We start from the raw sequence: 72,089 nt of genomic DNA, 5'->3' as shown, positions 1-72,089 counted from the left end.
CAGAAAGTGAATTCAGTAAGTTAAGTGAATTAGCCATGGGTAACGCAGTGATAATGTTAGCAGTCACACGATGCCAGGTTTTATTCCAACAGGTTTATTTGAAATCACAAGCCAGAGGCCTGCGGGGATAGAGGGCTGGTTGAGATGCTGTTCAGAGTATCCCTGCAAACTCGATTGTCTGAACTGTACTTTCTGCCTTGTAGGGAATCTGTGATTTTATCAGAGAGGGCGCTGCCAGCGTTTACTGGGCTACTAAGACATCAAAGACGATGCTGACGGCGTTTAGCGGGGACGGAAATTTTTTTCTTTGTGTTTTGGAAAATTTGAAACGAAACGAAGGAAAACAGAATTGAAGTTTTCCAGAGTATTTGAGGCTTGGAGAGAGTAAATAGGTGGTAAATTCATTCTTTCAAGTTCGTAAATGTCTGAACTTCAGGCTTTCAAAACCATCGATGTCGGACAAAGAAAATATGGGAGCAGAATTTCTGTCACTCAGAGAATCCGTTTCGAAAATATTTGGAAAGGCAAATTAAGGGACACAGAAGCAGAGAGTTTCAGCATGATAGAGACAGCCTGTGACCAGGTAAAAGTGTAAACGTAGGGTGTGAAGGTTGGACGGTGCGAGGAAATAATGTTTAATTTGACGACTTTAGATGTAAATAAATATCGCAAACGTATGCAGCTGAATAAGATTCAGCAAAACTACTCAGAGTTTTGAAAAATTTCTATTAATATTCCACATGAATCATTATAAATGGAACTGAGCAGATTTTGTATATTGTCAAGGAAAGATATTCCATAATGAATAGGAAGTGACCCGTCTCTTGGAGATCGATTTCCTGCATTAATCCCATGCCTTAAAGATGGGAGGACAATCGCCATGATGTTGGGTTCATTTGATACCCACTGAAATCTGCCAAAGTAACTGAGCATCAAAACTGCCATCTTGTGTTGTAGTTTAACCTCTTTTTGTCATCAGTATTTTCTTTAAGCTGAAATAAATTCATAGCAAAATTGAATATAACATTAAACGTTCCAATGATATAAATCCAATTCACTTCCGATCATTGGAATGGACAGAGTGAAGTTGCAGCAAAATTAATAAAATTAAACAAACAAAACTGCATTTCCGTGAATTTTACCCAGTTCAGTTTCAGCCATATGAGAAAGACCATCGAGCTAAACCATCACCTTCACTTCTCTCTCCATATATACCTCTTCACGTGAGAGAGAAACTGTCTGAAGAAATTATGCGTCAAATGTGCGTGTGAATGTGACGGGAATTTCATGTTTGCTGGTTCATTCTGAGACAGTTCCTACTCGGAATGAATCAATGACAGGCATTCCTTCCAAGGACGAGGTGAATTCCTTGGATTTTGCTGGTATCATTATTCCACTGAAAGAAGAAACATGAGGGTGTGAATTCGATTCCGCTCAGGGAATGTCTTATCCCCTAGGTGCACCACATGTAATCTTGATGTGGTCACATGTGTGACCCTTTGCCATGGGCTGAAGCGGCCCAGAGCTTAAGGCTCTGTCCCTGTGCATGTGTGGATTTGAATCCTACTCTGACGGTTACTTCTATCAAACGCAGCTGTGGTTTCCCTTTGTGCATCGCATCTTTAGTATACACTGGATGGAGATTCTTGCCCATGCCCTTCATTGCACCAGAGATTTGTGATAAATTGATACCTCATCAAAATAGAAATACACCAATATGTTTCTGTTGTAAGTTACATTGGGATAATGAAAAGGAGGGCAACGTTTCTTTCCTCCTTTCATTCTATCTTGACTTTCTATGAATTTACATCGAATGAAAGTGAAGCAAATAAAGAAAGATCGGGTGCAATCGTTTATTCAGTGGGATTGTGATTTTTAATGCAACAATCCACACATAGTTCTGATCAGTATTTCAAACAGTCAATTTGAATTGGAACTGCAGAAAACCTCTCCTATGAAACGAACCTTTCATTCTTTCACGAACTACTGCTTTATGGATCATACCGTGATCCAGCATCCAGCGTGATCACCAAGTTGCCATCAATATTAGGTCCACGAATTTTCTTTAGCAATCACACCTTCTGCACATATCCGTCTGTGGTATGACCAGTGCTATTTGGTGTCTCCAGGCCACAGCACATTCCTTGTTCATCTGTTTATGAGCCGAGTTCCTGATCTGTCTGATCAGGTTGAAAAAACTTTACTGTCACATCAGCCCATTCCCTCAGAATTCTAAACTTATCAATAAAATATTGCATTAGACCAAATGATATAGGATTGGAAGTCGGCCATACAGCCCATCGAGACTGCTCCACCATTCAAAGAACTCATGGTCGATCTGATAATCTTCAACTCCATTCTCCTGCCTTACCTCGACAGAGCTTCATCGTCTTTCTGGTTAAATATCTGTCTGGCACCGTTTGAAAATACACAGCTCAGCCTCAACAACACTTTCGGTAAAGTGTTCCACCGACTCACTGGCCCTTGAGCAAAGAAATGACTCCTCATTTCTGAATTAAATAGGCAACATCTAATTCTGAGTTCACGTACTCTGGTGCTCTCCTCATACCAGATGGTAAACCACATGCCTGTACCTACCCTGTCAAGATCCTATGAATATTCAACGTTTATAAATGTTATTACGTGATTATACAGGTCCCCTCCGCCTCTTTTGTTTCAAGATCAATCCCAGCCTAACCATTCAGTTCATGAAGCTACATTTTCTCCAGTGTTAACAACATGTTCGCAAATCTCTGCTGTCCCCTGCAGCGTCCTTACATATTATTAAGCCAAGTGGATAAATTTCTGTGAGGCAGCTATTGAAATTTCAAGCACCGACGGGAATTGGAATTTGAAATCAGATACGATTGGAATCAAATTGGTCCACACAAGGACGAAATACACTTATGATAACTCTGACAAATGAGCACCTAATCATATCCCATTGTAATTCAATGGCTTTACTTTAACCAAATTACCTCGTGTAATCATTCACGGAGCTAGTATTTAGGAAAAACGATTGAGACTGGCTATAGAAACACTTTGACAATAAAAACATGTCCGTTGGCAGACAGTTTTTGATTATAAACTTAAGTCATTGCTCAGTGAATCCTACAACGTTTGCAAGACACAACTGAGATGTGGAACATAACTCTCTCCATTTGCTAGATGGGTGTAACGTCAACAACATTTCAGATACTGGACACATTTCACAACAATGTAGTCACTTGATTGTACAATCCTCAGTACCAGAATATTTATTCCCTTCACCGCTAAGGCACAATTGCAACAGAGTGCACCAACTACACGATGCACTGGAATAAGTCATCCGGCAATTTTTAACAGAACCTTCAAAGCTCAACAGCTATACTGACTATAAAGACAAGTTTAGAAGATGCAACGAAACGGCACCATTTGCAAGGCCCTCCAAGGCCCATAGTATCCTGACTTGGGAATGAATCAGTGATAAACTCATTGAGTGGTGAAGCAATCTTGATTGGCAAAGTTGCATACATCAGCCCTCTATCTTTTATCTTAACATTTAATAAATGTTGATTAATGCAGAGACCAGACTTGTGCTCAGTCTTTTAGCTATTTCCTAAAGAGGTGGTTGCTAAAGTTCTGCTATCATCCACAACATGTGGTCAGCAACAGAAAATATCCAAAAACCCTCTCAACCAACTGATCCCCCTCAAGATGAAAGCGGTGCTGGAGAAGCACAGCAGGTCCGGCAGTATCTGAGGAAAAATCAACGTTTCGGGCAAAAACCCATCATCATGAATTAGACTGGGTGCCTATGGGGTGGAGTGATAAATGGGAGGGGGTGGGTCTGGGGAGAAGATATCTGAGAGTGCAGTAGGTGGATGGAGGAAGTGGTGAAGGCAATCTGTCAGAGAGGAGGGTGGAGGGAATGTTGGGAATGAAAATATAGAGGTGGGACAGGTCCGGATGATGGTCCCAAACTGGAAGGTTAGAACTGGTGTAAGATGGGGGACTGGGAATGAGGAAACCGATGAAGTCCACATTGATGTCATGGGGTTGAACGGTCCCGAGAAGAAGATGAGGTGCTCTTCCTCCAGGAGTCGGGTGGTGAGGGAGTGGCGATTAAGGTGGCACAGGGCCTACATGTCCTCGGGAGAGTGGGAGGGGGGGTCGAAATGATTGGCCATGTGTCAGTGGAGTTGATTCTTGCAGGTGTCCTGGAGATGTTCTCTGAAGTGCTCTGTCAGAAGACATCCGGTCTCCCCAATTTAGAGGCTACCGCATCTGGAGCAGCAGATACAACAAATAACACGTGTGGGAGTGCACATGAACCTTTGATGGAGGTGAGAGAGGAGATGTTGGTGCAGGACTTGCAATTTCTGCGGTGGCAGAGGAAGGTGCCGGGAGTGAATGTTGGGTCTTTTGAGAGCATGGACTTGACAAGGTAGTCGCGGAGGGAGAGGTGTTTGAGGAAATCAGATAGGTTTGGGGAGGGAAATATATCCCTGGTAGTGGGGTCAATTAAGAGGTGGCGAAAATGTCGGCAGATGATGTGATTTATGCGGAGGTTGGTGGAATGGAAGGTGTGGAATTTCCTCTGTCCTTATTCCATCCATGTTGTGTTTGGAGATGTGGGGTTCATGGATGGAGGTGCGGGACATAGATGAGATGCATTACAGGGCATCTTCAAACACATGGGAGGGAAATTTCCTGTATTTAAAGAAGGAGGCCTTCTGGTGGAACTGTTTCTCTGGGAGCAGATGCAGCGGACGCAGAGGAGTTGGGAACACAGGAAATCATTTGTGCAGGAGGTGAGGTTGGAGGAGATGGAATCCACATATCTATGGGTGTCAGTGGGTTGGTAAAAAATATCAGTAACACTGACCTCCAGGGACATTTTTCCCTCCCCACCCCTATCACTCTCCGCAAAGACCATTCTCTCCACGACTATCTATTCAAGTCCCCACCCTCCAATGACCCACTGTCCCCTCCTGGCTCCTTCTCTGCCACCACAGGAATTGCAAAACCAGCGCCCACACACACTCCACCTCTGCCCAATGCCCCAAAGAAGCCTTTCACATCCAACAAAGTTTGACCTGCACTTCCACACATGTCATCTATTGCATCAGTTGCTCCCGATGCAGTCTCCTCTACAGTGGGGCCACCGGCCATCTTCTCGCAAAGCGCTTCAGAGAACATCTCCAGGATACTGGCAACAATCAACCCCAACGCCCCGTGACCGAACACTTCAACACCTCCCCGCCACTCTTTCCCGAGGACATGCAGGTTTTCGGACTCCTCCACCGCCACTTCCTCACCACCCAACGCCTGGAGGAAGAACGTTTCATCTTCGGCCTCATGACACTTCAACCCCATGGTATCAATGTGGATTTCACCAGTTACCTCATTCACCCACCCCGCCACCCATCTTATGCTAGTTCCAACCTTCCAGCTTGGCACTGTCCTCCTCACCTGTCCCACCTGTCTATCTTCCTTCACACTTCTCCGCTCCACCCTCTTCTCCGACTGAACACTCTAATCCCCACCTCAGTACACCTATTGCACCCTCAGCTAAATTCTCCCAAGCCCCACCCCTCCCATTTATCCCTCCAACATCGAGGCTCTCAGCCTTATTCCTGATGAAGGCCTTTTGCCCAAAACGTCATTTTCTTCTGCAATCCGGATGCTGCCTGACCTGCTGTGCTTCCTCAGCCCCACTCTAATCCTGACTCTGATCTCCAGCATCTATAGTGCGCACGTTCGTCCAACTGATTCTCCGTCCATTGATCTTCAGCGATCATGAATGTCCACGTTAAGACCACTTTGTCTGTCTACACCACACAGAATACTCACTGTTATTGTTTCTTCTCCCAAATTTCGTTAACATTCATTGGTCTGCATTCAATTCCATTCGCCATTTTCCTTTCCACCAGATTGATAATTCTCTGCAATCTCTGACATTCGTTGTCATAGTCAACTGCACGACCAATTGTTGCATCATCAGCAAACGTCTGAATTTTGGGTCTTACAACTAAATCTAAATCATTGGTCTACATCAGAAAACAATGGAACTCCACTTGAAACACGTATCCAAACAGGGTTCATTGCTGGTTGGGATGAACAGCTGCAATAACAGCAGTTTCGAACTCCTGCTGTCATTTGTAAACTCACTGTTGACTCTGTCAGTTGGTCTCCTAAGGGATCACTTTCTCGCATATGGGAGTGGTAAATGACCTGTGCGCATTGTGACTGAGCAAGTAAGTTTACACAGAAGCAGGTAAATGAATCCCTTTGTGCAGTCACCCCGTGTCCCTGACTTCTTGACACCATGGATATGCTTGTGTCCATTTAGTTTGAATATCTGTTGAATTCGAATCCACACAAACACGATAACCATTTTCCCTGCTGTCCATGTATTTTTATTCTTCCTTATTCTCCCACGGAATGTTGTCATCCTTGGTCTGAAGAGCATTTGTTGTTCATCCTTAATTCACCTTGAACTGAGTCAGAGAGTATTCATGGGTGGACTATATTGGTGTGGGTCTGGAGTCACATCTTGACAGGTCTCGTTATGGTCGGCAGATTTCCTTTTGAAGGAACATGAATAAATGAGTTTTCAGCAATATTACGTTATTGTCTCTGTTGCAGAGATTGGGTGTGTTTTCCAGATTTTACTCATGAATTTAAGTAACAGCAGCTGCCGCGTTCCAGTCTCCAAAGATTACTAGCACAATGCAACTCCGCTGCACTAACAACTCCCTGCTGCATTTCTCCATTCGAAGAATGACATTGTCAAAGCAGGTTATCCCAAATGGAGAGAGAATAGGACGCGTTTCTGTGTTGGAATGGAAGCAAAGTATGTTGGATTGGAGTTTTTACTGGAGCAAGAGACTGTTGTGGAGACGATGTGAGACAAAGCAGTTCTTCCTGTAAATGTACCAAAATACCGCTTTGTTGAGGAAAATCTCGTAGAATGCTTTCAATACATCGACTTCTCTCTTAAGTCTCCAGCACGCTTTCTCTATGCCAATTCTCAGTGTGGGTTAATGCTGCTGCTGATTCTTAATAATATAATAATTTGAGACTAATATGCCCTTCCACCTCGCCTTTGACCAGAAGCACTCCCAGCCTCAGCATTTCACGCGCTTGGATAAATAGACAAAGTCTTTTCCCTGGGATCGGGGAGTCCGGAACGAGAGGGCATAGATTTAGGTTGACAATGGAAACATATAAAAGAAACCTAAAGGGCGACTTTTTCACACAGAGGGTGATGCGTGTATGGAATGAGCTGCCAGAGGAAGTGGTGGAGGCTGGTACAATTGCAACATTTCAAAGGCATTTGGATGCGTTGTGAATAAGAAGGGTTTGGAGGGATATCAGCCGGGCGCTGGCAGGTGGGACTAGATTGGATTGGGATATCTGATCAGCATGGACGGGTTGGACCGAAGATTCTGTTTCCATGCTGTACATCTCTGTATCTCTATAAGTCTATGACTCTATGACCGCACGTTTACCAGTTATGTCACTGGTGCCATAGAATATCTTCACGTGCTCAATTCCACCCCCCACTTCCGGTTTGGTATGCGCCACGAAGTTTGTCTGATACCGGTTCTCAGAACTGGGGTTATGTGACTGACTGCAACAGTGGGTACTTCCTTGTGTGGGAAAGTTGGTGAAAAAACTGTTATTAACACACTGTTATCTAAACATGCATTCCTCCAATATCCCGCACTATGCCCTGAACCTTTTTGTTTCGAGAGATCCATCAAACTCAGTCTTCAACATGCAGTCCTCGATGGAACCACCACAGCGTCTGGGGATATCGAATTTAAAGATTCAGCTAATTCTGTCTGCTATTGCTCACCTAATATTCCTGTTGTGCATCTGCTACTCTTCCTAACACATCCTCTGTCACTGTGATTATCACTGTTTTAAACGCGTGTCTCTGCATGATTCAGTGATAGTTTGAATGTTAAAAAATTCTGCATTGTGGCCGCAGTAAGCTTGTTCAAATTCGAGTGACTGCATTTTACTCCTTGTGACTCATGCTGAAGAAACACGGAAAGGAATTAGTTGATTTTACCTGAAAGCATTCTCAGAGATTACGATTTTTCCCCCATCAAACCCCACTCTCTCTCTCAGATCTCTGCGATTCATATTTAAGGATTCAGACTCACCCATTCTCTGAGAATTCCCTCTTTCCCGCAATCACTTTCCACCTTTAAGTTCCCCCTCCCATTTCCCTTACAATTACTTTCACATTGACCCCATTCAGTCTGTGCTTCTGCGCTCATTGCTGCTGGGTGACCATGCGCAAGTGTCACCATCAGGACCTTCAAACTAATTGATCCATTTTGATCCCGCGGTTGTGAGATCAATCCTCATGTAGCAGCTTTTACTGACGTGGGCCAGCGATTATTGAAACATCAGGCTCAGGAAAAGGGCACAGGGCAACATTGAGGAAAATAAACATTATTCAAAAAGCACCAGTTTCTGTGGACTTCCGTATCATTTATTTCACTTGTTCATTCGGCTCTAGCGAGACTATTCTGTGTAGTTATGCAATTCACATTATAGCAGGGATGCGACAGCACTGGAAACGATGCAGGGGAGATTTGCCAGGATATTGTACGGGCTGAAGAAGAGGGATTGGACAAACTGGAGTCATACAGGGTTATGGGTCAAGTGATTTTAAAAAGGAGTTATGCAATTCATTTTGGGCAATACAGATACTCTGTTCCAAGTGCGGGTTATTAATAGCTGTCCTTCCATTCTCCAAGGGATATGTCACAGGAAGAACTGTGCTGTCTGAATCAACGTGGGTGAGTACTACTGTTCCTGGGGAGACAGACTGACAGTGCAAACACGTGACTTCTGTAAGGTGCACCTAGTGTCGTTATTGGTGAAAGTCATTTGGCAGTTTTGCTCCATTGTGAGGTGTTTACTTATAGCAGGAAGCTCTTGATGATATGCATTCTACTGCCCTTTCTCCACTAGCCCATACAGCTGAATACCGGGACTATGCAGGACAATTTCTCGTTGTCCACCCTCGTCCAATCCTCCATGACCCCCAGCACTTTCCCAAATGACACCATTCCACGAAATCCGAGGAGGTGTAATGCTGCTGGTTTACGATGTCTCTCCTCACTGTAAAGTTCCAGTGATTTATCTGGCCTACACTCAATTTAGCAAACTGCATTTCTGGCTCACAATGTGATATCATCTAGACTTGGGAGAGAAAAAGAGCGGGTGACAAAAGTGAGTACAATATACGTCTGTATGCAAGCAAGAAAAGACACTGAGCTTCCAGGTTCCTGTCACTGCAACATCCCACTGTGTCCCCATGTCTCCGTTTCAGTTTGGTCTGCTGCAGAGCTCCCGCATGGCACAGCGAAAGTTGGAAGAGTGGCACATCATTTCCTACTGAGAGACCGTGCAATCTTCATACCCAACATCGAGTTCAATCATTGTAGACGCTGTGCACCTTCTTTCACGTTCCTGCCCCACCTACACATACCATTCTTTCCAAAGGCGGATCGTTTGTCTCGAAAATCTCTCCCCAGATCACTACGCCTGCTGATTTTGTTCAGATATTTCGGTTTTCTTTGGATAATTTTGTTCTGTTCTGATCGCAAGCCACAGGAAACGTGTGTTTGCACGGGAGGGTGGTCAGAGGATATTTAACAAGGTGGTGCCCGAGCTCGACCGTTCCCCCTGCGAAGATAAGCGAAAGTGAGGGCTGCAGGTGCTGGAGCTCAGAGTCGAGAGTGTAGTGTTGGAAAAGCACAGCACGTCAAACAGCATCTGAAGAGAAGAGAATCGCTGCTTCGGGCACAAGCCACCGACATTCCATTACCAGCCGATGTCTGGAGGAAGAACGTCTCATATTCCACCTTAGGACCTTACAACCACACGGGATAAATATGTATTTCATCAGCTTCATCATTTCACCTCGTCCCCCCATTATTCCAATCCAAAGCCCCAACTAGGCACTGCTCTCTGGACCAGGCCATCAATTCCCCCCTCTGAACTATCGCCTTCTGCCTCACCTTCATCCACCTATTGCTTTCACCAAACTGACCAACAACCCCATTCCGCTCCCTCAACACTGACTCAAAATTCTCATTCCTGATGAATGGCTTATTCCCAATACTTTGATTCTCCTGCTCCTCGGATGCTGCCTGACCTGTTGTGCTTTTAAAGCACTACACTCTCGCCACTGCAAAGGTAGATGAGTTCGACTGGAGCTCTTTATCTGAGAGCGAAGAAAGCTGAGAGAAGAATTGGTTGACGTGCACAGAAAAGGGACAGGTATGTGTGACAGGAATAAACTTGTCATGGGAAGGGTTAATAATCAGGGATATAGATGAAACACTAGAGGGAGGATGTTCAGAGAAGATTTAGGAAGAATGTTTACATCCTGAGAGTGTTGTTTGTTTAGAACTCACTGTTTGAACTTGTGGTAACTTAAGGAGAATTTAGCCAAACACTTCAGGCGCTAGAACATGCACGGATAAGGACCAAGTACTGGAAAGTGGAGCGAGGATAAACAAATGTTTGATGAAAGACTTGAATAGCGTAATGTTGAGTGCAGTAAAATGGAGACTCGCGCAGCTCTGTGGCAAAATGAAAGACATGTTGGTCATCTACTGCATTGTTAAGATTGCGATTCAAATTTTGTGGGTTTGAGTTCCACTAGAATCGGAGATGAGTGCAGATTTCAGCTGAATCAATGATTGTTCTGCTGATTCATCGTCAGTTACCATGGTTTGAATTTCCCGTCCCTGCTACTGACCAAAGATTTACCACCTTCTTCGCGGTGAGTTTTGAGGGAATCGTATCATTTGAAACATGATCAGCCCAGAATCGGCTGCTCATTAACAAAACACACTGCAGAAGCCCACTGTCCCTAAACACGTTTCCCTCCCACAGTTGGACAGAGTTTTCTGCTTACTCAGTATCTTTTTCCCTTTGGGCGACAGGTTGATGTGGATGGGCTTGGAAAAGACTTGACGTGTTTGGTCAATTGTAATGATATCGAATGGCGGGGTAGCACTGGCAGGTGAAATGGCCCCCTCCTATTGCTTTCTATCCGTGCGGTTTCTTACAGAGGGTTTTTAAAAATAACATGATGAGGACCCTGTGAATCTACACCACGGAATACCAAGGTCCTCCCCTTTAACCCACTGCTCTCCCAGCTGGAATACACAGCTCCTGTTGCAGCTTTAGATCAGACAGTGGAGAATTCGCCCAGGCGCTCTGTCAGACAGTATGCTCCTTCACACAGGTTTCCAACTGGGCACTTGCAGCAAATGGCCGTGTGGATATTGGGGATTCAGGGACAGATTTCCCCTTTGCCTGGCTAGAGTTCTGCCCACAGTAATAAACATGAATCTGGGACATTCGGTATCTTACTCTGGATTCTTATCACTTTAAAATTTAAACTGAAATTCAATTTACTCTTGCATGACATTCTTATATATTCAGTATTCATGAAAACTGTGCATCATATCCTTGGATGTAGCCATGGCGAAGATTGATTATGAGTGCAGTATGTTTCATGTTGTCTGTAGTAACTTGCAGAAAGACGTCAGTTAAGTGGCGTTGAATCGAATTTAGCGCCCAATTGAAGCCGACCGAATGAGAAGCCCTGTGACAGCGATCACATAACATTGTCTGTGAACAACGCAGCGACCAATAGAAACACAGTTTTCAATCATGTCTATTTTGCACAACAGTTTTCTGTGTCCTATTTCTCCTGAACCTGATGCTCCAATGCTCACAGGTCCAGATCAGTTCCTCCTCCTCTGCCTTAGCTTTAATTTCAGAACCACAGCCAAAGTAGAACAGGGGGGACGAAGGTCCCAGAGGTAGGAGTAGGGAATGTTATAGGCCTGCTGCCGGTGGGCTCCAGTGGAGCACCTGATCAGCGCTTGGTCCTTAACAGCGTGTAAACATGCCGCAGTTGTAATTTCAATCCTTATCTAAAGCTGCGTTTACTGACGTTGATCAAGAATTATTGGAGCATCAGACTGAAGTGTAGTTGAAGAATAATGTCGAATAAAGCCGCAACTGTTCTAAAACTACAGTTTCTGATTTGTGGGATTGTTCTGTCTTTGGGAAAGGTATCAATTATTAACCATAATTTGGACATATTCCCCACGTGATTCTCCATCTGTGGATCCAGAAAAGGGTGATATTTTAGCTTGATGACCTTTTTCAAATCACTGACATTGCACTGGATTACCTCCGTGAAAAGGCTGTTAAACTCGTTTCATATAATCCTGTTTGCTGCAAACTCACACAGCTCATTAAACCGTTTGCAAGGAATTACATTTATCTCTTTGGGTAGATTGAATGTCGTCAGCGAATCTGGAAACGTTATGACAGATAGTTTTGCTGTTGTGTGGAACAGAGTCAAGATTAGAGTGGTGCTGAAGAAGCACAGCAGATTAGGCAGTATCCGAGTTGCATAAATATTGACGTTTTGGGAAAAAGGCCTTCATCAGGAATAAGGTTGGGAGCCTCGAGATTGGGGAGATAAATGGGAGGGGTGGGGCTTGGGAGAATTTCGCTGAGAGTGCAATGGGTGTATGGAGGTGGGGATAAGAGTGTTCGGTCTGAGAAGAGGGTGGAGTGGATAGGAGGGAAAGAAGATAGAGAGGGGGGGACAGGTCAGTCGAACGGTCCCAAGCTGGAACGTTGGAATTAGGGTAAGGTGGGGGAGGGAGGGGAAATGTGGAAACTGGTGCAATCAACATTGTGGACTCGAATTCAACTGATTATCAAACTAAACAGACACAAGGATACACGCAGCGCCAAGAAGCCAGGGCCATTGTGTGACTGCAGGAAGGGATTCAATTACCCACTGAGGTGTAAAGTCACTTGCTGAGGTGTAAACGCATGAAGTTTCACGATGCAGAAGACGATACGTTCGTCCTCTAGGCGTCGGGTGGTGAGAGAGTGGCGGTGGAGGAGGTCCAGGGCCTGCATGTCCTCGGGAGAGTGGCGGGTGGGGGGGAGTTGAAGTGTCCGGTCACGGGGTTTTGGAGTTGATTGTTGCCGGTGTTCTGGAGATGTTCTCTGAAGCGGTCTACGAGAAAGTGTACAGTGGCCCCACTGTGGAGGAGACTGCATCAGCAGCAATGGATGCAAGAAATGACATGTTTGGACGTACAGGTGAAACTTTGATGGATGTGGAAGTTTTCTTTGGGGCATTGGTAAGAGGTGTGGTTTTGTGGGCGCAGGCTTTGTAATTTGGCTGAGGAAGGTGCTAGGAGGGGATAGTGGGTCATTGGATGGCGTGGTCTTGACTAGGTCGCCGTGGAGGAAATGGTCTTTGTGGAAAGTGGATAGGAGTGGGGAGGGAAAATATCTCTGGATATCAGTGTAACGGATGTTTTTAACAAACCCACTGACTCCCACAGCTATCTGGATTGCATCTCCTCCCACCCCATCTCCTGCACAAATGCTATCCTGTGTTCCAATCTCCTCCGCATTCACTGCATCTGCTCCCAGAGGACCATCACAGAACTCACCAGATGGCCTCCTTCTTTAAAGACTGGAAATTCCCCCCCAGGTGATTGAAGATGCTCTCTAATGCCTCTCATCCATGTCTCACAAATCTATCCCTGAACCCTACACCTCTAACACAACAAGGGCGGAACAAGGACAGAGGAAGTTCCTCACCTTCCATTCCACCAACCTCTGCATAAATCATATCATCCGCCGACATTTCCATCACCCCTAAATTGACACCACCACTAGGGATATATTTCCCTTCTCAAACCTATCCGCTTTCGTCAATGTCCGTTCTCTCCGCGACTACCTTGTCAAGTCTACTCCCTCCAATGACCCACCACTGGTAGAACTTTAGCAAAAACCAGTTTAGGGAATAGCTAAAGGACTGAGCCCAAGTATGGTCATTGCATTAATCAACATTTATTAAATTTTAAGATAAAAGATGGAGGGCTCAAGTATGCTACTTGGCCGATCAAGACTACTTCACCACTCAACGAGTTTATCACTAATTGCTTTCCACGTCCGGTGCTATTGACCTTGGAGGGTAACTTGCAAATGGTAGCGTTTCGTTGTCTGTTCAAACCTTTTCCTTTTAGTCAGTACAGCTGTTGAGCTTTGAAAGTTCTGTCAAAAATTCCAGGATGACTTATTCCAATGCATCGTGGACTTCTTGCATTCTGCTGCAATTGTGCCTTAGCGGTGAATGGAATGAACATTCAGGTTTTGAAGAGGGTGCTATCAAGTGACTGCATTGGTGTGGATGGTGTCCAGTTCCTTAAGTGTTATTGAAGTTAAACCCATCTATGCAAATGGAGAGAGTTCTGTTCCACATCTCTTTTGTACCTTGCAAACGATGGAGGATTCACGGAGAAATGAGTTGAATTTATAATCAAAAACTGTCGACCAACGGACACGTTTTTCATGTCAAAACGATTAGATTACTTAGAGTGTGGAAACAGGTCCTTCAGCTCAACAAGTCCACACTGATCAACCCCCATACACTACAAGCAATTTAGCATGGCCAATTCACCAAACCTGCACATCTTTGGACTGTGTGGTGAAACCGGAGCACACCCACGCAGAGATGGGGAGAACATAGAAACTCCACACAGAGAGTCGCCTAAGGCGGGAAGTAAAACCCGGGTCTCTGGCGCTATGAGCCAGCAGTGCTAATCACTGTGGCACCGTGCTGCCCATGGTGTTTACGGAGCCAGTCTCCATCCATTTTTTTTCCCAAATACTAGCTCCGTGGACGATAACACGGGGTAATTCGGTTACAGGAAAGCCATGGAATGTCAGTGGGATATGATTAGATTCTCATTTGTCAGAGTTATCATTACTCTATTTCGTCCTTTTGTGGACCAATCTGATTCCAATCGCTATCTGATTTCAAGTTCCAATTCCCGTCAGTGGTTGAAATTTCAACCGTTGCCTCACATAAACTTCTCCACCTGCCTCCATAATATGTCAGGATGCTACAGGGCACAGCAGAGATTAACGACGATATTGCCAACATTGGAGAAAATGTAGCTCCGTGGAATGATTGGTTAGGCTGGGACTATTCTCCTTGAAACAAATGAGGCGGAGGGGAACTCTAAAATCACATGATAACATTTATAAAGGTTCAAGATCCATTGACGGGCAGGTGGTTTATCCTCTGGTATGAGGAAAGCACCATAGGACATGAACTCGGAAGTAGATTGTACCTATTTACTTCAGAAAAGATGAGTAATTTCTTTGCTCAGGAGTCACTGAATCGGTGGAACTCTTTCACGAAACTGTTGTTGAGGCTGAGTTGTTGTGTATTTTCAAACTGTGCCAGACAGATAGTTAACCAGAAAGATGATGAAGCTGTGTCGAGGCAATGCTGGAGAATGGAGTTGAGGTTTATCAGATCAGCCATGAGTTCATTGAATGGTGGAGTAGACTCGATGGGCTGAATGGCCAACTTCCAATCCTACATCATTTGGTCTAACGTCATTTTTTAAATTGATAAATGTAGAATTCTGAGGGGTTGGGATGAAGTGATAGAAAAGGTTTCTCAAACTTTTCAGACAGATCAGGAACTAAGCTCATAAGCTCAGGAACAAGAAATGTGCTGTGGCCCGGAGACAACAAATGGCACTGGGCACACCGCAGATGGGTATGTGCAGAAGTTGTGATTGCTAAAGAAAATTGGTGGACCTCATATTGTTGCCAACTTGGTGATCAAGCTGGATGGCGGATCACGGTATGATTCACACAGCAAAAGGTTGTGAAAGAATGAAAGGTTCACTTCTTTGGAAAAGTTTTCAGCAGTTCCAATTCCAAATGACTGTTTGAAATATTGATTAGAACTTTGTGTTACATTAAAATTCACAATCCCACTGGATAAACTATTGCACCCGATCTCTCCTTATTTGTTTAGCTTTCATTCGATATAAATTCATAAAAAATCAAGATGGAATGAAAGGAGGAAAGAAACGTTGCACTCCTTTTTCATTGCCCCAATTTAACTTCAAATAGAATCAAATTGTTTTATTTCGACCTTGATGTGGTATCGATTTATCACCAATCTCTGGTGCAATGAAATACATAAGCAAGATTCTCCATCCAATGTATGCAAGGCACGAAGGAAAACTACAACTGCATTTGATGGAAGTAACAGCCCGAGTCGGATTCAAATTCACACATGCACAATGAAAGAGCAACCCGTCGCATTAACCTCTGGGCCACTTCAGCCCATGTGACCAGATCAAGATTACATATGGTGCACCGAGCAGATAAGAAATGCCCTGAGCGTAATCGAATCCACACCATTATGGTTTTACTTTCAGTGGAATAATAATACCAGCATAATCCAAGGAATTGACCCCGGCCTTGGAAGGAATACCTGTCTTTGATTCATTCCGAGTCAGAACTGTCTCAGAATGAACTAGCGAACAAGAAATTCTCGTCACATTCGCAGGCAGATTTAGTCTTGACTTACAATTTCTTCAGACAGTTTCTCTCGTACGTGAACAAGTATATATGGAGAGAGAAGTGAAGGTGATGCTTTAGCTCGATGGGCTTTATCATATGGATGAACCTGAAGTGGGTAAAATTCCAGGAAATGCAGATTTGTTTGTTTCACTTTATTAATTTTGCTGCAATCTCACTCCGTTCATTGCAATGATTAGAAGTGACTTGGATTTTGTTCATTGGAACGTTTAATGTTGTATTCAATTTTGCTCCGAATTTATTTCTACTTAAAGAAAATACTAATGAGAAAAACAAAAGGATAAACTACAAAACAAGATGCCAATTTTGATGCTCATGTATTTTGGGAGATTTCAGTGGTTATCGAAGGAACCCAACATTATGGTGATTGCCTTCCCAACTTTAAGTCATGCGATCAACACAGGAAATCGATCTCCAAGAGACTGGTCACTTCCTATTCATTATGTAATATCTTACCTTGACAATATACAAAATCTGCTCAGTTCCATTTATAATGCTACACGTGGACTATTAATGGAAATCTTTCAAATTTCTGAGGTTAGTTTTTGCTGAATCTTATTCAGCTGCATACGTTTTCGATATTTCTTTACATTTAAAATCATCCAAATTGGACATTGTTTCTTCGCATCTTCGATCCCCACACCCCATTTTTACCCAGCCACAGGCTGTCTCTCTCTTGGTGAAACTCACTGCTTGTGCGTCTCCAAATGTGACATACCAAATATTTTCGAAACGGATTCTCTGACTTACAGAAATTCTGCTCCCATAATTTCTTGGTCCTACATCGATGGATTTGAAAGCCTGACGTTCAGAAATTTACGAACTTGAAAGAATGCATTTGCCACCTATTTCTTCTCTCCAAACCTAACATACTCTGGAAAACTCCCATTCGGTTTTCCTTGGTTCAGTTCCAAATTTTCCAACACAAATATAAATAAAACTCTATCCCTAATAAACGCCATCAGCATCATCGCTAATGTCTTAGCACCCCAGTAAACGCTGGCAGTGTCCTCTCTGAGAGAATCACAGATTCCCTACAATGCAGAAAGTACAATTCAGCCAATCGAGTCTGTCGGGGCACTCTGAAAATAATCTCACCCAGACCGAGCGCCCCCTCTCTATCCCGTACATTTCACCCAAAGATGGAACAGGCGTCTGGCTAGTGTTTTCAACTAAACTTACTGGAATAAAATCTGTCATCGTGTGACTGCTGACATTATCACTGCGTTACCCATGGCTATTTCACTTTACTTACTGAAATCACTCCCTGGACATATCTGCACAATTAAATATGGCCAATCCACCTAACCTACAGACTTAACAGCAGTGCCAACCACTGACCAAATGTACCATCACATTGACCACCAACTGCATCATGTGTAATGGTTTGATACACTGGTAATTCAGCCTTGTAAAAGCAAGCTGCGCCCATCAACCATAATTCACTGCATTCAAACGCGGTTCTACGCTGTACAACCTCATTAGTGCTTTTGGAAATGTTTCTGCACTCAGATCTGAATGGGTTCACTCTGTTTTCTTCCTCGGATTCCTGCTTTAAATAAACATATCAGTCAGGAACAACTCTATATAATGGTTTTCATTGCAACACAAACACAATGTGCAGTTTGCAGAAGATACGTGTTTGCACTTTCACTGACATTCTGTCTCAGCGGGTGATGCAGTCCTTCGCCACGCTGCTTCAGACAGCAGTTTCCTTCCTGTGATATGTCCCATCGAGAATGGAAGGCCAGGCATTAATAACCTTCACCAGGGAAAAAAGCGACAGGTTTAAAACCTTTACGATGCCCCCAGCAAGGAATTGAGCCCTGTGACAGAAGGGGACACTAACCCCCAGGATACTGTGGAGGACAACAACATTAAAGGAGGCCCTTCAGCCTGTTGTGGCCACACTTGTCCAACACAAATTCTTAACGACCTGAATCAAGATTTCCATCGTTTAGCCCATAGTCTTGTATGTCTTGTCATCACAAATTCACATCTGAACTTTTTTCAGGTTAAAAGGATTTCTGTCTCTCTGACCATTTCCACACATCTACTCAAACCTTTCTGCCTTTTCCCGAAATCGCTTGGCCCCGGTGTTCGATCACTCCATCAAGGGGAAACGTTTCTTTCAGTCTATCCTATCCATATCCCTCATTATTTTGTACATCTCCGTGATGTCTTCTCCAAACTCCCCTGCTCAGCGACAAAGAACCCCAGTCTGTCCAATCATTACTCATAACTGAAATTCTTCAGCCCAGACAACACTCCAGTGAATCTCTCCTGCAATGTTCCCAGTGCGGTCACATCCATGCTATACCATGAATTGCAGAACTACACACAGTACTCTAGCTAGATCCGAACGAAGGTTTATTCTATTCTGTTACAGTATGAGGGCGTCGCTGGCTCGGCAGTATTTATTGCACAGCGGTCAGTTGAAACTCATCCGTATTGCAGTGTGTCTAGAGTCACATGGAGGCCCGACCAGTTAAGAATGGCAGTTTCCTTCCTTAAAGGACGTCAGATGGTTTGTTTTTTTTTTCAAAATTGATCATGGATTTCCAGGAAAAATTAGATTCGCAATTACAGATATTTATTGAAACCTAATTCTACCACCTAGCATGGTCGGAGTCAAACTCGAGTCCCTGGTGTCCGAATTAACAGTCCAGTGGTTAGTGATACTAACGCTCGGCTATTGCAGAAAACCAGTGGAACTGATCCTTTCCAGTGAAGTCGCTTTTCTCTGATACTGCCCTGTGTCCTTTTCATGAGCTTGACCCCCAATAATCTCTGGTCCATGTCAGTAGAAGCTGCTACATGAGTGTTGATCTCACGATAGTGGTAACCAAATCGATCAACTGGTCTGCAGGTTCCGATGGTGGGGTTGGGACACCTTCAGCCAGTAACAGTGACCGCGGCAGAACAGACTGAATGGTATCAATGTGAGAGTCAGTGTTAGATTCTGCAGTGCCTGAATGAAATAGGAAATGACTCCAAAACTTCATGATGAAAGAGCAGTGTTCCGAAAGCTAGTGCTTCAATTAAGCCACTAAGACTATAACCTAATGTTGTGAGATTTTTATGTTTATACACCGGCATCTCCAATTTAATGAAATGGGGGAGTGGAATGGACAGTTCGGATAGAGATCTTAGGAGGGAAGAAATCTCTGAGGACTGGAGGATTTGAATTCTGACATACGAAACATAGAGATGTGAGCGAGGAGTATTTGAAGGGAAAAAAATCATCACCTTGGAGAAAATGATCATGTAAAACAACTGATTCCTTTGCGTTTCACAAAAAGTTGTGCCAGAGAGGGCAAGAACTGCCATGACATGGATTCGAACCGAGGCTCCTGCGGCCACAACGTAGAGTACTAATCACTATCCAGTCACGGCAGCCCATAGACAAGCGGACTAACACTATGCGATAAGTACAATAGCAGAGAATTGTTAGGCAGAGCACCAAATGCACAATATCAGTGCTTAGCGAACAATGGCAGATATGTGGGAACTCAGAATAGGCTGACTGTTTAACATTGGTTCCCTCGGGGTCTGTGGTGATTCCATCATTTTTATGCTGAAGGCTGAGATAAATAGATTTCTCCAAAGCATCAAAGACTCCGGGGACAGTGCAGGTTTTGTTGAAATGTATGCTGCAATAGCAATGCAGTTTAACATCGGCCACTTCACCAGTTTCCCCACACAAGGCAGTAACCACTGCCGCCACAGAGTCCCAGTTCCCAGCCCCAGAATCAGAGGAACTGAGTGGCGCAGTCTCGAAGAACCAACTTGAAATCAAGATGGGAATGAGGTGGCAGAGCTACTCGTTGGCTCCAGTGACACAACCAGTGAATGCATGGTACTTCTATGATGGTTTAGAGGCGCAAACAATTCCAAGGTTGGCAGTGCTCCAGGTCAAATTTGGGGCAGAAGTGAAAGTTTGTTCCCGATTCCGACATAGCAATCTACAGTGCATCTTGCTGAGACAGCTGCGTGCCACATCTGGCGCGAGGGCGGCTGGTCTGAAGTTTGTTTCACTACCTACCACTTCCCTGGAATGAACTGATTTCACCATTTTTCTTTTCAATTGTTTGATGTCTCCCTACAGTCTGCAGCCTTCTTCCTCATGGTTAATTGCATGACTAACTGTTGTATTTTCTGCACACTGCTGAATCATGGCCACTACAAGTAAATATGAATCATTATTCCACATCAGAAAACAGTGGAACTCACAGCAGGCATGCTTTGTAGGTTTGCAGGCGACACCAGAATTGTAGACAGTGAGGAAGATTATGTAAGATTCAAAAAGATCTTAATCCAATGAGACGTTAGAGTGAAAAATGCAACATAAGAGTTTAATACGGATAAACGGAAGGATTTGCTTTTTGGTACAACAAAGAGATTTGGGCTTATACAGTTAATGATAGGGCTTTGCGTAGTGTTGGAGAACATGGACGCTCGGGTTGTAGGTACATTATTGTTTGTAGTTTGTATCACATACCGACAGAATGGTTAAAAGGGATTTGACATACTTCCCTTCATTGCTCAGTCCTTTGGGTATAGGAGTTGGGACGTTATATTGACGTTTTACATTGATGAGGCCTCTTCTGGAATATTATGTCCAGGTCAGGTCGCCCAGTTGTAGGAATAATATTATTCAGCTGGAGGAGGTTCAGAAAAGGTATGCACGCATGTTGCCTGTGGAAAGTTTGAGTTATAATGAAGGGCTGGATCGGCTGAGACTATTTTCAGATTCGAGATTGGGGTGCTGGAAAACCACATCAGGTAAGATAGAAACCGAGGAGCAGGAGAATATTTTTTTCGCGCAAGTGTCGTTCATCAGGCTCTTCCCCGAAACGTCAATTCTCCTGTTCCTGAGATGTTTACTGATCTGCTGTGCTTTCCCAGCACATCACTCTCGACACTGATCTCTCATCTGCAGTCCTCAATTTCTCCTAGTTGAGACTGTTTTCACTCTAGAATAGAGGTTTGAGCGGCGACCTGACCGAAGTTCATGAATTATTGAGAGGTAAGCTAGAGTTCACGATAGCTGCCTTTTCCCAGGAGGGGGTCTTCAAGACGAGAGGGCATATGTTCAAAAGGAAAAGAGAGATTTTTTTAGAGAGGGTGTTTTGCACATGCAATTAACTTGCTGAGGAACTGATGGATAAGGGTACATTTGCAACATTTAAAACACAAATGGATCCATACATGAATGGCAAAGTGCGATTTTTAAAATAAAATCTATTCATTTATGCCTAGTACATCAGTTATTTCGCAGAGGACAGTCCAGAGTCAACTACGATATTACGAATCTGGAGTCTTATGTGGGACAGAGAAGATGACTATGGCAGTTCGCTTCCCGAACTGGCATGAGTGAATCTGATGGGATTTTCCACACAACTGATTCAGGTCATCACAAGACTCTATAATTCAGGGTACTTATTGAATTCAAACTCCACCATTTGTCATGCCAGGATCAGAAACCTTTGTCCCCAAAATATTATCTGTGTTTTTAGATTAATGATATAATAATAAAACTCCAAGGGCATTATTTCCACTCAGCGGGTACAGGAGGAGGCAGACGGGAATGGGTTAGTTTGGCAGTATGTTCAACATGGATCGCTTGCACTGACGGGCCTGTTTTCATTCTGTATGACTCTGACTGACGCTATGGAACAGGCAGATGGTTGGGATTAACAGCCGCATTGACAGCATAATCGAACACCTGATGGGATATGAAATCCTGTTGAAGTTTTCGAAGGTTGTTTTGCTCAGTGATCCCTTCCCACACACGGGACTGGTGAACGGCCTCTCCCCAGTGTTACTGATTAAATGAGTTTCCATTTCTGTGGTGAATTGAATCTCTTCCTGCAGTTCCCACATTGCCCTGCTTTCTCTGTGGTATCGGCATCATTTTTTCTGCCCAGTGTGAACGATCCTTTCAAATTGTGTCCACACAGATACAAATTCTGTTTTCTATGTTGTAAATGTGTTTTCATTCTTTCTCATTCACCCTCAGGATGTGAGTATGACTGGTCAGGACAACATTTATTCTTCGCCCCTTGTTTGTTGCTGTCTGGCTACACCAAAAACCCGGGTGCGATCCCAGCCTCGGGGGTCTGTCTGTGGGCAGTCTGCACTTTCTCTGTGTGTTGCGTTTTTATTCCTCCCTCTGACCAAAGATGTGCTCGTTACAGGGATAAGCAATGGGAAATGCAGGCTTATGGGATAGGGAATACCGTGGGGTCTGGTGGGATGCGCTTCGGATGTGCCATGTGGACTGGAAGGGTCGACTAGCCTGCTTCCACAAGCGGTGGGGATTTTTGAATTAAGGGTCAGGTAATGTTTTTCTGGTAGTGTGTCACTCGTAGGCAGGGCTGGGTAAATATCGTAGATCCCCTCCATAAGGGACATGAATGAATGGGATTTCAGGAAATTAAAATCATGATGTCTGTTCCTGAAGTCAAGCTAGCATTCCAGGTATTATCCGTCGAACTTAAACATCAACGTTTCCATGTTCCAGTCGCCAAGGATGACTAGCTTAAAACATCACCGCCAACACCACCTTTTCCAGATTGAAGTCTTTACTGTGTGGAAGAAACTGATTCTGAGCTGATGCAAGCAAAAGCAGGTGCCACTGCCAGTGTCGGAAACACAGATCGAAATAGGAAAATCATCTTTTAAACCCATCACTGCAAAGTTAAGGGCTCAACACGCTCCATTTGTTACACTCAGCTGTCTTAGCAAGATGCACTGGAGATCGCTATGATGGGATAAACGGGGACAACCATTCCCTTGAGCAGGAGCACACTCAACCTAGGAATTTCTTGCGCCTCTATACCATCATTGAGGGACTGCACACACACCTCCTTCATCATTGGAGCCAGAGACTAACTCAGCGTACACATTCTCATCCCAATTTCCGGTTGGATCTGGGCGGCTGTGCCACGGTTTCTCTGATTCCGAGGCTGGGAACTGGGATTATGTGTGATTATCTGCAATACTGACTACTGCCGGGAGAAAACTGTTGAAGTCGCCGATGTGAAGCTAAAATGCTATTGAAGCACACATTTCAATAATATCCTGTATTGTCCCCAGAACCTTTGATGCTTCTCGAAATCTATCAATCTCCGTTTTCAACATTCTCATTCAAGGGATCTCCACAGCCTCTGAGGACACCGATCTTAAAGATTCAGCTCATTCTCAGTTCCCAAATGTCTGTCACTGTTCACTGAGTACGGATATTGTACATTTGATGTTCATCCGAACATGTTCTCTGCTAGTATATTTATTGCTGCCAGCAAACATCCTGTTCTGTGGTTGCTGTGGCCGTGGTTGTCCGTATTTTGCATTGCAACCTCGGTTTGAAAACAAGTCACAGCACTAAGTATTCTCTCCGTTGTCCTTTTTGTGATAAACGTTAATAAAGTATTTACTTTACCTTCAAATTTCGCTCTCTCACATCTCTGCGTTTCATATGTCAGAATTCAAACACGCCCGTTGTCAGAGAACCCTCTCCTTCCCACGATCATGAAACCTCCTTTCCGTCCCTCCTCCCATTTCTCTGAGGCAATGAACGATCTATCACTCCCATTTACATTCATGCTGTTCTGTCTGTGCTGCTGCTGTGGTCACTGTTGCTCGGTGTACGTGTCCCAACTCCACCATCGGAATCTCCAAACAAGTCGATCCATTTGGACACCGTGGTTGTGAATACAATCCCCATGTAGCAGTTTTTACTGACAAAAGCCAGTGACAATTGGAGCGTCAGGCCCATAGAAAATACCGAGGGCAGTTTTGGGGAAAAGAGATTTTATTGGAAAAGATCAGCTTTTGTAGGTTTCTGCGTTGGTTTCGTGGTAATTTCATAGGATTGATAATCCAGAGACCGAAGTAATAGTCTGGGTACTCGGGCTTGAGTCCCACCATGCCAGCTTGCAAAATTTGTATTCAGCAAATATCTGCAACGAAGAATCTAATGACTACCATAGATCCATTGACAATTGTTGAAAAATCAACATCTGGTTTACTAATGTTATTTCAGGATGGAATCTGCTATCCTCACTTGGTTTGGCCTGCATATAACTTCAGACTCATAGTAATATGATTGAATCTCAACTGCTCTCTGAGCAATTAGGAATGGGTAATAAATTCTGCTTAGCCAGAATCACCCACATACTAATACAGAAATTTTAAACAAATGTTCATTAGTCAAGCAAGAGTGTTGTGTACAGTTTTTCAATCACATTATAGTAGGGATGTGATCACACTGAGAAAATTGCAGGTGATATTTCCAGGATGTTGTTTGGGATGAAGAGTTTCAATTGTGAAAAAAGACAGGACAGAGTGGACTGTTCGTCGCATTTCAAAGGAGATGTAGAGAAGAAATGAATAAGTTAAGATATGGACAGGGTTGACTGGACGAATTTCCCATTGATAGAGGGATTGATCAGCAGGGGCTCTAGATTTAACAGAAAGGGAGATAGGTTTAAGATGTGCGAAAAAGCTTTGTCAGCCAGTGGGTAGTTGGAATTTGGAATACACTGTCTGCATTGTTCAAAGCGGCAGAAACCCTTATAACCTGAATAAATAATCAGCTGTGAACTTGTGATGCCAAGACATAGGAGGCTGTGGGATAAGCATTGAGAAATGGGATTCAATTCATTAGGCTTGTTTTTGACAAGTTTGGCAACAATTGGCTGAATGGCCTCCTTTGACACTCTTGTCCTCGGTAGTGTCGTGGTTAGTATCCCCGCCTGTCACACGGCTCAATTCTCCCCTAGGGACAGTGTAAACGTTTTAAAACTGTCGCTCCATTCCCAAGTGCGGGTATTGATACTTGTCCTTCCATTCTCGATGGGGCATGTCACAGGAAGGACCGTGCTGCCTGAATCAGTGTGGGGAAAGGCTGCAGCACTTAGGGATGCAGAGTGTCAGTGAAAGTGCAAACACGTGACTTCTGCAAGCTGTACATTGTGACTGTGTTAGAATGAAAAGCATTTAACAGATATGTACCGGATTTAAGTGTTTATTGGAAGCAGGAGGGTGAGGAAGAAACTGCGTAAAAAACATTAAATATGAGTACAGAAACATTTCTCGCAGCACAAAATGAATTGTAAAGGATACAGTAGTGTTTCAATACATTGAATTTGGGCTTATTTGCTTTGATGAGGCTGAGTTACCAGGGTAGAAAGCCATTAAAAAATGATACAGCATTTGCTCACTATGATGGAACATTGGCTCAGTAAGTCGCACTACTGTGCGGTCGGAGGATTATGCTGATTGGCAAAGTTAAATTGCGCTCTCGTGTGCAGGGATGGAATGAAGTAAGTTAGGTGAATCAGCCATTGGTAAAGCAGGGACAAGTTCAGAAGTCACAGGACACCAGGTTATAGTCCAACATGTTTATTTGAAATCATAAGGGGGAGGGCTCATCCTTCTTCAGGTCAAGTATACGGAATAAGGAGGGTACCGAGGTTGGGTGAGTTGCTGTTCAGAGAGTCGACACCGGCTCGATTGACTGAAATGCTCTTTCTACACTGTAGGCTTCTGTGATTCTATCGGAGAGGATAATGATGGTGTTTACTGGGGTGTAAAGCAATTCGAGGCGATGCTGACGGGGTGTAGTGAGGATAAGATTTTATTCACTTGTCTTCTTGGAAAATTGAGAACAGTTATCGCTGAACCAATGAAGACTTCATGGCGGTTTTGTCTGGTTATGAAATGTTTGGACAGAGTAAATAGGTGGAAAATTCCCGCTTTCATGTAAGAAAACATCTAGACGTCAGGCATTCAAAACGTTTGATAAAACCTTTGAAGGACAAAGAACTGATGACAACAGAATCGCTGTCACTCGAGAATCTGTTTGTCATAATATTTGGACATTTGGACACATAAAAGGAATACATTTCTAAAGAAGACAGACAGTGTGTGGCTAGGTAAAGCTGTAGGGGTGTGGTGTAGTCGGTCGGTAAGTTGAGGGGAAACGATGTCTAACTTGGTTGACTTTATAAGTAAATAAATTGCGTGAACGTGTGCAGCTGAAAAGATTCGGTTACAAAACTATGAATTTTGAAAGATTTGATATAGTATTCCACATCAAGGATTTTTAATTTAACTAAGTGGATTTTTTTTTAATTGTGATGGCAAGATATTACATAATGAATAGGAAGTGACCAATTGCTTGGAGATCGACTTCCTGCTTTAATCACATGCGATAAAGATGTGAGGACAAACACCAGGATGTTTGGTCCATTTAATACTCGGTGAAATCTGCCAAAGCAACGAGCAACAAAACTGCACTTTAACCCTCTGCTTTTCTAAGCAGTACTCTTCTTAAACTGAAATAATGTCGGAGCAAATTTGAATACAACATTAATTGTTCCATTGAGATCTATCTAATTCACTTGGGATTATTACAATGAACATTGCGAGGTTGCAGCAAAATTTAAATGAAACGAACAAAACAGCGTTTCTTGCGGCTTAATCCATTTCAGGCTCAGCCATATGAGAAAGGCCATTGAACCACAACATCACCTTTATTGCCATCTCCATGGCTGCTTCTTCACGTGAGAGAGAAAGTGACTGAAGACATTATGAGTCAAATGAGAGTATGACAGAAAATTCTTATTCTCTGTATGATTCTGACAAAGTTCTGACTCAGAATGCATCACTGACAGCTATTCATTCTGACGAGCGTGGCTATTTATTGGAATTTGCTGTTATCATAATTCTGGTGAAAGAAGAAACACAATGGTGTGGATTCGATCCCGCTCTGGAAATTTCTGATCCATGACTTTCACCACATATCACCTGATGAGGTCACATGTCACCCCTCTACAAAATGTGCTGAGGAGACCAAGCGATTATGGTGGTGGGTTATTATAGGTCTGTGCTCCACATTCACGGGTTCGAGTCACACTCTGGTTGCTGAATTCATAATCCACTCCACCAGTTTTACTTTGCACCTCACACTCTGGTATACACTGGATCGAGAATCTTGTTCTTGCCATTCACTGCACGGGAGATTCACGAATAATCAATATCACATTAAAGTCGAAAAGTAGAGTGAGAGCAGTCAATCTATTCAATTGGGCAGGAAATTGGTGAAATGAGAAGGAACGCATTTTTCTTTACTCCCCACATACCATCTTGTCTTTCTATGAATTTACATTGAAAGAAAGAAAAACTAATAACAATAGATCGGGAGCACAGGTTTCTCCAGTGGGGTTGTACATGAGTATGTTAACCTAAGACTTCACACAATGACCTGGTCAGTATTTCAAGCAGTCACTCGGAATCGGAACCGCAGGAAACCTCTCCAATGAAACGAACCCTTCATTCTTTCACAAATTTCTGCTGTGTGTGAATCGTACAACGATCCATCATCCAGCGTGATCACTGACTTGCCAATTGCATAAGGTCCACCAATTTTCTTCAGCAATCCCAGCTTCTGTACACAGCCACCTGTGCTGTGCCTAGTGTCATTTGTTGACCCCAGGTCACAGCACATTTCTTCTTCCTGAGTTTATGTGCCTTGTTCCTGATCTGTCTGATCAGTTTGATAAACCTTTATTATCACGTCATCCCATCCCCTTACAATTCTAAACTTAAGAATAAAATTAGGCGTTAGACCAAATGTTAAACAACTGGAAGTTTGCCACTCAGCCCATGGAGTCTGCCCCACCATTCAACGAACTCATGGTTAATCTGATAATCTTTAACTCCCTTCTGCTCAGTTACCTCGACAAATTTTCATCATCTTTCTGACTAACTGTCGGGCACAGTTTGTAAACTGTGATTTCCTGAAACGTCAATCCTCCTGCTCATTGGATGCTGCCTGACCTGCTGCGCGTTTCCAACAACATATTTTCAGCACAATTTGAAAATACCCAACAACACAGTGTCAGCAGCAGTTGCTGAAAAATGCCACAGATATTTTGGTCCCTGAGCAAAGAAATTACTCCTCATTTCTGAATTAAATGGGCAATACCTAATTCTGAGATTATGTCCTCTGGTGCTCTCCTCTCAGCACAAGGGCAAACCAGTGGCCCGTATCTACCCTGTCAAGATTCCACCAATACTGAACGTTTATAATTGGTGTTATATGATTATAGAGATCCCCTCGACCTCCCTTGTTTCGAGGAGAATTATCCCAGTCTAACCAATCATTTCAGGAAGCTCCATTTTATACAGAGTTGACAACATCCTCGTAAGTCTCTCTTATCCACTGCAGCATCCGTACATGCTATTAAGGCAGGTGGAGAAATTTATGTAAGGAAACGGGTTGAAATTTCAGGCGCAGACGGGAATTGGAATTTGAAATCAGAAAGCAATTGGAATCGTATTGATCCACAGAAGGACCAAATGCAGCAATGATAACCCTGACAAATGACAATCTAATGATATTCGATTGACATTCAATGGCTTCGTTTTAACTGAATTCCCAAATGGAATCACCCTCGGGACTAGTATTAAGGGAAATGGAACCTGACCGCCCATATAAAGAAGTTGAATATAAAAATCATGGCCGTCGGTTGACTTTTTTGATTATTAACTCAACTCTTGTGTCTGTGAAGCCGACATCGTCCGCAATGCACAAATTAGAAGTTTAACTGAACTCTCTCCATTTACCTGGGTGGGTGCAGCTTCAATACCACTGAAGGAACTGGACACACTCCAAGACAACACAGTCACATAACTGTACATTGTTCAACACCTAAAGATTTATTCCCTGAACTGCGAAAGCACAATTGCGGCAGAGTACACCACCTAGAAGATTCACTGAAGTAAGTCATCCAGGTTTTGTTGACAGAACCTTCAAAGCTCAAAAACTGTACCGACTATAACGACAAGGTTGAAGATGCAATGAAACGTCACCATTTACAAATTACCCTCCAAGACACATGCCAGCATGACTTGGAGAGGAATCAGTGGTAAATTCATTGATTGGTGAAGCGGTCTTGATGGGCAAAGAGTTATATTTCAGCCCTCCACATTTTATTTTATAATTATTAAAAATGTAGATTATTGCATTGACCAGACTTGTGCTCACTCCTTTCGTTGTTTCCTAAACTGGCGGTTGCAAAGATCGAATATAATCCTCATCCTGTGGGCAACAATAGAAAATATCCAAAAATCCTCACGAACAACTTATCTCCCTGCCCAACAATCTTCAGAGATCTGTGAAAATCTACTCCAAGATCTATTTTTTCCTGTACACCACTCCTCACTGTTATTGTTTCAACTCCACAATCTCATTACCACTTATTTGTCTGCATTGAATTCCATTCGCTTTTTTTTCCCCTTCCACCTGATTGATACATCCCTGCGGTCCCTGATATTATTCATCACAGTCAACTACACGACCGATTGTTGCATCGTCTGTCAGCTTCAAAACATGACTACTACAACTAAGTTTGAGTTATTAATCGAAATCGGGAAACAGTGGTACTCCACCGGAAACAGGCATCCAAACATGGTTCATTTTCGGATGGGATGAACACCTGCAATAACAGCAGAATCGGACCCTTGCAATCATTTGTAAACCTGCTGGAAACTCTGCAGGTTGGTCTCCTGACTGATTCCTTCTCACATATGGGAGTGGTGAATGAGTGAGTGTCCAAATTGTGACTGAGCAAGTGAGTTTACATTTCAGCGGGTAATTTAATCCCTTCCTACAGACAGCGCCCCCATGGACCTGACTTAATGGCGGCGTGGATATCCTTTTGTCTATTTAGTTTGAATAATCAGTTGTATTTGAGTCCACGCTGAGACGACTCCCGATATTCCCCATTATCCATATATCTTTTTTATTCTTCCTTATTCACCCACGGAGTGTGGCCATCACAGTCTGAACAGCAGTTGTTGTTCATCCTTAACTCTCCTTGAACGAAGTCAGAGGGAATTTATGGGTGAACCGTACTATTGTGAATGTGGAATTATATGTTGGCAGGTCTCGTTAAAGACGGCCGATTTCGATTTTGAAGGGACATGAATGAATGGGTTTCGAGCAAATTAAAACTTTTTGTCACTCTTCCTTAGAGCGGGTTTATATTCCAGATTTTATTAATCAAATCTAATTACCAGCAGCTGCCATGCTCCATTCTCCAAGGATTCCTGGCCCAAATATCGCCATTACATTTGCAGATGACACGAAGATTGGTGGAGTAGCAGAATGCACAGGGGACTGTTAAAGATTGAAGTTGAAAGGAGATAGACAGGAGAGTTGAGCGGAGAAGTGGCAGGTGGAGGTGGATCCAGGTAAAAGTGAGATGATGCATTTTGGGAAGTCTAATTCGAGAGCCAAGTAAATGGAAGAGCCTTGGGTAAAGTTGATGAGCAGAGAGATCTGGGAATACAGGTCTTTGCACCCAGAAGGTGCTGCACTGGTGGATCGAGTTGACAAGAAGGCAAATGGCAAGCTTGCCTTCACCATACTGGGCATTGAGTATAAGAGCTGACAAGTCATGCTAAAATTATACAAGATTTTGATTCAACCGCATATAGAATGCTGTGTACAGTTCTGGCTGCTGAATTACCAATAAGATGTGGATGTTTATGAGAGAGTGCAGAGAAGATTTATGAGGATGTTGCCTGTTCTGAAAGATGCTTGCTCTGAGGAGAGATTGAGGGGGCCCTGATTGACGTCTATAAAATCATGAATCATCAGGGTAGAGAGAGATACGGTTTTTCCTCAAAGTGAGGGTATAAATAATGATAGGTCACGCGTGTAAGGTGAGAGGTGAAAAGTTTAAGAGAGGTAGACGTTGGAAGTATTTTTCACAGAGGGTGGTAGGTGCCTGGAACGTGTTGCCAGCAGAGGTAGGAGAGGTAAGAACAGTAGATTCATTTCAGGTGCGCGTGGACAGATGCATGAGTAGATGGGGTGCAGAGGGATACAAATGCTTAGGAATTGGATGATAGGTTTAGACAGTGGATTTGGATCAGCTTAGGCTTCCACTTCCAAAGGGCCTGTTCCTGGGCTGTAAATTTTCTGTGTTCTTTACTCTTCTTTGTTCACTACACTACCAACTTCATGCTACATTGCTGCATCTCAGAGAATGACATTGTCAATTCCAATTATCACAGAGGGAATGAGAATATGAAATGTGGCTGTGTCGGAATGAATGCGATGTACATGGATTGGAGTGTTTACTGGGAGCAAAAGGCTGATGTGGAGACGATGTGATCAAAAACAACTCTTACTGTCAAAGTAACAAAACAGCGCATTGTTAAGGATCATTTCAGAGAGTGGTTTCAATTAATCAACCTCATGCTTAAGGCTCTAGCACGCTTTCGCTGAGCAAATCTGCAGTGCAGGTTAATGCTGGTGTTGTTTCTTAATGGTATAATAAACGGCGACAAATATGCTCTTCCTCCCCGCCTTTGACCAGGAACACTCCCAGCTTTGACATTTCACGCGCCTGTGACGTCATAGAAGAACCACGTGCGCACCTTCAAACCAGTCAATCCATTTCGATACCGTGGTTGTGAGATCAATTCTCATGTAGCAGCTTTCACAACATGGACCAGAGATTATTGGGATATCAGGCTCAGGAAAAAGGACACACGGCAGCACTGAGGAAAATAAAATTTAATCGAAAATACCTCTTTCTGTGGACTTCTACATCATTGATTTCACTTGCTCATTTCGCTCTATCATGTCTATTGTGTGCAGTTCTGCAATTCGCATGATCGCAAAGATATGATAGCACTGGAAATGATGCAGGAGAGATTTATCAGGATATTGTCTGGGTAGAAGAGTTTCAGTTATGAAGAGAAATTGTATAAACTGGAGGCGTTTTTCTTAGAGCAGAAGAAATTGAGAGGAAACATGATGTGATGTACAAAATAATAAGGAATATGGATGACATAGACTGAAATAAACGTTTCTCTTTGATGGTGAGATCGATCACTGGGGGAGGGTAGGGTGGCATAGATTTAAGAATAGAAGAGGAAAGATTTGAGTGAATGTCCAGACAAATGTTTTGAAACAGCGGTTGTTTGAAATTTGGAATCAGTGCATGCAAATGTTGGAGAGTCAGAAATCCTCATAACTTTCAGAAGCATTCAGATGTGAATTTGTGATGCCAAGACATACAAAGCTATAGGCCAAGTAATTTAAAAAAGAGTTTGGATAGTTAAGCGATTGTTAATTTCCAGTATGAACAAATAGACTTCTTTTTGCATACAATTCTTGAGTAGTACCACCGCCTGTCACTGCGTGAGATCTGGTTCAATTTGCTTCCAGAATGGACACTTACATATTAGGAGGGCTCAGTGGATAGAACTGCGCCTTTCAGCGCCAGAAACCCGCCTTCGATTCTAGACTTGAGTGACTAACGATGTGGGCTTTGCACACTCATTGTTCTCTCTCTCCCGTGTGAGTTTCCTCTGGATGCTCCGATACTTTCCCACAATGCAAAGATGTGCAATTCAGGTACATGGCAAACAAAATCTGAATGGAATGTAAGTGCTGTAAATCAGAGACAAAGTCAGAATTGCAGCTCGGGAAAAACACAATAACCATTTTGGGTCAACAGACCCTTCCTTGGAACTGTTTTTAATTCACAATGTTAACTCTGATTTCTCTCCACTGATGCTGCCTGACTCGCTGAGCTTTTGGAGTAATTTCTATTTTTGTAGGTGAATCATAAATGCGGGTTTAGAAAGATAGAGTGGGTGTCTTCCACGGAACAGTGCATACTCATTTGGCCAAATGGTTTTTGTCTACGCTGTATCTAATTCCATTAACTCTGAATCTATACGTTATTGTCCTTTTTAAAAGTCTTTCACACTTCACCTGTCATGTGAACAATCGACGCTTCGGGCATAAGCCACCACCAAATCGTTACCACCTGACGCCTGGAAGATGAACGCCTCATATTCTGCCTTGGGACCCTGAATCCACACGGGATAAATGTGGATTTCAACGGCTTTCTCATTTCCCCTCCACCCACATTATCACAGTCTGAAACATCCAACTCAGCACCACCCTCCGGACCTGTTCATCTCTCCCCCTCTGACTTATCACCTTCTCTCCGCCTCAATCCACCATTCGTTTTCCCAGCTACCTTGCACCCAACCCCAACCCCCTCCCATTTATCTCTCAGTCTCTACCCATAAGACTCGTTCCTGGTGATAGACTTATGCCAGAAACATCGATTCTCCGGCTCCTCGGATGCTGCCTGACCTGCTGTACTTTTCCATCACGACACTATCGCCATGGCAAAGATTGACGAGCTCAGCTCAGGCTCTTTATCTGAGAGCGGAGAAGGTTGAGTGAGGAAGTGATTAAGGTGCACATTTAGGGGATAACATATGTGTGATAGGAATAAACTTCTTATGGGAAGAGTTAACAACCAGGGATCTCCATTAAACACAAGGGAGAGGATGTTCAGAAGAGATATAGGAAGAACTCTGAGAGTGTTGTTTGTTTGGAATTCACTGTTTGAACGTGTGGTAAAGCTATGAGTCATCAAAATATTTCAGGAGTATTTAGCAGAATTCTTGAGAAGCTGGAGCAACACATGGATAAAGAACTGGTACTGGAAAGTGGGTGAAGATAAACAGATGTCTGATGAGAGATCCAAACACCGTACAGAAAATACAGAGCATGAAAGCATGTGAAGGCTAAAGGCATGGAAACTACTGGCGATCTGTTACAAAGGGTCTGCGGAATGCTGCACTCGTCGAGAGGTTACTGGGTAGGATGGGGCCAGTGTGGCAGGATGGGATAAGAATAATGGAATGGTCCGACACAAGTTAGCGGTCAGACTGAGCTGAAAGGTTACTATGGCAGGCTGAGATAATAACAATTAGTAAAGTCAGACTCGCCTACCAAATATCATCATGGCAGGTACTTAGGACATGACTTGAAATAATAAATTGATAGTAGAGTCGGCCTGCTTGAGACGCTTGCAGCGGATACGACATTAAATATCTAATCAGTCGTTAGAAGAGTCAGCTTGAGACAGGAAACATTGTTATAGATGGGGTAGCTAAATATCTAATCATGACAGGTTAGTCTGGGATGGAAGATTATTCTAGCACAGGTGGCAGTACAATACCAAATAGTGACAGTAGAATAATATCAAGTAGAATTAGGAAAAAAACAATATAGTGGCAGAAGTAGAACGACAATGGAAATTAGAGTGAGGTAATTCTGACTAATATAGTTGGGCATTCTGATAAGCTAACAAAACATGATTGAAGAAAAGGAATGAAGCGATGGAGTTTAATTCAGATAAATGCCAGGTGCTGCATTTTGAGAAAGCAAATCTTAGCAGGACCATTACACTTAATGTTAAGGTCCTGGGGAGTGTTGCTGAACAAAGAGACCTTGGAGTGCAGGTTCATAGCACCTTGAAAGAGGAGTCACAGGTAGATAGGAGAGTGAAGAAGGTGTTTGCTATGCTTTCCTTTATTGGTCAGAGTATTGAGTACAGGAGTTGGGAGGTCATGTTGCGGTTGTCCAGGACATTGGTTAGGCCACTGTTGTAATATTGCGTGCAATTCTGGTCTCCTTCCTATCGGAAAGATGTTGTGAAACTTGAAAGGGTTCAGAAAGGATTTCCAAGCATGTTGCCAGGGTTAGAGGATTTGAGCTATCGGGAGAGACTGAACAGACTGGGGCTGTTTTTCCTGGAGCGTCAAAGGCTGAGAGATGACCTTCGAGACGTTGACAAGATTATGAGAAGCATGGTTAGGATAAATAGACAAAGTTTTTTGTTCCTTGGGGTCGGGGAGTCCAGAACTAGAAGGCGGAGGTTTAGGGTGAGAGGGGAAAGATATAAAAGAGACCTGAGGGGCAACCTCTTCACGCAGAGGATGGTACGTGTATGGAATGAGCTGCCAGAGCATGTGGTGGAGGCTGTTACAATTGCATCATTTAAGAGGCATTTGGATGGGTATATGAATAGGAAGGGTATGGAGGGATATGGGCCGCTTGCTGGCAGGTGGAACTAGATTGCGTTGACAGAAGGGTCTATTTCGATGCTTACATCTCAATGACTCTATGACTTCATGCCATGGACCCTGAGGTTCGGCGGCATTCAAGAATTTGCTTTCTTAATGTCCCGGTTTTGTTTGCAAATAATAGACCTGCTCATTGAAAAACTCTCCATATCTCCTGGTGATTGTCAACATTTTCTCCTCGACAACCACAACTTTGGGTGCAGTAAAATTGTGGCGAGCGCAGCTCTGTGGCGCAATGAAAAGCGTGTTACATTTCTATAAATTTGGAAACTTTGCAATTCATGTTTGTGGGTTGGAACCGCACAAGAATTGGAGTGTACTTCAATTTTCAGCTGAATCGTTGACTGTTGTGCTGATTCATCGCTAATTCCTGTCGTCTGGTGTTCTCATCCCGTTGTGCGACAGGTTGTTGAAGATGAGCTGGGGAAAGACGTTGACGTGTTTGGTCAGCCATGATGATATCAAACGGCGGGTAGGACAGGTGTTTAGAATAGCCTCCTCTAGTTTCTCTCTTTCTGTGCTGTTTCTTACAGAGGGTTTTCAACAGTAACCTGATGAGGGCAATGTGCATCTACACTACGGAATATCAAAGTCCTTCCCTTTACCCCACCGCTCTCACAGCCAGATCAGACAATGAAGGATTCACTCAGGCGCTCTGTCAAACTGCATGCTCCTTCACACAGCTTTCTAACTGGGTACATGGAGGAAGCAAACGTGTGGATATTGAGATTCAGGAACAGATTTCCACTCTTCTGGTCTGCAGTTCTGGTCACATGAATTTCTGACATGCTGAGTCTTTCTGTGCATTCTTCCTACTTTGCAATTTAAGCTGTAATTGAATTTGTTCTTGCATAACATTCTTACATCTTCAATATTCATGGAAAACGTGCAACGTGATCTTGGATGTAGGAATGGTGAATGTTATTGATGAAGGCAATATGCTTCATCTTACCTGTATGAACTTTCAGAAGGAAGTTGGTGAAGTTTCATTGATTCGAATTCTGTGCCGATTGAGGCTGATCGAAGGGAAAGCCCTGCGACAGCGGCAAGGTAACATTGTCTGTTAACAACGCAGGAACGAACAGAAACCCATTTTTCAATGCAGTCTAGTTTTCACATTTTTTGTGTCCCTTTTGTATCCTTTTCGTGAACCTTATGCTTCAATCATCACAGGTTCATGTCAGTTTCAATTGTCTGCATTAGCTTTAATTTCAGAACCAGACGGTTCAGGGAAATGAGACAGGGTGAGTGACTGATGTATCAGATGGGCAGCACATCACAACAAAAGATCGCACGGTGTTGTGGTTCAGTGGTTAGCACTGCTGCCTCAACAGGGTCCAAAGTTCGAATCCAGTCTCGGTGGACTGTCTGTGTCGAGTTTGCACATTCTCCCCGTGTCTGCGTGGGTTTCCTCCAAGTGTTCCATTTTCCTCACACAGTCCAAATATTGTGCAAGTCAGATGAGTTGGACATTCTAAATTGCCCATAGTGCATTTGTCAGAGGGGAAATGGTTCTGATTGGGTTACTCTTCCGAGGGTTGGTGTGGACTTTCTGGGCCGAAGGACCTGTTTCCATACTGTAGGGAATCTAATCATCACAGCAAAAGTAGAACAGTTGAGTTAAAGTTCCCAAGGTAAGCGAAAGTTATGTGACCAGTTCACTGTCTGCCGCTCCAGTCGCACAATTGTTCAGCGCCTAGCACTTAAAGGTGCATAAAAGGTTGTAAGTTCAATGCACATATAAAGATGATGCTATTGACATTCACCAGGGATTATTGAAGCATCAGACTGAAACGCAATTGAAAACAATGTTGAATAAAGTAGAATTTATTTGAAAACTCCAGTTTCTGACGAGGGTAAATGTTTTGTCTTCAGGAAACACACCAATTATTAACCGAAAATCTGCAAATATTCAGATAAATAACTGGATAAATAACTGGATAACTGGATAAATAATCCAGTTATCCAGGTGAATAACTGTTTGTATACAGAGAAACAGAGGTGAAGTTTGAGCTTGATGACATTCCTCAAATCATTGACCCAGCGCTGGATTACATCCTGGGAAAGTCTGTTTAACACGTTTCATATGATTCCATTTCCTGCAAGCTGCACAGCTCATTAAACCAAACAAATGTATTAGATTTATCTCTTTGTGGAGTTTGAATGTTGTCAGTAAACCTGGTAAGGGATATGGACAAGTAGTTTTGCTGTTGGGAGGAACCAAGTGTCAAACTGGAATAAGTTTGTATCTTGTCGCAGGATTTTTCAAACTGAGATCAAAAGTATTAAATGGACTCACTCCCCTTTCGGGTGATTGCCGCCAAAATTTCAAGGCAACCAATGGCAATGATAATGATGCTTTACATCGACATGCCAAATCTTGCTCACTAGAGGCACCACAGTATTACAGATCAGGTGAGCGGGGGAGATCATGATATCTGTGGAACCCTGAGACAGTGAGAGAATTAATCCCAATCTGTTGGTCTCACTTTTCTCATAAGCAATTGAGTCAGTGGACTGAGCTAACCGAATTCAATTTAACGCAGAGCTGAACCAAACAGCTCAGTGCATTTACATTAAATAATATTTCATGTAGAATGAGCTGCTGCACCTTCCAACGCCACAAGCACTTCTTATAAATAACATTTTCAGTTGCAGTTTTATGCAATTTCTTTCCTATGAATGTTAACCACTTCGAGAGTGTTTCCCTTTTGCATCCCCATCCAGGCAGCCAGGAATGCCTGTCGCTGTTAAATACACTTCTTGTGTGCCTGCACGCGCTTTTCAAATGTTCTGGAATCAGCTCCACAAATGTTTTATCTCTGAAAATTCATCTCCGAATTCAATAGCTCTAGGAATAAAAAAAATGCCATTCCAATCTTCTTTATCGTGCTCCACTGGGTTTGAAGTTCGAATCTCGACTTTCCACTCAGCTAAACCTGGGACTTTCCCTCGTATTTACTCTTAACAACTTCACATCAGCTGGATAACTTCTCTTCAGACATAACGAAGTTTTTCCTGATTTCTCCAGCATTATTCTTTATCTATCCCACCATCCCATTATACCCCCTCTTTTCTTTGCGAGTGGGTTTACCTCCCAGTGAACCTCATTTCTATCGTTTCTCTCGACATGGTATCAAGTGAACGCTGGGCGTGTCATTCCGAATGTCTTTATACCAGTAAATGTCAACCTGAGAAAGAATTGTGGGTCGAATTCAATGCATGAAAACGCTCCACTAAACTATGCAATCTTATAACCGACACTGGAAAGATGTAAGCAATTTCAGTTACAGCTGAATCGATCGGCTGAAACAGCATCGTATCAAATCCCAGTCACATACATGGCTGTTGTTCTTATAGATATTTCTTCTCTACGTGTGCAGAAGTAACACAGTGAGGGATCAATTATAATTGTCAGACATACAGAAGGGGACGTATGAAATGCTGAAGTTGTGAGATCAGAGCAGTTTTAATTCACATACACCATTCAATGTTCGAATCTCAGGAATTAGACAGAGTGCCATTTTGAGCGAAATTTGCGCAGGGATGCTTACCTCATGATGTAACACCAGTTTGTGTGGTTACTCTGTTGTTTACCTCATTTGTGTGTTTTGCCTCATTGAGGATTTTGAAGTTGACCCCTCTGTACAAAGGTTTCGTACTTTTGCACCATTATACAAAAGATTCAGTACATTCAAACCCAACGCTGATTCAGTCTACTTGTAGAGATATTGACACCTGGGAATAGCACTATGCACTCTCCTCGTGTCTGCAAAATGATTTCCTACATTCCCATTCTTATGGCTCTTTTCATTCCATCGGCTTCTGTTCTTCACGGAATCCGACTCAGCAAATCTTGTCACTGATTCATTTCTTTTTCTGTGTTCAGATCATGTGAGCAGAATATCACAGTCCATAACCCAGAAGTCCGACCATACTCAGGGAACCGTACTCTGCCCTTGATCATTTCATGTGCACCAGGTAGAAATATCTATGCTCTTCAAAATTTACTCACCATTTGTTGTCACACGGACCAAGATTGTAAATGCTAGAACCAGTTGAGACTGTCCGCTCACCCACACATTTTCAACCCAGGAGGTCATAGTCATAGAGTCATAGATATGTACATCATGGAAACAGACACTTCGGTCCAACCCGTCCATGCCGACCAGATATCCCAACCTAATTTAGCACCACCTGCCAGCACCCGGTCCATATCCTTCCAAACACTTGTGTTGCAATTGTACCAGATTCCACCACATCCTCTGGCAGCTTATTCCATGCACGTACCACCCTCTGCGTGAAAACGTTGCCCCTTACATCTCTTTTATATCTTTCCCCTCTCAGCCTAAACCTATGCCCTCTAGTTCAGGACTCCCCAACCCCAGGGAAAATACATTGCCTATTTATCCTAACCATGCACCTCATCATTTTGTAAACCTCTATAAGGTCACCCCTCAGCCTCTGATGCTTCAGGAAAAACAGCCCCAGCCTATTCAGCGTCTCCCTGTAGCTCAGATCCTCCAACCCTGGCAACATCCTTGTAAATCTTTTCTGAACCCTTTCAAGTTTCACAACATCTTTCCGATAGGAAGGAGACCAGAATTGCACGCAATATTCGAACAGTGGCCGAACCAATGTCCTGTACAGCCACAACATGACCTCCCAACTCCTGTACTGAATACTCTGACCAATAAAGGAAAGCATACCAAACGCCTTCTTCACTGTCCTACCTACCGGCGACTCCATTTTCAAGGAGCTATGAACCTGCACTCCAAGGTCTCTTTGTTCAGCAATCCTCCCTCGGACCTTACCATTAAGTGCATGAGTCCTGCTAAGATTTGCTTTCTCAAAATGCAGCACCTCGCATTTGTCTGAATTAAACTCCATCTGCCATTTCTCAGCCCATTGGCCCATCTGGTCAAGATCATGTTGTAATCTTCGCTGTCCACTACACCTCAAATTTTGATGTCATCTGCAAACTTACTAACTGTACCTCTCATGCTCACATCCAAATCATTTAAGTAAATGACAAAAAGTAGAGGGCCCAGCACCAATCTTTGTGGCACTCCACTGGTCACAGGCCTCCAGTCTGAAAAACAACCCTCCACCAACACCCTCTGTGTTCTACTTTTGAGCCAGTTCTGATTAGATTACTTACAGTGTGCAAACAGGCCCTTCGGCCCAACAAGTCCACACCGCCCCGCCGAAGCGGAACCCACCCGTACCCTTACATCTACATCTACCCCTTACCTAACACTACGGGCAATTGAGCATAGCCAATTCACCTGACCTGCACATTTTTGGACTGTGGGAGGAAACCCACGCAGACACGGGGAGAACGTGCAAACTCTACACAGTCAGTCGCCTGAGGCGGGAATTGAACCCGGGTCTCCGGCGCTGTGAGGCAGCAGTGCTAACCACTGTGCCACCATGCCGCCCACTTAAATTTTTTTTTTAAAGAAACTACCTCTGATATCTATCCTCTATCTATCACCCCTCAATGTAAAGCTATTAGATTAGATTAGATTACTTACAGTGTTCTGTATCTAAATGGCTAGTATTCCGTGAGATCTAACCTTGCTAATCAATATCCCATGGGAAACCTTGTCGAACGCCTTACTGAAGTCCATATGGATCACATCGGTGTTAAGATGATGGTCTGAATCGGATTCTTCGAGGAAGAATAATCTTTTAATCCATTAATTTCTGGTTTATGTACCCACCTGTCTCCCGCTGGGCATCTGTGTTCGCGCTGCCCACATCAGTTTCCCACAGTCTTCAGCTTTTTGTAGCATGTACCTTCGAGTGTGAGATCAAAAGATCTTCACAGTTACTGTGTAATACTCTACCAATGGAGACAGCTCAATCCGCGGGGATGGGATAAACAGCACCGTCCCGCGTGGGGAAATTCTGCAGTGTGTCCTGCTGATCAGACAGAGTGCACTTTATCATTCAGATCATACCAGAGTTAAAGCGCTCGACAAGGACAATTGGTCACTCGTACCTGTGTCAGCTCGGGAGTTACAAAAGATGAGCTAAAGCGGAAACACTGGTGACTGGACCAGGTTCAAGTGGTTATATGATGTAGGAAGCAGAAAAAGATACACTGTGAAGCAATTGAGATCTGACTACAAGAGCAGCAAAAATGTTGTACAACTCAGAGGAGAAGTTTGAAGTATTGAATTCTGGTTGATGGGCCGATCATGCTCTCACTAGGCCACGCTGCTATAGAAGTTAATACGTCAGTGCCTCTCAGAATTGTGCTGTCGCAGGCAAATATCACCGTTACATTGCAGGAAATTCCTTTTTCTTATGTGACGACAGTCTGTATGCAAAATAGCTTAAATATTGAACCCTTTCTCATAATAATTCCACTCCATCTCAGTGTGTTGTATTGTCTGCTTTCCAGTTTACCTGTCATTGTGCCTGCACTGAAGTTGATTTGCTCCTTTTGCATGTCTTTTTACAGTCTGGGTGATGTAATGTAGGTGTACTTACCCATCTCCTGACAGAATGTTCCACTTCACTTCAGCCCGCCCTAACTTCGCTATCTGATACCACTCCCGTTGTTTCCGTGTTAAGCGCGCGTGTCAGATCCAGCCTGCCCTCACCCAAAATAAACGCAAAACCTAGTCACACTCTGGTCACTGCAATCCAGGAGCATCTTCACTCAGAGGTCTGAGAGATAAATGGGAGGGGTGTGGGGGTGGGGGGAGGTAGCTGGGAAAGCGATAGTTGGAGGAAGGTGAGGGAGAAGATGATAGGTCAGAAGGAGCAGTGATCAAATGCGTCCAGAGGGCGTTGCCAAATTGGAGGTTTGGGACTTGAGGGAAGGGAAATGAGGAAACTGTTCAAATCCGCACTAATCCTGTGAGGTGACAGAGTTCCAACACTGAATATTTCGCCTTCCTCCTCCAAGCATTGGGCGGTTATGATTTGGCAGTGAAGGAGGCCCAGGACCTGTATGTCTTTGACGGAGTGGGAGGGGGAGTTGAATTGTTCAATCATGGGATGGTGAAGTTGGTTGGTGCTGGCGTCCTAGAGATGTTCTCTGAAATGATCTGCAAGAAGGCGCCCTGTCTCCTTGATGTAGAGGAGACCACACTGGGTGCAACGGATGCAGTAGATGACATTTGAAGCAGTACAGGTGAATTTCTAACGGATATGGAATGATCCCAACGGGCCTTAGATAGAGATGAGTGTGGTGGTGCGGGCGCTGGCTTTAGCCTTCCTGCGGTGGCAGGGAAAGATGCCAGAAGTGGGGTGTGGGCTTATTGGGATTATAGACCTGACGAGGAGGGAATGGTCTTTTTCGGAATGCTGATGCAAATATATAACTGATGGTAGGGTCTGTTTGGAGATGGCCAAAGTGGTGGAGTATGATATGCTTTATGCGGAGGTTGGTTGGGTGAAAGTTGAGGACCATTCGGTTCTGTCCTTGTTGCGGGAGCGGTCGGGATCAAGGACGGTAGTGCATGAAGTGGAGGTGATGCACTGGAGCGCATCGTCAACCACACGGTAAGGGAATTTGCCATTATGGAAGAAGGGGACTAAACTGGGACTTTTTGAGGTGGAATTGGTCATACTGGGAAAAGATATGGTGGAAGCGGAGTAATTGGGAAAAAGAGATGGCGTTTTTCCAAGAGGTGCGTGGGAGGAGGTGTAATATTGGTAGCTGTGGAAGTCAGTGGGCTTGCAGTATATGTCTGTAGTTAGTCATTCGCTGGCGCGGTGATGGGCAGGAGAGGGAACTTGCCAAGATGGTCCAGGTGAATTTGAAGTCGGGGTGAAAGGTGTTGGTAACGTTGGTGAACTGTTCAACCTCCTCGTGGAAGCACGAAGTGACGCCCAATACATTCATCAATGTAGCAGAGGAACAAGGGGAGAGAGGTGCAGTGTAACTGTGAAAGTGGACAATTCCACACATCTGACAAACAGGCAGGCATCGCTAAGTCATGTGTGGGTTCTCATGACTACCCCTTTGGTTTGGAGGAAGTGGTAGGATTGGAAGGAGAAGTTGCTGAGGTTGAGGACCAGTTCAGCCATGTTGATGAAGATGTCGGTGGAAGGGTACTGGTTGGGATGGGGTGAGATGAAGGAACTGATGGCTTGGAGATTTTCGTCATGGCAGATGAATGTGTACAGACACTGGATGTCCAAGGTGAAGATGACGCGTTGGGGGCCAGGGAAACAAAACTCTTGAGGATGTGAAATGCATAGATGGCGTCATGAACGTAAGTGGGGATTTCCTGTACTGGGTAGACAGGAAGGTTTTGAGGTTGGAAGAAATGAATCGATTCGCACAGGTGCAGGCTGAGATAACAGGTCTTAGGAAGCAGGTAGAAACGGGCAGTGCAGGGTTCATGGACAGTGAGGTTGGAGGCTGTCGATGGGAGATTCCCCAGAGGTGATGAGATTGTGATGGTCTGGGCGATGATGGGAGGTGAGACTGTGATCAGGGGCAGTGGAAAAGGTGTGGGCGAGTTGGCGCAGGCTTCAGCAGTGTGCCTCAGACCGACTCACAAGCCTAATTCCTGATGAAGGGCTTATGTCTGAAACATCGACTCTCCTGGTCCTCGGATGCTGCCTGACCTGCTGTGCTTTTCCAGCATGACAGTGTCGACTAATTCATTATTCCGGTTTCATTTTACACTACCAGGTCCGTGCTGTCTGTTTTTCTCCAGAAAGCACTGTCTTCATTACCTGCTGCGACATCTGCCAGTCTCAGACAAAAACAGAAATTGTTGTAAAACCTCAGCAGAGCTGGTAGCATCTGCACAGATGAATCACAGTTAACATTTCAGATCCACTGGGTCCGTCTCCCGGCAGATGCTGCCAGACTTTCTGAACATTTCCAGCAACCTCTTTATATCTTATTTTCAACATCGGCAGTTCTTTCGTTTTTTACTTATTTTCAACCAATATGATTTGGATAAAGATTATGTTAAATATTTTGAATATGACTACTATAGAATGGTCAGATTCCACCAGCCCGCTCCTGCTACTTGGTTCACATGACCAATGCCTTTCCACTTGGTCACCGCGCCCTACAGCTGCATTTCATATAAATTGACAAATTCATGGTACTCTCTCGGATTGGTAATCAGGAACGAGATTGTTTGAATTCTTGAAAAAGTAAGATAAACTGAGAAAATACAGGCTATTAAATGTGGAACCGGAAGGGAAAGAGAGAATAGTGAATGAAGGTATTCTGAAAAAAATTTAAATATCATTGCTGAAGATTCAGAAAATGCTATCATTCACAAACATAGCACAATATGGAATGTAACGTTTGGTACAAGCAATGCAAGCAGATTGCAAAATCTTAGTCTGAATGTCTTGCTGCAACTGCTTTAGTTTTAATGAATGCACACATGGGTTTCAGTGCGGTAATGGTCTCTTCAACTGCAGAAGGAAATCCTTGCCTTCGAGAATACGTGGGGAATGTTCACTGATTCATCCCAGTAATGGCAGGACTGTCCTCTGCAAGCATATGAGTACAATTATTCAATGCTCCATGGAGTTTCGACTAAGAGGTGAAGGGAAAGTCTCCATTTACAAATTAATCATTCAGTAGAACTCAATACAAGGACACATGAAGTGATGGACAAAGTAGGCAAGAACACGGAAATACGATACACAATAGCTACGATAATTACTATGTGGAAACTATTGAATTCAGATCTATGGTGGCCTTTGGTGATGATATTTACTGTCCAGAACTAGTCTGCACTGGAATATCTATCGCCCTACTATGATGTATTTGAACTTCAGTTACCTTTAGAAATAGCTGAGACTCACTCAGGACATAGAGATTCAGAGAAATCATTTTCAAAAAGCAAAGAATTCATCGCGTAACTGTGAAATCTTTAGGTCATCCTCAGTGTAATCTTTGTCCTCGTCCTCCACCAAAGACATGTGAAGAGTTTAGAAAGGGCACAAACGCTGCTTCCTGGATAGCAAGCTGTTAGGAATCTCAGGGACGGGGTTTACTGAGACATAAACGCATCAGAAAGGATATAAATTGTTTCATCGGTATGATGGAGAGAATGAAGGAGTTTATTCACGAGATGTTGCACCAGAAACACGCAAGCTTAAACGGAAACAAAAGAGATTTTCACCTAATGTGAGGTTTGAAGTGACGAAATCGGGGAAGCTCCCTCTTTCGAGTGAAACTGCCAATTCAGTTCAAAATCACTAGTGAATGATTAAGAAAAGATTGGATGAGAGTTTCTTCCACTCAATAAAGTTATTGAAATCCTTAATGACTTTCTGGAAATAAAACGTAGATTTCTGATTTCATAGTGTTTTAAAAGACGCATGAACTAACATACAAGGAGGGAATTTACCATTGAAAGAAAGGACAAGTGTGGGTGTGGATTAATTTCTAATTTGTTTTTATTTTCAGACACAAAGACATTTCATGAACACGCACAGCTGAATAAGATTGAGTATAAAAAGTTCATGGACTTAAAAGGTGTAGTGTATTATTCAAGGTGAAGCATTGAAAATTGAACTGATCTCCTAACATAACTGCAGACAGACGTTACATCCAAATGAGTAGCAATTAAATCATCACTTGGAGACGCAACACTTACTTTAAAGATTTGACCACATTCACATGATGTTAGGTGTATTTCATGCTTTCCTATCTCTACCAAAAAGTATACTCTGTCTTTTTTTATATTTTCCAACCTCTGTACTTTTCTGCAGCACACCATTTCAGCTGAAAAATGCTCAATCTAAAATTGAATACAATTTACAGACTGTCCTATGCGATCAATCTATTTTAAAAAAAATATTACAATGATCTTTGCGAGTTTACAACAAACTGCAAAAGATGAAACCTGTTCAAAGATTTATTTTCACGGAATTTAACGCAGTGCACATGTGAAACGTCATCCATCTGCTGAAAAATCACCTTCAGCTCTCTCTCCACACATGTCTCTTCACGTTGTAAATATTTGCAGTATGTTTGTTTGATCAAGGAGTCATTATCCAGAAAAGGTCGTTATTCAATCCACAAAAACTGGTACTTTCCCATAAACTTGGCTTTGCTCAATATCACCTTCCATCTGTACCCCTCAACACGACGACAAATTGAAGCTGTTTCATGTGAGGCTCAGACCAAAACCTTCAGCAAAGCACAGCCCACTATACTGGCATAGAGCTACCATGCAATGCTCACCTGCAGCACTTTGAGCGACACAGTATTGCTTACCTCCACATTCCTAGTTGTACCCTAACGGTTGGGAAACCGAGTATCTCTGATTCCATAGCTGCTAACTGCGATTACGCGATCATCTTCACCAATGGATTTGATTCCGTGTGAGGCAAGTGGTGAGCTACTCATTGCAAAGATGGGTGGATTGTTAAAATGTACAACTTTAACTTTTGCCTTCACTAACCCATGAGCCTTTTATTTTGATTTTCAAATGTAGAAATCTTAAAAACTTCATCTTGAACAGACTCAATGACAGGGCTCCATTGAGTCTCTGGCATCAAATTCCAAAGTGTAAACCCCTCTGAATTCTTCCACCACAGTCCGCTGTTTGGGAAGTGTTCCTGTTATGGGAAATGCACTTCCCCGAGTGTCAACTGTTGCTCCCAGTATGCGCTCTGGCACTGCACTCATTTTCCTTCAGACACTTGCTCAATGTGTTGCTGAGATCATACAGTGACTTGGTGTCGTACAGCCCAGGGAAATGATACAGCTCAAGGTTTTTGCATTGTTGAATTCAATTGTCAGTTTAGCCTTATTTCGGATTTTGAAATTGTCAGTTCTGTACACAAGTGCGTGTCAAAAATATCTGAGTGGAAGTAAGGTGTTCCGAATAATGACATTGAGCACTGTGCGCTCACCTCCAGTCTGGAAAACAATTCCTCACAGACAATTTTACACCTTCTGCTGTCATGGGCTCTTCATCCTGTTGACTTCAAATCGCAACAGAATTAAACAGACTTTATTACATTCATTTCTTCATTTTTGTTCAGATCACTGTGAGCAGAGTGTCACAGTGGGAGTGCGCTTGCCCCACAACCCAGAGGTCACACCATACACTTGGAACTGTACTGCGCTAATTATCATTTCACCAACACCAGGGAGAAATATCTGCTGCTCTGTATAATTTACCCAATTCACTTATTCATAAGGACACATGCAGCCAGGTAACTGGGACGAAGTGGCTGAGAGGTTAAGGTGCTGGAACTGCGAATCCATTGTGTTCTGCATACGTGGTTTCAAATCCCACTGTTATTGGTGATTTTCAGTGTTGCTAATTTTGGATGACCACAGCTGACTTATTGAAATTGGAACTGCAAGGGTCAGTTTCTATGCATTGCGCCATTATAAAATCTCAAAGAATTATTTGAGCCTGTTGCCTAAACTTGCATTGAAATGTGGATTGAATTGGGATAATGAAAAGGAACGCGTTCCTCGTTTCCAAGTCAAGTTGCTGCGAACTTTTATCGTATGAAAGAGATTTAGGAAAATGAAATAACAAGAGATGCGAAGTGCATGTTTATGCAATGCGATTCTTAATGAATGTTTTGTCAGATGAAATCTGGAGCAGGTTTGGTAGAAGTGATTCATCTTAGTGAGAAGAGCACAGAAAGACAGCACAAAATAGTGGTGATATTTCAAAAAGGGCAGGGAATGGGTATAGGGGCACTGAGAACTGGCTGCAAATGCACAGTCTAGAATTGCCGATGTGGGTGCCATGCATGGGCACGGGCAGACTCACACATTGGTCTCGCCCTTTCCCCTTGGTCTCGCCATTGATGAATGCTGAACATAAGATACAGATAAATGCAAGATATGGGAAGCAAGCTCCCTCTCGTTATGCACACACTGGATGCAACACATTGAACTATGAACAACTGGAGAAGTCAGCATGTTAACTGTAGGGACTGAACCTAAACTGTGGATCAATAACCGCAGATTAATGTAGCATAAACATGAAAAAATGATTTCAAGTGTCTTTACACGCATGTCATTAACAGATGTTTCATTCTAATACGTGTGTGGCTGAAAGAAGAAGACACCACATTTCAAGGTGCATGATAACATTACCAATTTTGTCTTGAAATTGAGATCTATTTGATCATTTCACCCACTGAACAAGTTCAATTTAAATAATACAAATCACATTCCCTCACCTAGAATACAAGTGTGATTTCATTACAAACATTGTCCTTGCTAAGTAGCAGTAACTCAACATGAAAAATAGGATGCAATTTTTATTGAACATACGTCAATTAACAGCATTATCTTACTTCGGATTGACTGCAGTGTGCACATGCTAACTAATGTTTAAGAAAGAAAGTCTTTTGGAAATAACGCTTCGGTGGTGATTAAGAATAAGATTAGGTTCTCATGATGTGGATATTCCACCAATGGTTCCAGTGGTGGAAATGGTCATTGGGCAGTATTTCTATGATGGTAGAGAGGCGTGTGAGCTGCCAGGAATGAAAGCTCCCACCTCATCTTGAGCAGCGTCTGCTGACATAGACCAGGGAGCACTGTGACATCAGTCTGGGAGTTCCAAGCACATCTGGAGCAGCTTTTATTGACATGAAGCCGCAGGGAGCATTGGGACATCAGACTGGAAGATCCAACCTCAACTGGACCACTTCTATTGACATGGAGCAGGGAGCATTGGGACATCAGACCGGGAGCTACAACGTCAACTAGATCAGCTTCTATTGACATAGAGCAGCAAGGAGCAATGGAACGTCAGGTTGGGAGCTCCAACCTCAGCTGGAGCAGCTTGCATTTACATGGAAGAGGAGGGAGTATTGGGACATTAGGCTGGGGGAAAGGATATTCAACTATTTTAATCTGAAGTAAAATATGTTTCAACACCTCAGATGTAAATTGATTTATGAAGAATCTGTCCCGGGAAAATAATTAATTCTATAGGTATTAAAGACAAGTCCTGCAAATGTTCAACTCAGCAAAATGCATTGCTACAGAGAGAAATGGGAGTGATGTTTCAAGTCTTTGACTTTTCTTTTCTGGTCGACTCTGCACTGGATTAAATCACCGGAAGGACCTTTTCACTCATTTCATGTTATTCAGTTTCCTGCACATAGGGAAAGGTCATTAACGTAATCTAAAGCTGAAAATTAATGGGAATATGCAATATTGTGATTAGGCTGGAGTTTACCTCGAATTATGGTGGAAACGCAATAAAGTAAGTTGTAATTTCCTCGATCAGCAGTGACTTCACTAATTGGCTGATCAGATTGTGAATGGTAGTTTTTTTTAAGGACAATTTGAAGTGAAACAATAATGTTGATTATCTTTGTTCTTTGTTCACCCTGTGACTGTCACTGCTATTGCTCATGTCCTTGTTTGCACCACAGCTCTGCAGCGCGTAAATCCTCAGCTGTGCAGCTGGCCAGTGGTACAACCCTTCGTTTTGCTGGTATAGATCAGGTGGTTGTAGGTTTGACTTTTACTTGGCGCAGTCGCATTGTGAAGATTCATCACACATCTCAACTATACTTTCTTGCTACACGGAGGTGGATTATATTTGAAATTTTCATCTCCACGAACGGAAATTCTTTCACTGTATTCTATCAGTTAAACATTACCAAGAACAATCAGCGTTGCAAATTACACAGCACCAAGTTGTATGGAACAGGCATATTTGGAAACATCAGTGTTCCATGCGGTGCTTCTTCATATGGTGGTTGTCAACTGTGGGACTCTAATCTGGCTTTGTGTGATATTTAAATTTGTCCACCCCAGTCCAACACCAACACCTCCAAGTCATGGGTAACCACGAACGGTCGGTCAAAGTCCAGATGATCTTCCTAATGATCACGCACGTTGACACACACATCAAGTTTCTGCAGAAAGAACCCACCTGATGAAGGAGCGGCTCTCTGAAAGCTAGTGTTTCCAAATAACCCTGCTGGACTATGCCCTGATGTTGTGTAATTCTTTTTTTACTTTGTCTACCCAACTCAAACACTGGCACTTCCATATCATAGAGAACATCAGTCATGTCCCAGCGCTGTCAGAGAAGGCAATCCTCGAAAAGCCACACACATTGTTTATAGGTATGCTTCGTTTTCAGAAACCAACGCACTCAATAGCTGCAGTTCCTGTGTATGAAACGCACAGAAAAGAAATAGCTGAGACTCAGTTTTGAGAGTTTTTTGAAACTCCTTGAAAGTGGAATCAGATGAGAATGAAGGATGAACTGTCCGACTGTGCAGAGAGAGGGAAGGCACATTTCCCTTCTTTCAAGGGCTGGGGTATTGACTAATCTAAGGCATTAAACAGATTCCTGGTAGAGCTGCTTTCTCTGCCTCAGAAACAAGAAGTCCTGTTTTAAGAAGTCAAGAAGTTAAAAATCGCATAACACCAGGTCATAGTCCAACAGGATTAATTGGAGGCATTAGCTTTTGGAGAGCTGCTCCTTCATCAGGTGGTTGTGGACTACACAGTTGTAAGATACACAATTTCTTGCAAAAGGTTACAGTGTGACGTAACTGAAATTATACATTGAAAAAATAACTTGATTGTTCAGTCTTCCATTTGTTAGAATGACTATGTTAGGTTCATTTCTTTCTTATGTACATCGCGAAACTTCGTTTTCATAGTTACATTCTCAGGTGAACTTTAACAATTAATGTCAACCCAGATAATATGTTGAAGGTGTTAGTCCCTGTGTGCTCTGTACGTGCCAAAAATATTTAGACTGACGCTAATCTAAAAATAAAACAACACGCTGCAGGCAAGGATACTTTACGACCTGGTACATTGGTGAAACGGAACAGAGGCTACAGAACGGATGAATGGCGACTGCACATCAATCAACAGACAGGTTGTGCCCTTTCCCAGTTGAGGAGCACTTCAGTGGTACAGGATATTCGACCTCAGACCTTCGGGTGACCATCCTCCAAGGCGGACTTGGGAACAAGCAGCAGCTGAAAGTGCCCGAGCAGAGGCTGATAGCTAAGTTCGGTACCCATATTAATGGCCTCAACCGGGACCTTGGGCTCATGTCAAAGTACAGGTGATCCCATTACCCTATCGACACAAACAGACCCTCCTATACACACATACACACACGCGCGTGCACGCACACATGCACGCATATATACGTTTTTGCGGACTGACATTGTACTTGCAGACTTACATTGTACTTTGCTCAAAAACAGCATGAATCCATGTAAGGCTGTGTTAACTCATTTTATAAAATTAGAATCATTCTAAACCTTATGGAACAGACAGCAGCACAAGGGGGCTGACACCAATTGTTAAAGTTCACCTGAGTATGTAACTTAAAAAAAATGTTTTGTGCTTTACATATGAAAGAAGGGAATCTAACATGCATTCTAACAGATGGAAGACTTAGCAAACAATCAAGGTATTTTTCAATGTATAATTTCAGTTACATTACACTGTAAACTTGTGCTATAATTTCTGTGTCTTACAACTGTGTACTCCGCAACCACCTCATGAATTAGCAGCACTTCGAAAGCTAGTATTTCCAATTTCGCCTGTTGGAATATCACCCGGTGTTGTGTGATTTTCAAATTTGCACACCCCAGTGCAAAACCTGCATCTCCAAGGCATTCAATCCGAGGCACTCTGGTCACAGAACCAACCTTTGTGTATTCAACTTATTAAATCCTTGAAAAACTTGAATGTTTCAGTAATGATCATGTTTGTAGCACTGAGTCTGAAAGGCAACTGCTTTCAGCGTTAATTCCCCTTTTAATTCACCTCCGACATAAAATTCTCACTGACTCTGACAGAATTGCTGTCTTTGCTGTTTTGTAATTTCAGGAATTCATGTGCAATTTACGACTTTCATAAGGAACAACAAATATTTTTTTCCCTGACTGGAAATCAACATTAGGAAATAACAGTGAGAGAGCTGAATTTCAACAATTTCGCAACAAGGAAGACAGATGCAATGCTTGCAAATTTTCTTGCTGACTGTTTTTGCCTTATGGGTTCAGTTGAAACATGACAGTCATAGAGTTTTTAAAAGCATGGCGAGAGGCCTTTCAGCCTATTGCATCATTATCAGTCAACAAACACAATTTCCAGCACGTTACTCATCGCCTGGTCTGTTCTAACATTTCAAGTTTCCAGTTAAATTGTTATTCAATTTCTTAAGGGCTTAAGTGGAACAAAACCATCTCTGTGAACTAAGAGTTCTGAGAGTGAAACACTTTCTCAGAGCCGTTTGTCAATTCTCCTCATGATGCTGCGGAAAATGTTTCTGCGCTCACATCTGAATTGGTTTACCCTGTTTCTTCCTCAGCTTCCTTACTCTTTCTATTAAATGGTTTAGATTCCAGTACAGACACAAGGTGCAGGTTGTAGAAGTCACGTGTTTGTACATTCACTGACACTCTGTCTCGCCAGGAGCTGCAGTCCTTCCTCACGCTGATTCAGACAACACTGTCCTTCCTGTGACATATCCCATGGAGAATGGAAATACAGGCATTAATAACCCGCACTTGGGAACTGAGCGGCAGTTTTGAAACGTTTGCACTGCCCCAGCGAGGAATTGAGCACCTATCTCCCGCATAACATGCGGCGACACTAACCACTATACTACCGAGGACAACAGTTTCAAAGGAGACCCTTCAGCCCGTTGTGGCTCCATTTGTCACAAACAACTGCTTAACGACTCGAATCGTTTAGCCCATAGCATTACAGTTATTGGCAGAACATATTCACATCTGAATATTTCTTCAGTTTATAAGGGTTCCTGCCTCTCTGACCCTTACAGACACAGTGTTGCAAATTCCAACACCCGCCGGCCTATAACGCTTTTCCACACATCTACTTAAAGCTTTCTGTCTTTCACATTAAATTTCTGGCCCCCTGTGATCGATCTCTCTGTCGATGGGAAAGATTACTTTTAGCCTACCTTAGACAAACCCCTCACTATTTTGTACATCTGAACCATGCCTTCTCACAAATGTCTCTGCACCATGACAAACAACCCCAGTCTGTCCTGTCTCTCTTCATGACTGAATCTCTTCAGCCTAGACACTATCCGAGTGAATCTTTCCTGCACCTTTCCCAGTGTGATCCCATCCCTGGACTTATGTGAATTGCAGACAATTGTCTAGGTAGAGCCAAAATAACCTTTTTTGACATTCTGCACCAGCATGTGGTGTGGCTCTGCAGCATATATTGACTAGCGGGCTGGAGTCATATGGAGGCCAGTCCAGTTCAGGATGGCAGATTCCTTACCTCAAGGCCTTCAGTGAAGCAGATGTGTTTTTCAGACAACGGATTTAGCGCATTCTTACTTGAAGGTATTCCTTGCATTTATATTCTGCCATCGACGTGGTGGGGTGAGAAGAGAACCCGTCTCACCAGAATATGACCTGGCCTTTTGCATTAACAATCCAGCGATAATACCAGTAGGCTATCGCAGAAAGCCATCATGGTTTACCTTTTCCAATAGAGTATCTTTTCCCCAATTATTCTCTGTGTTCATTTATTGAGCCTCACTCTCCAATAATCTCTGGTCCATGACAGCAAAAGCTGCTAAAAGAGAATTGATCGCACAGCCACAATATCCAAACGGATCCAATGATTTGAAGGTGCCAATTAAGATATTATGGCATGGTCGCCCAGCAACAGTGAGTGCAATGGCATAGACTGGACGGTATCAACCCATTTATAATATTGTAGCCATAAGCAGTACATGTTGCTGAGACAGCCAACTGGCGTATCTAAAGAGTGTTGAACCCTTAACTCTGGGGTATCAATATTCGAAATTTCATTTTCCTATTTGGATCAGTGTTCTTGACATTGGCAGTAGCAGCTGCTTATTTTTGCATCAGCTCAGGATCAGCTTCTTGTTCCCAGTAAATTCTGCAACCTAGAGAAGGTGGTGTTGTGGTTATATAATAAACGAGCCATTCTTGGCCACTCAGACACGGATCTGGTAATGTTAAAGTTCGACTAATAAAACCTGGAATGAAAATCCGACCTCAGGAACTGAGAACATGACTTTAATTTCCTGCAATCCCATTCATGCATGACCCTTCTGCAGGGGATGCTGCCATCTTTACCCGATCCTGCCTACTTGTGACTCCAGGTGCAGAACAACATAGCTGACCCTTAATCCGAGAATGCCGACCGTGTGGAAACGTAGGCCATTCGTCCCATTCCAGTCGACACCACCCCTCCGAATCACATCCTATCAGACCCACAATCCATACCTATTCCGTCACCCAACATTTCCCATGGCTGATCCCAGTAACCTTCACACCTTCAGTCTGTGGGAGGAAACTCACACAAGCAAAGAGAGAATGTGCAAACTGCACACAGTCACACGAGACTGGGATCGAATCCATGTCTCTCATGCAGCGAGACAGCAGCGAATCATGATGAACAGCAAATGCTGTCCTGACCAGCGACATCCACACCCTGTGGGTGTATCAGGAAGAATAAAAACACGTTCACAACATGGACAACGGGACTTACGTCTGCGTGGGCGTGATTTGAACCAATCGTTCACCCTTGGGTAGATACAAAGACACCGATATCACAGAGAAACTCGGGCAATGCGGAAAATCAAACGTCTGCGGAAGTGGAAACTCATTTACTGGGGGACAACTGGGGACAGACTGTTCAAAGTTCCCGTGTGTGGGAAGAGCTCAATGAGCAATAAAATAAACTCCAGCGTAGGCAGCAAGATTATTTCTCCCAGAAGGAGATCATTTAAACTGTTAATGCTGCTGTTAATCCCAACCAGCTGTCGGTTTCATAGCGTCAAAGTCATAGACTCACGCAGCATGAAAACAGGCCTTTCACTCCTACCAGCTCATACTGTACATAATGCCAAACTAGACGAGTCGCATCTGACGGGTCCTGAAATTGCTGAGGGTTAATAATGCCCTTGTAATCATATTACTGCATTGTTAATATGAATGTGCAGATATAATTCTATGGACACCAGTTCAAATCCTGGCATAGGACATGCCAGAATTTTATTTCAATAAATACCTAGCGTTGAAGAGTATAATGATGATGTTGAATCAGCTCTGGTAGATCTGATTCACTAATGCCTGATAGGGAAGGAAACTGCCATTCTTATCTGGCCTGGCTTATGACTCCAGATCCATAATATCATGGTTGATTTTGAACTGTCCTCTGGGCAATAAATAATGGACTAGGCGTAAATGAATAGCTTTTTTCTAATCCCACAGAAACTTTCCAAATAATTTATCGATCCAAATATCCTGTAAATATTGTAAAAGTACTTTCATTCATCACTGTCTCAGGAATTGAATTGCACACATAAACCATCCTCCTTTAAAAAAAAAGCTTCTCATGTCTTATTTTAAATATCTCTCTTTTCATCTGAAACATTTACCCTCTCGTCTTGAAGTGTCAGTCCTTGGAGAAAAGACAGTTAAAGTTAACTCTATTCGAACTCTCAATAATTTATAAATTTCTATCAGGTCGCCTTTCAACCTCCAATGCTCGAGTGAAAATATTCTCAGCCTATCCAGCCTTTTGTTATAACTCAAACTTCCCCACTACCAATATGCTGGTATACCTCTTCTAAACCTACTCCAGCTAAATACTTTCCTTGCTATTACTGGGCGACAAGCATTGGACGCAGTACTCCAGAAGAGGCCTCACACAATGTCCTATTCAATTTCAACATAATGCACCAAATCCAACGATCAAAGGATTGTGCAACACAGGCAGGATGACATTTTTTTTAACCATTCTGTCTATATGTGAAGCAAACTAAAAGGAAATATTTAACTGCATCCCTGGCCTCCGTTTGCCACAACAAAATGCAACGTCCTATCACAAATTGTATTAACCCTACTCTTATTTGATGTAGCAAAATGCAATACCTTCCATTTATCCAGATTGAACTCCATGTGAATTTTCTCAGCCCAAATACGTATTGGATTAAGATCCTTCTGGAAACTTACATCACCTTCTTTACAGTCTCCAATTCTGGTGTTCTCTACAAGCTTATGAACCATGGCTTGTATGAGTTCCATTGTTTTCTCATATAGATCAATGATTTATACTTATTTGTCGTGGCCATCATTTAGCAGTTTGCAAATCAGGTAACAATTAGTCATGTTGTTAATCATGAGGAAGAAAGCCATAGACTGCAGGGAGATTGGAAACAAATGGCAAATAAATGTGCTGAAAGGAATTCAATCCAGTGAAGTGGGGGATAGTGATTTTGGGGAGGAACAATGATAACTGTGTGAATACTGAATGGTTTAAAGTTATAAAAGAGAAATTGGAGTAGACATGCACGAAGATTTGAAGGTGATTGGACAAGGGATCAAGTGGTCTCGAAGGGTAAGAGACAATTTCTATTCTTGACCGCAGGTGGGAATATAAGGGCAGGAAAATGATGCTGTAACTTTAGCAATGGCCTATTTCAGATCAATGTACAGGGGAATCAGTTGGACGGAAGTGCGTACTGCCGGTGCTGGAAATCAGAATCAAGATAAAAGGGGTGCTGAAGAAACACAGCAGGACAGGCAGCATCCGATTTTCAGAAAAAATAACGTTTCGGACAAAAGCCCTTCATCAGGAATAAACATGGGAGCCTCGATGGTGGAGAGATAAACGGGAGGACTGGGTCTGGGAAGAAGTTAGCTGAGAGTGCAATAGGTGGATGGAGATGGGTTAAATGTGATAGGGTGGAGAACAGGGTGGAGCGGATAGGTGCTAAGCAAGATAGACAGGTGGGACAGGTCAGTAGGATAGTGCCAAACCAGAAAGTTGGAACTCGGCTAAGGTGGGCGTGGGGAGATGAGGAAACTGGTGAAGACCACATTGATGCCCTGGGGTTGAAGGGTCCCAAGGTGGAAGATGAGACGTCGGATGGTGATGGAATGGCCGTGGAGGAGACCCAGGAACTGCATGTCCTCGTGAGAGTCGGGGGAGGAAGTTGATGTTTGATCATGGGGCATTGGGTTTGATAGTAGCGCATACCCTGAAAATGTTCTCTGAAGGGCTCTGCGAGAACTTGTCTGTTGGCCCCAATGTAGAGGAGACAGCATCGGGAGCAACATATGCAATAAATATCCCGTGTGGAAGTGCACATGCACATTTGATGGATGTGGAAGGCTCATGGGAGCCTTGGAAGGATGTGAGAGGGAAGATATGGGTGCAGGTCTTGCAATTCCTGTGGTGGCAGGGGAAGGTGCCGCGAGGGGAGGTTGGATCATTGGAGGGCTTGGACTTGACTAGGTAGTCGTGGACGAAACAGTCTTTGTGAAAAGTGGATATAGGTGGCGAGGGAAATATATCCCTCGAAGTCAGTGTTGCTGACACTTTTTACAAACCCACTGATCCCCACAGCTATCTGGATTATACCTACTCCCACCCCACCTCTTGCGTAAATTTTACCCTGTATTCCCAATTCCTCCACCTCAATCGCATCTGCTCCCAAAGGTCCAGTTCCACCACGGAACACACCAGATGGCCTCCTTCTTTAAAGACCAGAACCTCCCCTCCTACGTGTTTGAAGATGACCTCCAACGCATCTCATTCATGTCCTGTACCTCCACCCATGAACCCCACGCCTCCAACCACAACAAGGGCAGAATCCCCCTGGTCCTCATCTTCTATCCCACCAACCTCCACGAATATCACATGATCCTCTGATAGTTTCGTCACCTTTAAAGGGATTCCACCAACAGGGATATGTTCCCCTCCCCACTCCTATCCACTTTCCGCCAAGACCATTCGCTTTGTGACTACCTAGTGAAGCCCACGCCCGCCAATGACCAACCCTTCCCTCCTGGAACCTTCCCCTGTCACTGCAGCAATTGTAAAACCTGCACCCACATCTACCTCCTCACCTCTGTCCCAGGCTCAAATGGAGGCTTCCACATCCATCAAGTTTCACCTGCACTTCCACACATGTCATTTCTTGTATACGTTCCGCCCGATGCGGTCTCCTCTAAATTGGAGAGACGAGATGTGTTCTCACATAGCACTTCAGAGAAAATCTCCAGGATACCGGCAAGAATCAACTCCAGTGCCCCATGGCCATATATTTCAACTCCCCCTCCCACTCTCCCAAGGACATACAGGTCCGGGGCCTCCTGTATCGCCACTGCCTCGTGACTCGATGCCTCAGGAAGAAATCCTCATCTTCCACCTCAGGACCCTTCAACCCCATGGCATCTATTTGGACCTCAGCAGTTTCCTCATTTCCCCATCCTCTACCTTACCCCAGTTCACACCTTCCAGCTCAACACCATTCGCCTGATGTGTCCCACGTGTGCATCTTGATTCCCACCTATCCACTCCACCTTCTTCTCTGACATATCATGTTCACCCCCCACTTGCATCTATTCACAGAACTCTCAGCTACCTTCTCCCCAGCCCCACACTCTTCCCATTTATCTCTCCATCCCATATGCTCCCAGTCTCATTCCTGATGAAGGGCTTTTGCCTGAATCATTCATTTTTCCTGCTCCTCAGATGCTGCCGGACCTGCTGTGATTCTCCAACACCACTCTAACCTTCAGGGGAGTCAGTTGATTGAGAGGGTTTTCGGATATTTTCTGTTGTTGACCACAGGCTGTGGATGATAGCAGAACTTTAGCAACCACCACTTTATGGAACAGCTAAAGGACTGAGCACAAGTCTGGTCACCGCGTAAATCGACAATTTCTTTTAACACAATAAGATAAAAGGTCGAAGGCTGAAGTATGCAACTTTGCCCATCAAGACCGTTTCACCAATGAGTTTATCACTGATTCGTTTCCAAGTCAGGGTGCTATGGGACTTGGAGGGGAAGTTGAAAATGGCGGCGTTTCATTGCATCTTCCAACCTTGTCCTTATTGTCAGTATAGCTGTTGAGCTTTGAAGGTTCTGTCAAAAATGCCCACATGACTTACTATGTGCATCTTGTAGTTGGTGCACTTTGCTGTAATTGTGCCTTAGCGGTGAGGGGAATGAATATTGCAGGTAATGAAGAGGGTACAATCAATTGACTGCATTGTCTCATTTGTGCCTTGCAAAAGATGTAGTAATCACGGAGACACGAGTTGAATTTATATTCAAAAAATGTCGACCAAAGGATATGTTTTTCTTGTCAAATTGTTTATATAGCCAGTTTCTAGCCGTTTATTTTCCTAAATACTAGCTCTTTGGACGATTACTCGGGGTAATTTTGTTACCGTAAAGCCATTGAATGTCAGTGCGACATGATTAGTTTCTCATTTGTCAGAGTTACCATAACGCTATTTCGTCCTTGTGTGGACTAATCTGATTCCAGTCGCTGTCTGATTTCAAGTTCCAATTCCCGTCTGTGTTTGAAATTTCAACCGTTTCTTCGCATAATTGTGTCCACTTCCCATAATAATATGTAAAGACGCTGCAGGGGACAGTAGAGATTTACGGACATGTTATCAACACTGGAGAAAATTGAGCTTCGTGGAATGATTGGTTACCTGGGATTATTCTCCTTGAAACAAAGGAGGCGGAGGGGAGGTCTATAATCACATAATAACATTTATAAACGTTTAATATTCACGGGATCTTGACAGGGTTGTGACGGGCAAATGGTTTACTCTCTGGTATGCGGAGAGCACCCGAGGACATGAACTCAGAATTAGATATTGCCTATTTAATTCAGAAATTAGGAGTAATTTCTTTGCTCAGAGGCCAGTGAATTGGTGGAACTCCTTACCAAAACGGTAATTGAGGCTGAGTCGCTGTGTATTTTCAAACTGTGCCAGACAGATATTTAACCAGAAAGACGATGAAGCTTCGTCGAGGCAATGAAGGAGAATGGAGTTGAGGATTATCAGATCAGCCATGAGTTCATTGAATGGTGGAGCAAACTCGATGGGCTGAATGGCCGACTTCCAATCCTACATCATTTGGTCTAACGCCCTATTTTATTGATAAATTTAGAATTCTGAGGGGATGGGATGAAGTGATAGAAAAGGTTTCTCAAACTGATCAGACAGATCAGGAACTAGGCTCAGAAGCTCATGGACAAGAAATGTGCTGTGCCCTGCAGACAACAAATGGCACTGGGCACACCGCAGATGGGTGTGTGCAGAAGCTGTGATTGCTAAAGGAAATTGGTGGATCTTATATTGTTGCCAACTTGGTGATCACATTGAATGATGGTTCGCGATATGATTCACACAACAAAAGGTTGTGAAAGAATGAAAGATTTGTTTCATTGGAAAAGTTTTCTGCGGTTCCAATTCAATTGACTGTTTAAAATACTGATCAGAACTTTGTGTGGAGTGTTACATTACAATTCACAATCCCACTGGATAAAATATTGCTCCCGATCTCTCCTTACATGTTTCATTTTCATTCGATATAAGTTCATAGAAAGTCAAGATGAAATGAATTTGAGGAAAGAGACGTTACACTCCCTTTCATTATCCCAATTTAACTTCCAACAGCTACAAATAGCTTTAATTCGAATTTGATGAGGTATCGGTGCAAATCTCAGATGCAATAAAGGGCAAGAGCAAGATTCTCCATCTAATGTACACTAAAGATGCGACGCACAAAGGGAAGCCACAGCTGCGTTTCATAGAAATAGCAGCTCAAGTAGGATTCAAATCCATACATGCACAATGGAAGATCAACCCGTCACCTTAACCTCTGGTCCACTTCAGCCCATTGCAAAGTGGCTCACATGTGACCACATCAAGATTACATATGGTGCACCATGGGGATAAGAAATTTCCTGAGGGGAATCGAATCCACACCATTATGTTTCTCGTTTCAGCAGAATAATAATACCAGCAAAATCCAATGAATTGACCTCGTCCTTGGAATGAATACTTTGTCCTTGATTTATTCCGAGTCGGAACTGTTTCAGAATGACCCAGCAAGCATGTAATGCCCGTCTCATTCACACACACATTTAGTCCTGACGCATAATTTCTTCAGACAGTTTCTCCCTCACGTGAAGAAGTATATATGGAGAGAGAAGTGAAGGTGATGTTTTAGCTCGATGGTCTTTCTCATATGGCTTAACCTGAACTGGGTAAAATTCCCGGAAATGCACTTTTGTTCGTTTCATTTTATTAATTTTGCTGCAACTTCTCTCTGTTCATTGCAACGATAGGAAGTGGATTGGATTTATATGATTGGAAAGTGTAATATTGTATTCAATGTTGTTCCGAATTTATTTCAGCTTAAAGAAAATACTGATGAGAAAAACAGAAGGTTAAACTACAAAACAAGATGCCAGTTTTGATGCTCAGTTACTTTGGCAGATTTCAGTGGGTATCAAATGAAACCAACATCATGACGATTTCCCTCCCATCTTTAAGGCATGGGATCCAAAAAGGAAATCGTTCTCCAAGAGACGGGTAACTTCCTATTCATTATGGAATAGCTTTCCTTGACAATATACAAAATCTACTCAGTTCCACTTATAATACTTCATTTCAAATATTATTAGAAATCTTTCAAAACTCTGAGTTTTTTTTTGCTGAATCTTATTCAGCTGCATACGTTTCCGATATTTCTTTACGCCGTCAGCATCGTGTCTAATGTCTTAGCAGCCCAGTAAACGCTGGCAGTGTCCTCTCTGATAGAATCACAGATTCCCAACAAGGTGGAAAGTGCAATTCACCCAATCGTGTCTGTGGGGACACTCTGATCAGCATCTCAACCAGACCTCGCCCCCCTCTCTATCACCGCAAGCCTCTGACTTGTGATTTCAAATAAACCTGCTGGACTAAAGCCTGGCATCGTGTGACTGCTGACCTTATCACTGCGTTACCCATGGATAATTCACTTAACTTACTGAAGTCACTCCCTGGACACACCAGCGTAATCTAACATGGCCAATCCACCTAACATACAGACTGAACAGCAGTTCGAACCACTGAGCAAATGTACCATGACATTAAACACTATTTGAATAATGTTTAATGGCTTTATACACTGGAAACTCAGCCTAGTGAAGGCAAGCTGCGCCAATAAACCCGAATTCACTGCATCCAAACGCGGTTCTACGTTGTACAACCTCACTGGTGCTGCTGGAAATGATTCTGCACTCAGATCTGAATGTGTTTACTCTGTTTTCTTCCTCATATTCCTGCTTTAAATAAACATATCAGTCAGTAACAAATCGATAAAATGGTTTTCATTCCAACATAAACACAATGTGCAGTTTGCAGAAAGTTTGCACTATCACTGAAACTCTCTGTCCCCAGGAGCTGCAGTCGTTAATCACGCTGATTCAGACAGCACTATCCTTCCTGTGACATGTCCCATCGAGAATGGAAGGCCAAGCATGAATAACCTTCACTGGGGAATAGAGTGAAAGGTTTAAGACCTTTACGATGCCCCAATGGTGAATTGAACCCTGTGACAGGCGGGCTCACTAATCACGATACTGTGGAGGACAACAACATCGAAGGAGGCCCTTCAGCCTGTTGTGGCCACACTTGTCCAACACAACTGCTTAACGACCTGAATCAAGTGTTCCATTGTTTAGCCCAGATTCTTATATGTTTTCGCATCACAAACTCGCATCACAATTTTTATCAAGTAAAAGGTTTTCCGCCTCTCTGACCATTTCTACTCAAACTTTTCTGCCTTTTCGATCCCTCCATCAATAAGAAACGCTTCTTTCAGTCTATCCTATTCATATCCCTCATTATTTTGTACATCTCAGTCATGTCTTCTCCAATCTGCGCTGCTCGGCGACAAACAACCCCAGTCTGTCCAATCTTTACTCATAACTGAAACTCTTCAGCCCAGACAATATCCCAGTGAATCTCTCCTGCAACGTTCCCAGTGCGATCACATCCATGCCATACTGTGTATTGCAGAACTGCACACAGTAATCTAGCTCGAGCTGAATGAACTTTTTTTCTCTCTATTCTGTTACAGTATGAGGGCGTCGCTGGCTCGGCAGTATTGATTGTGATCCCTAATTGCACAGCGGGCAGTTGAGACAAACCATATTGTAGTGTGTCTTGAGTCACATGGAGGCCAGACCAGGCAAGAATGGCAGTTTCATTCCTTCAAGGGCGTCAGATGGTTTTGTTTTTTCAACAATTGACCATGGATTTACAGGAGTTATTAGATTCGTAATTCCAGATATTTATTGAATCCCAATTCTTCTACTTAGCATGGTCGAAGTCAAACCCGGGTCCCTGCTGTCTGAATTAACAGTCCAGTGGCTGTTTTCCAATGAAGTTGCTTTTCCCGATACTGTCCTGTGACATTTTCCTGAGCTTCAACCTCCCCCCCCCCCCCCCCCCCAAATAATCTCTGGTCCATGTCGGTAAAATCTACTACATGAGTATTGATCTCATAACAGTGGTTAGCAAATGGATCAACTGTTCTGCAGGTACCGATCGTGGGGTTGGGGCACGTTCACTCAGCAACAGTGATCATCGCAGCGCAGACTGAACGGTACCAATGTGAGAGTCAGTGTCAGATGCTGCAGTGCCTTAATGAAATAGGAAATGACTCCACCACGACATGATGAAAGAGCGGCACTCCGAACCTGTATGACTGAAACCTTGTGTAGTGTGATTTTTTTTTTACTTTCTCCACCATCGTCCAACATTGGCATCTCCAAATTAATGTAATGGGGGTGTGGGATGGAAAGTTCGGTTAGTGATCGTAGGAAGGAAGAAATATCTGAGATCTGGGTGGGTTTGAATGCTGACATATGAAACACAGAGATGTGAGCGAGCAGAACTTGAAGGAAAAAAAATCATCACCTTGGAGAAAATGACAACTGATTCTTTCGTGTTTCACAAAGCAGTTGCAGAGATAGCAACTACTGCCTTGACTCGGATTCGAAAAGAGGTCTTTGCAGATACTCTGCAGAGTACGAATCATTATACGATCACGGTAGCACACAGAAGAGCGAGCAAGAAGCAGGCAATAAGTACAGTAACAGGAAATGTTAGGCAGAGAACCAAATGCACAATATCAGTGCTGAGCGAACAGTGGCAGATATATGGAAACTCACAAAAGGCTGACCGTTTAGCATCGGTGCCCTTGGAGGCTGTGGTGATTTCATCATTAATATGCTGAAGGCTGAGATAAATAGATTTCACCAAAACATCAAGGACTCCCGCGACAATGCAGGTTTTGTTGAAATGTATGCATCATTGGCAATGAAGTTTAACATCGGCTTCTTCATCATTTCCTCCACACAAGGCAGTAACCTCTGCTGCCACATAGTCCAAATTCCCAGCCCGAGAATCAGAGGAACGGAGTGGCGCAGTCGCGAAGATCCAACTGGAAGTCGGGATGGGAATGAGGTCGCAGAGCTACTCGATGGCTCCATTGACACAACCGGAGAATGCACGGTACTTCTATGACGGTTTAGAGGCCCAAGCAATTCAGAGGTTGGGCGTGCTACTGGTCAAAGGCGGGGCAGAATGGAAAATTTGTTCACGTTTATAATGTCATAGCAATCTACAGTGCATCTTGCTGAGACAGCTGAGTGCCTCAACTGGAGCGTGGGCGGCTGGTTTGAAGTTTGATTTTGCTTCACTATCACCCACTTCCCTGGAATGAATTGTTTTCAGCATTTTCCTTTCCAATTGTTTGATATCTCCCAGCAGTCTGCGGCTGTCTTCCTCATGGTTAATTGCATGGCGAAGTGTTGTATGATCTGCACACTGCTGAATCACGACCACTACAAGTAAATATGAATCATTGATCTACATGAGAAAACAGTGGAACTCACAGCAGGCATGCTTCGTAGACAGTGAGGAAGATTAGTTAAGATTCAAAAGGATCTTACTCGAATGAGTCGTTGGACTGAAAAATGTAACATGGAGTTCAATCCGGATAAATGGAAGGTATTGCTTTTTGGTACAACAAAAAGATTAGGGCTTATTCAGTTAGTGATAGGGCTTTGCGTAGTGTTGCAGAACACGGAAGCTAGGGGTGCAAGTGTATAATTCCTTGTAGTTTGCATCACATATAGACAGGATGGCTAAAAGGCATTTGACACACTTCCGTTCATTGCTCAGTCCTTTGTGTATATGAGTTGGGACGTTATGTTCACGTTTTCCAGGACACTAATGAGGCCTCTTCTGGAATATTATGTCCAGTTCTGGTCGCCCAGTTGGAAGAATGATATTATTCAGCTGGAGCAAGATGAGAAAAGGTATACACGCATGTTGCTGTGTGTGGATGGTTTGAGTTATAATAAAAGGCTGGATAGGCTGAGACTATTTTCAGATTCAAGGTTCTGGTGCTGGAAAACCACAACAGGTAAGGCAGCATCCGAGGAGCAGGAGAATCAACTTTTCATGCAAGTGTCATTCATCAGGCTCTTGCCTGAAACGTCGATTCTCCTGCTCCTCAGATGCTACCTGACTTGCTGGGCTTTCCCAGCACCACACTCTCGACTCTGATCTTTCATCTGCAGTTCTCACTTTATCCTAGTTGAGACTGTTTCCACTCGAGGTAAGGGGTTACTCGGGGTAAGCAGCGACTTGACAGACGTTTAGGAATTATTGAGATGTAAGTTAGAGTTAATGATAGCTGCGTTTTCCTAGGAGGGGGATTTCAAGGCGAGAGGGCATATGTCTAAGAGGAAAAGAGAGAGATTATTTTTTTAAAAAGTCATGCATGGCATTTTTTTATGGAGGGTGTTTTACGTGTGCAATTAGCTTGCTGAGGAATTGAAGAATGAATGCACATTTGTGACATTTAAAGGATATTTGTAGCCATAAATGAATGGGAAAGTGGGATTTTTAAAATAAAATCTATTCGTTCATGCCTAGTCCATCAGTTATTTCCAGTAGGACAGTTAAGAGTCAACCACGATATTATGCATCTGGAGTCTCATGTGGGATAAAGCAGATGACTATGGCAGTTTGCTTCCCGAACTGGCATGAGTGAATCAGATGGGATTTTCCACGAAACTGATTCAGATCATCACGAGACTTTTCAATTCCAGATACTTACTGAATTCAAGCGCCACCATTTTTCATGCCAGGACCCGAACCCTTTGTCCCGAAAATATAACCTGGGTTTTTGGATTGACGATTGAGTAATAAAACTACAAGGGCATTATCACCACTTAGCGGGTACAGGAGGAGGCAGATGGGACTAGATTAATTTAGCAGTATGTTCAGCTGTGATTCGTTGGACTGAAGGGCCTGTTTTCATGCTGTATGACTCTATGACTTACGTTATGGAACAGATAGCTGGTTGGGATTAACAGCTCCATTGACAGCATAATCGAACTCCTGATGGGATATGTAATCCTGCTGGAGGCTCCGGAGGTTGTTTTGCTCAGTGATCACTTCCCACTCACGGGATTAGTGAACTGCCTCTCCCCAGTCTTACTGATTAAACGAGTTTCCATTTCTGTGGTTAATTGAATCACTTACAGTGTTCCCACATTGACCTGCTTTCTCTGTGCTATCAGTGTCCTTTTTTCTACCCAGAGTGAACGTTCCTTTCAAATTGTCTCTACACAGATGGGAATCCTGTTTTCCATATTGTGAATGTGTTTTTTATTCTTTCTCATTCACCCAGGGGGTGTGCGTATCATTGGTCAGGACACCGTTTATTCATTGTTCACTGCTGCCTGGTTGCACCACAACCCGGGAGCCATGCCAGATTCGGGTGCCTGTCTGTGGGCAGTCTGCACATTCTCTGTGTGTTTGTGTTTTTTTTCCTCTCTCTGACCAAAAATGTGCTAGTTACAAGAATCGGCAATGGGAAATGCAGACTTATGGCAGAGGGAATAGGGTGGGCTCTGTTGGGATGCGTTTTGGAGGGATGGTGTGGACTGGAAGGGCCGATTATCGTGCTTCCCCACACAGTGGGGATTCTTGAATTAAGGGTCAGCTAATGTTTTCGGGTGCTGGAGTCTCTCGTCGACAGGACTGGGTAAAGATGATAGAATCCCCTGCTTAAGGGACATGAATGAATGGGATTGCAGGAAATTAAAGTCATGATCTCTGTTCCTGAGGTCAGGCTTGTATTTCAGGTTTTATTCGTCGAACTTAAACATCACAGTTTCCATGTCCCAGTCGCCAAGGGTGACGAGTTTAAAATATCACCGCCAACACTACCTTCTCCAGGTTGAAGTCTTTACTGTGTGGAAGAAACTGATTCTGAGCTGATGCAAGCAAAAGCAGCTGCCAACGCCAGTGTCAGAAACAGATCCAAATAGCAAAACCATCTTTTAAACCCACCACTGCGCGGTTAAGGGCTCAACACTCTCCAGTTGTGCCAGGCAGCTGTCTTAGCAAGATGCACTGCAGATCGCTATGATAGTATAAACGGGGACAACCATTCCCTTGAGCAGGACCAGACTCAACCGAGGAATTTCTTGCACCTCTATACCATCATAGAAGGACCGCACGCTCACCTATTGCATCACTGGAGCTATAGAGCAACTCGGGCACTCAATACCATCCACATTTCCGGATCTGGGCGGCTGTGCCGCAGTTTCTCTGAATCCGAGGCTGGGAACTGAGATTATGTGTGATTATCTGCAACACTGGTTATTGCCTTGAGGAAGCTGGTGAAGTCGCCGATGTTCAGCTAAAATGGCCTTGAAGCATACATTTCAACAATATCCTGTACTGTCTCCCGAGTCTTTGATGGTTTGCCGAAATGTATCAATCTCAGTTTTCAACATTCTCATTCAAGGGATCTCCATAGTCTCTGAAGACACCGAACTTAAAGATTCAGCTCATTTTCAGTTCCTACATGTCTGGCACGTTCGCTGAGTATTGAAATCGTGCATTTGTGTTTTTCCGAACATTTCCTCTGCTTGTATCCTTATTGCTGGTTCCAAGCATCTTGTTCTGTGGTTGCTGTGGTCGTGGTTGTCGGTATTTTGCATTGTGACCACAGCAACCTCAGATCAAATCCAAATCACAGCACTAAATGTTCTCTCCATTGTCCTGTTTGTGACACACGGCAAGAAATTAATTGTTCTACCTTCAAATTCCACTCTCTCACATCTCTGCGTTTCATATATCAGAATTCAAACACACCCGTTGTCGGAGAATCCTCTCCTTCTCACGATCATTAAACCTCCTTTCCGTCCCTCCTCCCTTTTACACTGATGCTGTTCTGTCTGTGCTGCTGATGCGGTCACTGTTGCTGGGTGTACGTCCCTCAACTCCACCATCGGAACCTCCAAACAAGCCGATCCGTTTAGATACAGTGGTTGTGAAATCAATCCCCATGGAGCAGTTTTTACTGACAAAGGCCAGAGACAATTGGAGCTTCGGGCCCATTGAAAAGACCCAGGGCAGTTCTGGGGAAAAGAGAGTTTATTGGAAAAGATCAGCATTCGTGGCTTTCTGCGTTGGTGTCGTGATAATTTCATAGGACTGATAATCCAGAGACAGATAATAGTCTGGGTACTTGGGCTTGAGTCCCACCATGCCAGATTGTAAAATTTGGATTAAGAAAATATCTGCAATGAAGAATCTAATGACTATTATAGATCCATTGATAATTGTTGAAAAGTAAACATCTGATTTACTGATGTCATTTCAGGATGAAATCTGCTATCCTTAATTGGTCTGGGCTGCATGTGACTTCAGACTCAGAGCAATATGGTTGCGTCTCAACTGCCCTCTGGGCAATTCGGAATTGGTAATAAATTATGCTTAGCCAAAATCGCCCTCATACTAATACAGAAATTTTAAAACAAATTCTCATTAGGCTCAAGCAAGTGTGTTGTGTGCACTTTTGCAAGTCTCATTATAGCAGGGATGTGATCACACTGAGAACATTGCAGGCGATATTTCCAGGACATTGCTTGGGATGAACAGTCTCAGTTGTGAAGAAAGAAAGGACAGAGTGGACTGCTTGTCGCATTGCAAAGGAGATGCATGGAAGACATGAATGAGTTTGGGTATGGACAGGGTGGACTAAACGAGTTTCCCATTGATGGAGGGATCGATCAGCAAGTGCCAGAGATTTAAGGAGAAAGGCAGAAAGGTTTGAGAAGATGTGCAAAAAAGCTTTATCAGCCAGTGGGTGTTTGGAATTTGGAATACACTGTCTGCATTGTTCAGAGCGGCAGGAAACCCTTATAACCTGAATAAATATTCAGATGTGAACATGTGATGCCAAGACATATAAGGCTGTGGAATAAGCATTGTGAAATGGGATTCAGTTCATTAGACAGTTGTTTTGGACAAGTGTGGCCACAATTGGCTGACGGGCCTCCATTAACACTCTTGTCCTCGGTAGTATAATGGTTAATGCCCCGCCTATCACAGGGCTCGATTTTCCGCTGGGGACAGTGTCAATGTTTTAAAACTGTCACTCCATTTCCAAGTGCGGGTATTGATACCTGTCCTTCCATTCTCGATGGGGAATGTCACAGAAAGGAGAGTGCTGCCTGAATCAGTGTGGGGAAGGGCTGCAGCTCTCAGGGAGGCAGAGTGTCAGTGACTTCTACAAGCTGCATCTTGTGACTGTTTTGGAATGAAAAGCATTTGGCAGTCTTCTACGGGATTGAAGAGTTTACTGGAAGCACGAAGGTGAGGAATGAACAGCATAAAAACATTCAAATATGAGTGCAGAACCATTTCCCGCAGCACGAATGAAATTGAAAAGGGCAGAGTGGCGTTTCAATACATTGAATTTGGGTTGACTTACTTTGATGACACTGAGTTACCAGGGTATAAAGCCATGAAAAAAATGACGCAGCATTTGCTCACTATGATGGAACATTGGCTCAGTAATTCGCATTGTTGTTCGGTGGGAGGGTTCCATTGATTGGCAAAGTTAAATTGCCCACTCATGTCCAGGGAGTGAATTAACTGTGTTAAGTGAATTGCCATGGGTAACGAGGGGATAAGGTCAGAAGTCACAGAACGCCAGGTTTTTGTCCAACAGGTGTATTTGAAATCATAAGTGTGAGTAAGTGTGAGGGGTCAGGCTGACAGTGATGCAGTAAGTGTGTGGGGGTAAGGCTTACCCTTCTGCAGGTTAAATATACGGGAATATGGAGGAGAGCTCAGTCTGGGTGTAAGGCACTTCAAAGAGTCGACACCGGCTCGATTGACTGAAATGCTCTTTCTGCATTATGGGATTCTGTGATTCGATCGGAGAGGATAATGACGGCAATTAGTGGGGTGTAAAGCCATTAGAGACGATGCTGACGGGGTGTACTGAGGATGAGATTTTATTCACTTGTTGTCTTGGAAAATTGAGAACAGTTATCCATGCACCAGGGAAGACTTAATGGGGTTTTTTCAGGTTATGCAATTTTTGGGGAGAGTAAATAGGTGGAAAATTCCCTCTTTCAGGTAAGTAAACATATTGATGTCAGGCATTCAAAACCTTTGAATGGTCTGATTGTGAGGTGGTCAGGGTGACGGCGCTGGAGTTAGTGTGAGGGTCAGGATGACATTGATGGATGGAGTTTGAGGGGGTCAGAGTGACAGTGATGGTGTGAGTGTGAGGTGGTCAGGGTGACGGCAATGGAGTGAGTGCAAGGGGCCAGGGTGATGGTGATTGAGTGAGTGTGAGTGGGTCAGGGTGACGGTGATGGAGTTAATGCGAGGCGGTCAGTGTGACGGTGATGCAGTGATGGTGAGGGGGTCATGGTGATAGTGACACAGTATCTGAGACGGTGTCAGGGTGACAGTGACGCATTCAGCGTGAGGGGGTCAGGGTGATAGTGATGCAGTGTGACGGGGTCAGGGTGATAATGACGCACTAAGTGTGAGGGGCTCAGGCTGATAATGACGCAGTAAGTGTGAGGGGTCAGGCTGACAGTAACGCAGTAAGTGTGTGGGGGTAAGCTTGATCATGATGCAGTAAGTGTGTGGGGGTAAGCTTGATCATAATGCAGTAAGTGTGTGGGCTCAGTCTGATAGTGGTGCAGTAAATGTGAGTGGACAGTCTATAGTGATGCAGTAAGTGTGAGGGTTCAGGGTTACACTGATGTAGTAAGTGCGATGGAGAGAGGCTGGCAGTGACGCAGTCAGTGTGAGTGGGTCAGGGTGATAGTGACGTATTAGGTGTGAGGGTGTCAAGGTGATAGTGACACCGTGTGAGGGGGTCAGGGTGATAGCGATGCAGTAAGTGCGTGGGGTCAGTCTGATAGTGACGCAGTAAGTGTGAGTAGTAAGTCTATAGTGATACAGTCAGAGTGAGGGGGTGGGGTGAAAGTGACACAGTAAGTGCGTGTGAGAGAGAGAAGCTGGCAGTGATGCTGTAAGTGTGGGGGGTCAGGCTTACAGTGACACAGTCAGAGTGGGGGTGTTAAGGTGATAGTGTCGCAGTATGTGTGAGGTGGTCAGGATGAAAGTGATGCAGTGAGAGTGAGGGGGTCAGGATGAGAGTTACGCAGTACATGTGAGGGGGTCATGATGACAATGATGCAGGAACTGTGAGGGGGTCCGGGTTATAGTGTCGCAGCAAGTGTGAGGGGATCAGGGAGACAGTGACACAGGAACTGTGAGGGGGGTCATGGTGATAGTGTCGCAGCAAGTGTGAGGGGGTCATGGTGACAGTGACGCAGTAAGTGTGAGGGGGTCAGGGTGACTGTAACCAGTAAGTGGGATGGCGTCAGGATGAAAGTGATGCAGTGAGTGTGAGGGAGTCAGGGTGACCGTGACGCAGTAAGCGTGAGGGGGTCAGGATGATAGTGTCGCAGGAAGT

Source organism: Chiloscyllium punctatum, chromosome 46, assembly GCF_047496795.1.
Source record: "Chiloscyllium punctatum isolate Juve2018m chromosome 46, sChiPun1.3, whole genome shotgun sequence".
NCBI lineage: Eukaryota > Metazoa > Chordata > Chondrichthyes > Orectolobiformes > Hemiscylliidae > Chiloscyllium > Chiloscyllium punctatum.
Note: the sequence above shows the minus strand (reverse complement) of the source record.